The 71901-nt window shown below is 46.1% G+C and overlaps 1 protein-coding gene across 1 annotated transcript; it reads right to left on the reverse strand.

The window, feature by feature from the left end:
* Positions 1 to 28801: 28801 nt before the first annotated feature.
* On the reverse strand, positions 28802 to 54935 carry LY6K (lymphocyte antigen 6 family member K). The gene is made up of 6 exons (XM_037802628.1): positions 54903 to 54935; positions 32353 to 32587; positions 32100 to 32236; positions 31145 to 31241; positions 29798 to 29899; positions 28802 to 29140 (listed from the first exon to the last, which is right to left on the reverse strand). The coding sequence occupies exons 1-6, from the start codon at positions 54933 to 54935 to the stop codon at positions 28863 to 28865; spliced, it is 882 nt and encodes a 293-aa protein (XP_037658556.1). The 3' UTR covers positions 28802 to 28862.
* Positions 54936 to 71901: the final 16966 nt, after the last annotated feature.

The following is a 71901-nucleotide window of genomic DNA, read 5'->3' on the forward strand; positions in this document are numbered from 1 at the left end:
CGCGCCACGTGACCCACGCCCCAGGGCTCTGTGGGGGCGAGTGTGCGAGAGGCTCGTGAGCCGTGAGGGGAGTGAGCACCGCGGTGGGTCCTCAGCTGCCTTACCCGCACCCGCTCCAGGCTCGGTGCCCTTGACCCTGAGAAGCAGGGTCTGCCGGGAGAGGCTGTGTGTGTGTGTGTAGGGGTTGTGTCCATGTCCTGGAGCTGCCACAACACATTACCATGAACTGGGGGGCTTCAAACAACAGACCCCCCAGGCCATCCTTGGCCGGCCTTGGCTTTCAGCTGCATCCCGGGTCTCTCCTCTCCTTATAGAGAACCCAGGCGCTGCATGCAGGGACCCCCCAACCCAGAAGGGCCTCATCTCAACCCGACTCCACCCTCAGAGACCCTCTTTCCGAAAGAGGTCCATTCCAGTTGTGATGGACATGGATTTTTGGCGGGGGGCAACATTCAACCCAGTACAGGGGGCGTGATGGGAGCTGCTTTCGCAGGAACGGTCACCGCAGGATAACATTATGGGGGGCGGGTGTCCCCGGGCTTCCCGGAGAAGGGGCCAGGGTGGTGGGTGGGGGGTTGTGCGTCTGGGAAGCAGAGAGGGCGGAGGCCGAGGGCCAGAGCAGACCTGGGTCACGAAGGCGGAGCAGGGGCGCTCGGCCAGGCTGTGCCCGGGGGTCCAGCACTCCGCAGATGGGGGTTCATGTTCTTGGGGAGCTGGGACAAGCTGAAGTAGGTGATCTCAAGTGACCTTTAAGGGGAAAGATTCTGCAGCCGCGTGGGGTGGAGGCTGAGCTGGGCGGGGCCGTCCCCTCACCCCGGGGTGGGCAGAGGGACCCAGGTTTCCCGGGCTGGCGGAAGGCTTGTTGCCCCTCATTAAGCTGCTCAGGCATCGGAAACACGCTTTTTACAAGCTGGGTGTTCTCCCAATTACAGCCCAAACTGCTGCCTGGGGTCATAATTAATGCTAATTAACGTCTGGCCCTCACAGAGCCGGCATTAGACTCCATCCCGGTTGCGGGGGAGGGTAGCCTGGGGGGGCAGGGCGCCCTGTGGCAGAGGTGAGCATTTTTGGGAGGGGCTTCCCCAGAACAGTCCCTGCCTGCCTGGGTGCTGGATCCCACCGCCAGGAATGACCGGGGACCCCAGTTGGGAGCCCCAGAGATCTCCAAGTGCGGCTGGGCTGCCCTGTTCCCCTCTGCCCCTCCCTCCTCCTCCTGTCCGCCCTTCCTCTCTCCCTCCCTCCGCTCCCCCCCCTTCAGGCCCTCCTGGCCAGGGCTGGGGTCTGCGGTTGCAGGGGCATCAGGCTCTGGTCTGGGAGCCCCCAGCAAGGACACCCAGTCACCCTGAGCCAGGAAATGCTGGGTTGGCAGGAGCTGGGCGCTCAGCCAGGGGGCTGCCTGGCCACCGAGCAGCTGCAGGGCGTGCTTCTGCAGGGCGTGCTTCCGCAGGGCCCCCGGGGCCGTGTGGGGCCAGCGGCTCCTCAGTGGCTCCTCAGTGGCTGCCACCACCAGCCTTGGCACCCACAGAGAACGGGATGCTGTGGGTTCCGGGGAGCGGGCACTGGGCCCCTCCCCAGCCTCAGTCCGGAGCAGGTGAGCACTCGCAGGTGCTGGTCCAATCGGTGAAGGCCCCTGGGAGCTCACCCAAGGCACCCTCCTCCTCGCTTTCTGCTGGGGAAACAGTCTGGACGAGTGGCGGAGAAGCCAGGATTTGAACGCAGGCCCCCCCGTTGGCGGTCAAGGATGGGGAAGGGATTGGACTTGGGGATCTGGACAGGTCCCTGAGGTGTGTGTCCGAGTAATCACAGGTGGACTTGGGGTGCTTCTTGTCCCCACGGCACTGCCCCCCCGGGTGAACACCTGTGCCAGGTGAGAAGCAGAGGAGTCTTGAGCCTGGACTCTGGAGTCAGAGAGCTAGAGAGCCAGTGGAATCCCAGCTCCTCCCTCACGGGAGCGATGCGGACCTCTCGCCAGGTATCTGAATTCGACATCAGAAACCTGGGCTCAGGTGGCAGTGCACGCAGGCACGCACTGCTCCAAGCCTCTTCTGGTCCAACAGGAGAGCCAGAGGGAAACCGATCCCGGCCATGCAGAGGAGGAGGGAGAAATGGCTGGGAACACGAGATGAGACGGGCACTTTCTAAACATCTTTATTGACGTACAGTTCTCATGTCACAAAGCTCACCTGTTTGGTTTTTAGTAAATTCAGAGTTGTGCAGCCATCACCACAATCTAATTTTAGAATATTTTCATTACCCCAAAAAGAAACCCTGTACGCATTAGCAGTCACTCCCCCCAGCCTCTGACAAACACTGATCTTTCCATCTCTGCGGTCGCAGTTGACTCGTCTGGGGGGGGGGAGGTGGCGGCCGGTTACCAAATCCTAGGCTCTCAGGATTGCTTGGAGGGTACCGGCGGCGGGGGCTCTTTCCCGGAGGCGAGGGCGAGGCGGGGGACTTGGCCAGGTCCCCGGCGGAGTGGCGTGCAAAGTATGGAGGGCGGCGAGAAAGGAACAAGCGGGACACGGTTCTTTTAAGGTGAAGAAGCCAAGAGAGAGAGAGCTTTATTAGGGGAGAGTACAAGCTTATATCGGGCGTTTAGAGGGCGGGGTAGCTGTAGAGGTTAAAGGCTTGGATTGGTTCTGAGAGGGCGCGGAGGTTGATTGAAAAGGGGCGAGAGTTGCTCCGGTAACGGTGTCTGGCAACAATGTATGCGCACTGGTGGTGATGGGAGTTGCACTGGCAACGGGGAGTGTCCGGGCAAGATAAGGGGGTGGGGAAAAGGCGGTTCCCTCCGGCAAGCCTCCCCTAACAGTGGTATTTTGGGTGAGGAAATGGGATCTGCCTCCGGCCTCACTTTCCCAGGCCCGGGGGGCTGCGGAGGGCGCTGTCGCCCGTGCCCACCACCCTCCCCAGGGGCTGATCAGGTCCCCCAGCCCAGGCCCACCAAGTTGAAGCACGTAATCAGTGTCCCGCACATCTCTATGGATTTGCCGAGCCTGGGCGTTCCACACAGGTGGAGTCTTACAGCACGTGGTCCTTTGTGGCTGGCTTCTTGCAGCGAGCACGATGCTTTCCGCGTTCTTCCATGCGGTAGCGAGCATCGGTGCTCCACTCCTTCTCCCGGCTGGATAAGGTTCCCTCGCATGGATGTGCCACATTTTGTTTATCCACTTATCAGTTGGTGGGCAGTAGGGTTTGGGGCATTTTATAGTGCCAGAAAATAAGAAAATTGTCAAAAACAAAAACAAAAACCCATAAAACAAAGCCAAAACAATGGGGGGGGGGGACTATGTCACAGGCACTTGGGTGGCATCGGACAGAAATTTCCAGTGGCCATAGCTGGAACAATTTGAGCCATGAAATAAGTAACACTGTTGGATAATAGTCCCAGCCATAAAATAAACATCCATGAGTTCATAATGATATAAATAAATGATGGAAGAAACCCCTGGGGGTAGAAGAGACAAATCTCCCCTATATGTGAACAAATAACAGCGGGAGACCCTCTGACTCTCCAGCCGAAATCTCCACCAAGTGTGAGCTGCACAGTGACTTCCTGCCACAGAAGACACCTGGCCAGCATGACCTTGGCCAGGTGGTGAAGGTCAACAGCAACATGGAAGAATCCTGGCAGGACGGGGAACCCCGAAACATCACTCCAGTCTAGGCAGGAGAAAAACGTCAGACAAAGTGAGGCTCAGCCTACAAAATACCTGTTCAGTCCACCTGAAAACTGTCAAGGTCATCAAGACAAGGAAAGTCTGAGAAAACGTCGTCCAGAGGAGACTAAAGAGGCATGACGACTAAATACAATGTGCAGAAAAAGGACCTTGGGTAAAAACTAAGGAAATCCGAGTCAAGTGTGGACTTAGTGAATAAACCATGTATTAATTAATTGTAACACATTTACCATTAGTTAATTGTAACTGCACCATACTAAAGTGGGTGTGGGCTGTATGGAGCTCTTCAGGCTCTCTTTGCCACATTTTGTACATCTAAAACGATTTGAAAATATAAAACATATTTCAAAAAAAGCAGCAATGCCTACAGCAGGCAGGCAATGCAATGGCAGGTCCAGGTTGGCAGAGCCTGGGGCAACCACCACCCACCTCACAGCCCAGGCTGCAGGCCCTGGAGCTGCCCTTGCAGCCACCCTGGAGCCAGCCCACCCCAGGGCTGGTTTTCCTGTACCAGGTGACATTCTCTTTCCAGTAGCTCCAAGGACACCCAGAATTGGGTTTGTCTCGGGAGATAAAAAGCCAAGATAATAAAGTTGAGCTCACAGTTCATGCCCACCCTGAATCAGTCATCATTCCATAAAGGATAGTCCAATCTCCAGGCATGGCTTGAACCTAGAACCTCGTGACGCAGTGCACCCTGGTCCTGTCACACACTGAGCCCTGATCCTGTTCACATGTTGAGCCCTGACCCTGACACACCTAAGCTCTGCCCTGGTCACATGGAATCAGAAGGGATTCTAATCTTAGGTCCCAGGACCAGGGTTTGGAGGAACCAAAGGGATGCCAGCTTGTTTGGGGTACAAAGTGCTTCATGACGGGCTTAAACAGCAGGTCAGGGGTCCAGGCTGGTGGGGCTTTTTGCAGAGTTATGAGCAGGAGAGTAATGCGGGGTAAGTCAGTCTGTCTGAAGTGTCCTAGCACCCAGCCCGGGCCAGCCTGGCCTCTTCCCTCCCTTCTTTCCCACACAGAGCCCCTGAGCCCAGCACTGCTGCCTCTGCCTCTTGCTGCAGGGAGGAGGCCGGCTTCTCTAACCCATCGATGGACCTGCTTGGGGATCCGGGCTCGAGCACTGTACCAAGAGCACAGTGAGAGGCGCCTCTGGGCTGAACCCTCCCCCCAGCAGTGTTGGCTCCTTCAAGGGGGACTTAGGGGCACAGGTGGAGTTCACAGATAATTCATTCTGGGTCCCCAGGTGGGCCTGCTGCACCACTTCTGGCCTGTTTGGGCAGCCAGGAGCTGGGATCCAGGGACACCCAGGTTCTGATCATGGGGAGCAGCTGGGTATTTTCAGGGAGAGCGTAGGTGGCAAACTGAATAAACGAGGTGCTTCCCAGCTTCCCTCCAACTCCCATCTTTCAGTGGGGTGTGCCTGGAAAGCTGAGACTGTCCTCCCTGGGGCTGGGGGTAATCCTCTGCCTCCAGAGCTGAAGGTGCAGCCAGCTCCTCAGAGGGGCATTGGCTGTGGGCCATGACAGGTGGATAGGAGCTCACCAGCCAGAGCAGGGAGCATAATGAACCGGGCAAAGTTGTCTTAGGGGGTCGGCATGGAAACTGCTCTCCGCTCTGAGAATGGAATGCTTCAGTTCTTCTCCATCAACGTGAAATGGAGATTGCACATCCCCTGAGCAGAGTTCAGCCAGGGAGTTTCATGCTCCCTTATCCTCTTTAATGGGGTGCGGGTCCCCCAAATGTTGCCTGCACAGCTCCCGGCCTCCGGCTCCCTCTAGCACCCCCTGCTGGCAACGCAGAAAGGTGACTTGCAGGGTCCCGGCCCCCGCAGTGCAAAGCCGAGTGGGGAAGGGCGGATGCGGAGCCAGAGTCCTTCACTTAGTAACCAGCGCCCCAGGCCCCTTCAAGCTCGGGGCAAGGGTGGCCTGACGTCCCCAGCGGGGTGCGCGCCGTCTCCCTCCTCCGATGGGCGCCGTTGCGGTGGGAGCTCCTCGTCGGCCCGGGACCGCCTCAGAACCCCCTTCCCCTCAGCGCCCCGCCCCCGTCCTTTTGGGTGGCAGTCCCGCCTGGCCGGAGAGGGCTCGGGCCCCCCACTCCTGCTCGCTCCTTTCATCCTTCACGGGGGTCCCCCATTTCCTCTCTCTGCTTCTTTAAGGACCCAACTAACACCAGGTCCACTCAAACTCCTCCAGCCACGAGAGCTGCCTGTGCTTCTCCCTGGCCTCAGCCCTATTCTTGCTGGCTAATCTGTGCCAGACCTCTCCTCCTGCCACACGCAAGACGCTTCACGCGTGCACACACACGCACACTCATACCCAAATACATACATACACTCAACCTTTCACACACATTCACACACAGACTCACACATCCCTCCACGCACACACCCCACCCACAAGACACACACAACTACATTCACACACCCATACACAATTCACACACACACACCTACTCACACAAGCACACACACACTAACACACACAGAAGCACATGCACACACAATCCATACTCACATTCACGCGCACACACACTCACCCACACATGCCAGCCTCCCAGCCTTTGCTCCGGGGACCCCCAGGACCGCAGTCCCCGCCTCTCACCCTGGAGCTCCTTCCGCTTCTGCTGGGGAGAGGGTCTGGGCCGCCCTCAGGCTTTCCTGGATGTTGGCTGAACAGAGCCGGGTGGGCCGCGGGACTGGAGGGACAGACAGGCCCCACCGCACAGCGCGGCTGGCCCCGGGGCCCTCACCGTCCAGAGGGGTGAGGGAGGCCCGGGAGCGCTGCGTGGCGAGGCGGAGCGGTCAGCGGGCCCCACGCGGGCAGCGCCGTGCGCGGGGAGAGGGCGCCTGGGCCGTGCGTCCTGCAGACCCGGCTTATTCGGTCCGGCTGCGCGAGCGGCTCCTCTCTCAACCAGTAAGATGCGCACAGTGACGGGACACGCCCCCGCCCCCGCCCCCGCCCTGGGTCGTGGTGAGCTTTAAATGGGAGAAGGCATAGGAGATGCCAGCGGGGTCCCGAGCCAAGGGGAGGCCCTACGCATGGGGGGATCGGGGTGATGAAGAGGACGGGGGACTTGGGGGCACCCAGGGCGCGGGCCTGTCCTCCAAGTCAACTGGGCAGGAGTCGCGGCAGGGCCTGGAGTGAACGGGGGCGCGAGCCCAGGGGGCAGGAAGGGCCTGCTGAGCCCGACAAGGCGCCGCGTCCCAGGACCGTGAGGACGCGGCCGACGGTGCGGGCTCCGGCCAGGGCAGGCCGTGGCGGACTCCCTCTGACCCCCGCTCGCCCTCCGGAAGCTGCGGCAGGTGCTCCCGGCTCCGAGCGGGCTTCTGCAGCTGCAGGGACGCAGGGATGGAAAGAGCAGCCGGCACGCTCGGGGAGCCGCGACTGTCAGCAAAGGGGACTGATCCAATCCAGCTGCCGGACTCCCGGAGACCGCCGTCCTGGCGGCCCAGCGCAGCCCGGGTTCTCCGCGGCGCGGCGAGTCCGCGGGCCGGGTCCGCCGGGTTCCCGGGTCTGGCACCACGAGCTCACCTCCGCCGCTGCCCGCCCCACTCGCCGCCAGGGAGGTTCTGAACCCGAAACCAGAGCCTGCGGGCGGCAGGTGCGGGAGCAGCCGCGGAGACGGCGAGCCCAGGGGCGCGGCCTGCCCCAGACCCTAGGTTTGCAGCCAGGGGGAGGGGCGGCCGGCGGGGGTGGGGCTTCTCACCGGGGCGGGGCCGCCGCCCGCAGACGTCCAGTTTCCACCGGGTTGCGCCGCGCCACCCTTCCCCCGGCCCACCGCCTATCCCTAGGAGGGCGCTGCGCTCACGGACGGACCGACGTGCACTTGTCGGGGTGGGGGCTCTCCCTCCACCTGGGCAGCGCCCAGTGCTGGCACCCCAGCCCGCTCGGGAGGATTGGGGCAGGGCAGAGGGGAAGGAGCGGGTGGCGAGTGTTCCCGTGGATGTGCTCGCTCCATAAATTCTCCCCGCCTCCTCCGGGAAGCCGGCCCTGACTCCCACACAGAGCCCGGGTTTCCCGAATCCTCGGGGAGATGCGGAGAATCTTTTTGCGGAGGCGGGGAGCCAAGAGCGACTGGGCCTCCGCGTGCCCTGGGAGGAGCTTCTGGACGGGCTTCGCCGGTGAGGGGCGGCCACACCTCCTCCGTCTCGAGATTGGAAACTGGGGCGCCCCTCGGGCTCGGCACCTCCTGGCCGGGGGACCTTCGAGAAGTCACCTAACGCCCAGAGCCTCAGGTCGCGCAAACCGGACCGTGAAGCCTCCATTCGGCTCAGCCGTGTACACCATCCATTCGTTCCCTCCTTCATTCACGCACACAGACCCGCATCGCACACGGAGGCCGGCTCAGCCCTCTGCCGCCGGGGTTGGGCCCTGGGGGTGCAGGGCGGACCGGAGACACCCTGCCCGAGAGAGGACGCGGGAGGCGCGAGGGACGGGAAGCGCGGGCGCGGGACCCAGAGACTCCCCGGGCTCCCCGAAGCCTTCCTTCCCCAGCCCGGGGCGCGCGGGCTCACACCTCAGGGCCAGGCCCCCTTGCCAGGGAGGGGAGGGCCTGCGCTTTGGGTCCCCGAGAAGCCGGAGAAATCCAGGCGGGCTTCCTGGAGGCGGGAGCGCCCACCCCGAGGGGCACCCCCTGGCTGGGCTCCGCTGCAAGGGCCTGGCTGGTGGGCAGGGTGGGCTTTGGGCTTGGAGAGGTTCAGTGCCCTTTAACTTCAAGGATTGTGATCCAAGGGTTAAGGTCCAGGCCAGTTAAGGCAAATGGAAAAAAAAGAGGGGAGAGAGAGAGAGTGCTCGAGAAAGTGTGGAAAGGAGGGAGGGAGGTTAAGTATGGAGGGGAAAGGAGAGACCAGGAGAACATTTGGGTGCAGGGAAGGGGAGCCACTGATACCCATTGGTGTGCTGGTTTAACAACCAGCTCTTCGGAGAAGTGTGCATCTGTGGACATTGTAATAGGTTTACTACAAAATGTGTAGCACACAATTTACAAACAATAATGCAATACCCACTGCTCTTTGCTGCAAATGCTGCCTGGCCACCTGGTCTCACAGAAGCCCTTCCCTGGGTCTGTAACCGACCTGTGCTTGCAGCTGATACCAAGAAAGAGTAGCTTGGACGTGAAGGCTGGCAGGTATTTCATTCACATTAGAGTCTGGGGAAAGGGAGACAATAAAGAGGACATGTTGGAATTCACTCATTCATCAGTGATGAGAGGGGAGTTTCTGCTAAGTCTGACAATAGCTTTTGAACTCCGGAAGAATATTCTCCCAATTTTTGTGCTATTCACAGTGTAACAGCTACAGGTACGACCCACGTTCACGTTTAACATGCATTATTAAAGCTTGCTCGGTCACTCTAGTAAGTTTAGATGATCAACAGAACAGTGAGTCAAGCCCTGATTTGGGGTGTCTGCCGATTTCCATGGTGTCATGGCATTTGTCACACCTCCCAGGTGGCGTGGCTGGGTGCCGCGCTGGGGGGGGGGGCGGCTCCCACGTAGCACTGGCCCCCTGCACGTGCAGCAGGTGCAAGCAGCCTCCGGAGTGTGGACGGCAGCAAAACACGGAAAATGATTAGGAAGTGATGGTTTTGAGTATTGCCTTTGTTTTAAATACCATTTATTTAACGGTAAGTTTATATTGTTGCATTTTTAATAATGAGTGTGTTTAACAAAGATGCCCACCATCGCCTGACTGGTAGGAACCAGCCCTGCCCTCCATTGCCCAGACCCCTTGACTGGGTGGGGTGGGGGAAGGGGAGGGAGAGGGAGGGAGGAGGGTGGAGGGAGGGGGCGGGGGGAGGGGGCCAAGGGAAGAACAGGGGGGAGAGGGTGGGGCAGAGTCTGGGGCTGGGGAAACCTGGAGGAAGCCCCGGGTTCTCTGCCTCCTCTGTGCATTCAAGCACTGGCCAGTGCTTGGCTCCTCCATGGCCCCACTCAGCAGGAAGGGCAGGGCCTGAGCACTGGCTTTGGGCAGGGGTGGGAGCAGCCCCCTCCGGCCTCCCCGACTGGGGGCTCGGCCCCAGCAGGCCCCAGCACCAACCCACCCCACAAGGGGTTCCCTCAAGCCTGCTTCCCTGCAGAGGCACCCGATGGCCAAACAGACGGCCCCGTGGGAGGCCTGAGCCCCAGGGCCCACCCCCAGCGTGGATGTACCCACCTCCCACTCCCAGCCCTGGCCCTGGGCCCGCCTGAACCTGCGCCTCAGGCCTCAGCTGACGCGGCTCCCGGTGGTCAGTGGTCAGCAGGGTGGAGGCTGCCTCGGTCCACACCCCTCCTGGGCTGTTTGACCCTAGGCACATGCCTTAGTTTCCTCCTTTGTAAAATGGGACTAGTAATCACTCCCAGCTCAAAGGGTTGTTACGGGATGAAACCACCAATGCTCAGCTCTGAGGCCGGCACCTGGTACTCAGGAAATGCTGTTAGTTTTAACCCGAGAGGGGGCCACGGTGAACCCCCCGACTTGCACTTGGGTAATGGATGTCCTCTGCCTGCCACTCAGGGTCCTCACCTGGGAGGAGAGCACCGCGGGTGGGGAGGCTGGCATTTCCCGCCGACCCAGCACGTAGTGGTTCTGATCTGGGCCTGGAAAAGAGCCTTCTCCCCCTGGGGGCCTCGCTAGACACAGCTTGGGAACCCCACTCAACGGACGAAGAGACCAAGGCTCAGGGAGGTGCTGAGCCACAGAGCAGGTCTGGGGGGGGAAGCTCTGTCACAGCTGCAGGGAGGGTGAGAACGGGGGGCACCCGGCAGGGAGCACCGGGGGTCGTTCCCCCCGCCCCAGCCAGGTCCCTGAAGAGAAGCAGGCCCACATGTCCAGAGAGGAGAGCATGCAGGCCGGGCCAGGTCTGTGCTGCAGGTGCAGGGCTGTGGGGGCCAGCAGGTGGGAGTTGAGCAGGGCTGTGCCCTGGGGCTGCTGAGCACCTGCCCCCCGCCCCCAGACACCTGGAGATGGCGCTGTAGAGTTCCAGCCTGTGCACATCTCCCACCTACAGTAATCGTGACTCACGTTTCACCCACTGGGGACCTGCACCTGGTGACAAGGTGCGCCCAGGCCGGCTGGCCCATCCAGCTCCTCGCTCAGCAGCCCCGAGAGGCCCCTACTGCGGAGGCTGCTGGCACTCTGCTCCCCCCACAGAGGAAAACCACGCTCTCTTACCCATTTTAGAACCGTGAGGAATGGTGGAACTATTTTCCTGATTTCACTTCAACAAAGAGGGGACCAGCAGGACATGGAGATTTAAGACTATTAGAGTTGCTTTCTGAAGTTGCCTGGAGCTGCGTGTCCCAGCCACGTGTGGCTCCTTAAACGTCTTCAAACCGAATTGAATACTCCGCCCCCCACTCCACTAGGTACACCTCATGTGGTCGGTAGCCCCGTGCGGGACGGCACAGCTGCAGAATCTGTCTGCCCAAAGGGTGGGCGGCGGCCAGCTGCACCGGGTCTCCTGGGAGCGCTAGAAACGCAGGCCCATCCTGCACCTGCTGGCCCACCTGCATCTTCACTACCCCAGGGAACCCTGCGAGGCCCAGGAGGGCAGCCAGCCGGGGTCACCGGAGCTTTCCTCTGGCCCTCCATGTCCCCGATGCACCACACAATCCAGCCTTCTTGTTTTGATTCTCTGGACATTTCAGAGGAAACAGTTCTTTTGCTTGAAAACCCAAATATGTCTCTTAATTTCCACTCAGCAGGTGGCCCCGCGGGCTTTACCAGAGCCTGATTTTAGGCTGTTTTTTACAAGGAGAGTGGAGAGCACAGCTAGCTGGAGCAGAATGCAAGGGCCGCAGGTTTCCCACCCCAGCTTACTGCGTGCCTGTAGCCCATTGAACAGAGTTTATCTAACCTTTATTTTTCCCATAAACCATCCCAAACAGCAGGGGGTCTCTGACTCAGACGGGGAAGGCGTGAGCACCTCAGTGTTTCTGGGTCACCTGGCCCGGCCAGCAAAGAGAGGTCAGTGCACTCTCTTTATTCACCTGTTTATTCATCATGAGTGGCTTAAAAACAGCTGCCTCCTCATTTTTGTGGGGATTCTGCTGTGAGGATTCCCCACGACAAGTTCTGGACTCTGGATGATGTGAGAAGCCTGTATCATTTCGAGAAGTTTATATACACGGAATCCTTTTGGGACTGACTTCTTTTTCTCCCCACTCAGGGCAGATCCCTCGAGTTTCATCCCAGTTGTTGCTACCATCGCTAGTTCCCTTTAATCCGAGTAGTGCTCGTGGTACGGACGGCTTGCCGTTGTCTAACCATTTGCCTCTCTAAGCACACCTGGGTTGTTTCCGGTTTTTCACACAGGTGAAGCTGCTGTAGATACTCATGTGCAGGTTTTGTGTGAACTTAAGTCGCCATCCGTCTGGATAAATGCCCAGGCGTGCAGTTGTTGGGTCACACGTAACTGCACATTCAGTCTATAAGGAGTTGCCAAGCTGTCTTCCTGGGCTCCGGAGGAGCCACCGTACCCCTTCACAGGGCCCCCCACAACGCAGGCGTGACCCAGTTTCTCCACGTCCCCCCCACCAGCACTCGGTGGCGTCACTGTTTTTAACTTGAACCATTCTGATCAGTGACTGTGCGGTGATAGCTCACTGGGGTTTTGCATTTCCCTAATGGATAAAGACGTTGAACATGTTTTCAGTGCCTATTTGCTACCCACATCTGTTCTCTTGTGAAATGTCTATTCATGCCTCTGGCCCATTTTCTCACTGGATTGCTTTTGTTTTTTGGGGAGTTTTGAGAGTACTTTATAAATATCTTAGGTACTGTATCTTTGTTGGATCCATGGCTTATAACCTGTTTCTTTTTCTTTTTCTTTTTTTTGCATTGAAAACACTGGCTTTATTCACAGACTACCAATCTGTTGTACATCAAAAAACAAGCAGATGAGAAGTGAATGTTTTACACTTCCAACTGAATTCCAATACAGGAAGGGCAGTAAAACAATGACAACCTGGGGGGAAAATGCAACAATAAACATTTGTTTAAAAGACCAATAGGATAAATAAAAACTACTGGTGGGGGGGGGGTAGAAAGGGAAAGAGAGAAAGAAAGAAAGAAATCATATTAACCCACCCTGAAACCCCAAGAAGTCCTGGGAGACAGAAGTGCCCTCCTCCCTCACCACTTTGCCGGGAGCCCTATAAGCTCTTGGTTGGCATTTTCCTGGGGTTACATTCTGAATTACTAATAACTGGTTACCCTTGGTTGGAATGCGCAATTAAAATCACACTAACATCAGCCTGAAGTCTCATTCTACAGTTTTATTTACACGACCAGTGAGGGGCCTGTTCTAGAATATCAGCCTTAATCCTTTCTGAACATATCATTAGTATAAGTCAAATTGTAATGCTCCAGCAAATGAGGCCAATGCTGTTAACACAGGCAGCAAACTCCCAGTCCAGGTGGTTTTGACATTAGGGAAGTCCTCTTACCAGGGTCTTTGAGAGAGCAAAAGTTTTTTTTTTTGTTTCTTTGTTTTGCTTTTCTGATAAAGTCCAGTTTATCAATTTTTGCTTATGGATCACACCTTCGGAGCCAAGTCTAAGTCTCAATCCTGGAGACTTTCTCATGCTTTTTTCCAAAAAGTTTTCCATTTAAGTCCCTTGTCCATTTTGATCTTCATATAAAGCTTGAGGTTTAATTCGAGGCTCATCTTTTTGCCAGTGGACGGACAATTGTAAGGTGGTCTTGCTCCACTGAATTGCTTTAGTATCTTTGTCAAAGATCAACTGAGTGGAAACAGATGGTGGAAGTGGTTGTTCAACGTTGTGAGTGTGACTAATGCCTCTGAGTTGTACACTTTAACCTGGTTCATTGTGTGCTGTGTGAATTGCATCTCAATAAATAAAAGAAAAGGATCGTAAGTTTTGCTAGACCACCTAGTAACGTTGGACCATCCTGGTCACTACTTGATAATTCCCAGAAAGGTGACAGGAACCAGCGCATGCTGCCCTTGGCTACGGTTCTCTCCGACTCCCAAGGCAGTGGGGTCACCCACCGGAGCGCACGGGCTCACCGTCCGCTGCTCTGCCTGGCTGCAAGGGTCCGAAATTCACACCACCATGTAGTCTCTTTTAAAGCTAGCAACGGCCACCTTTTCTCTAAGTGCAGATCTGAGTTCTTCACACTGATCATACGTGGAACACAGAGCTCCCTCCTTGATTTCAGCAGCCCCTCCTTTTGCTAACCAAACGGGGCTAATCATCCCCACCCAAGGCTGAAGGGCATGAAAAGTCTTACAGAATCTGTCGTCTATTCAAACTGAAAAGGGGAGGGGCAAGCACTGTGGATGATCTGGTTGGGAGAGAGATCCCTAGCATTGTATTTGAAAAATAAATATATTAAAATGAAGCCTTAACTGGGTATTGTGCAGCAGCCACAATATGTGGCCATTCTTCATTTAACTTGCTCTTTAAAAATATTTATTACATGGGTTTTATTCATGCATAGCCATCTAGTGCTCAAAGCTAACAGCTTCTTTATCTCTTCTAATCTCTTCAGAATTCCTGCAAGTTCAGAATACAATGATTTTTACATATATAAGTGTATTGTTTTCCTATCCATCCCTAGTACAAATATTATGTTTTTCTTCTGTAGGGGCCTTTAGAGTGGACACCTGTGACACAAACTAGAACATTAAAAAAAAAAAAAAAAAATCCACCGTGCATATTCGTGGGTGTCTGTCTGCTCCATCGATTTGGTGCCTCTCAGGCCAGCACCCACTCTCCCGACTGCTGTCCGAGAGAATCAGCCTCAGAGCCAGGTATGCTGGCCCTCCCACTTTATTCTTCCTTTCCAAAATTGTTTCAGCTCTTGCAGGGCCCGTGCCTGCCATACAGACTTTAGAATAAGCTTGTCTGTGTCTGCAAAGAAACTTGCTGGGATTCAGGTAGGAAATTTGTTAAACCAGTAGATCAAAAACATGCTTCCTTGCTGAGTCTTCTGGCCGCGGCTTGCCTGTCCCTCCAGGCACTGGGTCCTGCAGCGGGGCCTCGGGGCTTCATTTCTAGAACTCTGTGAAGGTGAGGAGACCCGGGACGTGGGACCCTCCCACCAGCCACACTCCCAGGGGTCGTGGGCATTTTCATCTCTTTGCTCTCCCATATCTTTAAAATCAGTTTATCATTTAAATCAGTTTATCATTTCCGCAGAGAATGCTTGTGGGACTTTTAAAATTAGGAGGCACTGATTTTTTATGTTTGTTTGCAGAGAAAATTATCGTTTTGGCCTTCCTACCCATGAATGGGGATAGTTTTAAACTCTTTAATGACTTTCAGTAAAGTTTAAAATATATTCTTCATTAAGGTTGTGGACATCTTTTGTTAAGACTATTTCTAGATACTGTATGTGCTATATATTTTTACATAACACTAACTCGGTTTCTTGTTTATAGGAATGTAATCAATTTTCGTATACTGTTCTCATATCCTGCAAACTTACTAACATCTTATGAATCCTAATTGTTAGTAAGCTTTTCAAGAAAATAGTAACAGTTTTGTTCTTCAAGCCCTTACACCTTTTGAAAATTTCTTTTCTGACCTCCCTGGCTAGGCCTGTTAGGGCAGAGTCGTTCAGGAATCCACACAACGCAGCAAGTCATGGTTTAAGTAGAGTTTAAGGTTTATTAGAGGAAGAAAGCAGGTGGGGGCCATCAGAAAAGAAAGAAAGATAATGGCTCCCACTCTCTATCTGAGAGCAGCATTTTTTAAAGGAAAAAAACCACGTGGGGAGGGAGGAGTTGGGGGGAAGGGTCCCGCTGAGTGTGTCCTGTGCCTTGACTGGGTGAGTGCTTATCAACTTCTGGGCTGGTTGGTTGCTAGGGTTCTGAGCATTATTCTTCTTTGAAATGTAGCTGTGCTATTTATGTGGAGGAAGCAGGCCTTTTGGTTGTTTGTGGTCGTTCATCTTATGGACCTATCTGATCTTGTCTTGTCCGCCCTTTTGGGGTCTAGGCGCCGCTATGACTGGGATTTCTAAAACACCCTTTAACCCTTAGTTTATAGCACACCTGGTATCTATGAGATAAGCAGCAGGGCCCCTGGATCAGACATTCCTCCTATATGTTCGACTCTTTTCTCTAGGGTCTGACAGGGCCTATTGGATAAGAATGAATAGAAGTTCATGTTTTTTCTCAATTTAAAAGGGAATGTATTTAAAGTTTACCTTAAATATGATGCTTGCTTTAGGGCTTTTGGTAGATACCCTTAATTTGTTTAAGAAGATTCCCTTCTATTGCTATTTTGGTAGGAGATTTTTATCTGGAATGGGTGTTGAATTTCATGTTTTTCCAGCATCTTGCTGTGATTATCACATGACTTTGAAGATTTACAAAATCTAATGTTTGCTTTAGGAGTTTTTCATCTACGTCTTTGAGGAGATTGTTCTAGTTTGCTAATGCTGCAGAATGCAAAACACCAGAGATGGATAGGCTTTTATAAAACGGGGGTTTATTTCACTACACAGTTACAGTCTTAAGGCCACAAAGCATCCAAAGTAACACCTCAGCAATCGGGTACTTTCACCGGAGGATGGCCAATGGCGTCCGGAAAACCTCTGCTAGCTTGGAAGGCAGCTGGCATCTGCTCCAAAGCTCTGAAATCTGTCCTAGTTTGCTAATGCTGGAGAATGCAAAACACCAGAGATGGATAGGCTTTTATAAAACGGGGGTTTATTTCACTACACAGTTACAGTCTTAAGGCCACAAGGCATCCAAAGTAACACCTCAGCAATCGGGTACTTTCACCGGAGGATGGCCAATGGCGTCCGGAAAACCTCTGTTAGCTAGGAAGGCAGCTGGCATCTGCTCCAAAGCTCCGGCCTCAAACGGCTTTCTCCCAGGACGTTCCTCTCTAGCAAGCTTGCTTCTCTTCAAAACATCACTCCCAGCTGCACTTTTTCCTCTCTTTGAGTCAGCTCATTTATATCGATCCACCGATCAGGGCCCACCCTGAATGGGCGGGGCCACACCTCCATGGGAACATCTCATCAGAGTCATCTCTCACAGCTGGGTGGGGCACATTCCAAGCAAATCCAACCAGCACCAAAAACTTCTGCCCCACACAAGACTACAAAGGTAATGGCATTTGGGGGACACAATACACTCAAACTGGCACAGAGATCGAGCTGTAATTTTTCCTTTCTTGTATGTCTTCATTTGGTTTGGAGGTCAAAGGTGCTGGTTCAGCTGTTCTGAGGTGGGACCCTGGTGAAAGAGCCCTTGGAGAGACATTTTTCCAAGGAAAACGCCGATTTCATCCTGATCTTGGTTCACCCCACTTCCCCTTGCTGGAAGTTCTTTGTCTACTGTCTACCCCCATTCTGCATTCTATTATTGATGATTAACCTTCTCAATGAAGAGTAATTTTTTAAAAAAAGAAAAGAAAAATGTACAAATCATGGGTTTGTAACTGGATGAATTTAAAAAAATAAATACTGCTGTATAGCAAGCCCCCAGATCAAGAAATCAAACATTCCCAGCCCTCCAGAAACTTCTGGGTGACCCCACGTGGTCAGCGCACCCACTGTGCCGACTTCAGTATCCATAGACGAGTTTTGTCATCTTTTGAACAGGAATCACAGAGAGCATGCTTTTCAGTGTCTGGTTTATTTTGTTTTACATTGTGTTTCTCAGATTCAACCCTGCTGCTGCTCAGGACAGTATTTTGCTCATTTTCATTGCTGTTCGGTTTTCCATTGTATGGCATTTATCCCTTCCACTGTTGATGGATCTCTGGAGCTATTATGTAGTGGTGCTATGAACATCTGGTACCTTTTTTTGTGGCTTGTATCCTTTACGTTGCATACACACCTGCGATGGGAACTGCTGGATCACTGGGTAGGGATATGATCGGCTTTGGTAGATTCTTCCAAATAATTATAAGTAGTTAAATTTAACTCCTTCAGGTAGTGGAAGGATGGTCCACACCCTTGATCAACTTGGTATTTCCCATCTTCCCCATTTTGGCCATTTTGTTAGGTGTGAATAGACTTTCTCTGTGGTTTTAATTTGCCTCAATGAGCACCTTTTCATACATTTATTGGCCTCTGGGTTGTTTTCTTTTGCAATGGCCTATACAAGTCTGCTGCCCATTCATTTATCAGTTGTTTCCTTGTTTTTATTGATTCATAGCTGTCATTTCTGGTTACATGGATGGTAAATATCATTTCCCGCTCTGCGGCTTGCCTTTTTGTTCTCTGAATGGTGTCCTTCTGTCACGAATTGTGTCCATGTGACTGCGGGTCTGTTGTTTTACTGTGTTCCCTTGGCTGATGTCTCCAGCCTTGAGCTAACACCACACTGCCTTGGTTACTGCTTTCATAACAGGTCTTGGTACCCAACAGAGGTGGTCTCCAACTGTGGTCATTTTCTTCAAGATTACCTTGGCTACTGTTGAGGTTTGCTAATGCTGCCAGAATGCAAAACACCAGAAATGGATTGGCTTTCATAAAGGGGGTTTATTTGGTTACAAAGTTATAGTCTTAAGGCCATAAAGTGTCCAAGGTGACACATCAGCAATCGGGTACCTTCACTGGAGTATGGCCAGTGGCATCCGAAAAACCTCTGGGAAGGCACGTGGCTGGCATTTGCTCCAAGTTCTGGTTTCAAAATGGCTTTCTCCCAGGACATTCCTCTCTAGGCCGCAGTTCCTCAAAAACGTTACTCTCAGTTGCTCTGAGGTCCCTCCATTTGTGAGCTCTTTTTACAGGACTATAGTGAACTAATCAAGACCCACCCTGAATGGGCGGGGCCACATTTCCATGGAAACAGTCAATCAAGAGGTCACTCGCAGTTGGGTGGGTCACATCTCCATGGAAACACTCAATTAGAAGGTTCCAACCTAATCAACACTAATAAATCTGTCCCCACAAGATTGCATTAAAGAACATGGCTTTTTCTGGGGGACATATACACAAACTGACACAGTTACCCTTGGGTCTTTTCATTTCCTTATACATCTAGGAATCAGTTTGTCAATTTTGATGAAACACATTTCTGGATTGCATTTAATGTCAATTTAAGGGGAATTGACATCTTTTCATATTCAGTCCTTCAGTCCATAAACATGGTACATTCCTTCCTTCATTTAAGTCTTTAAAATGTTCCCTTAATAATCTTTGTAGTTTTCTGTGTAAAGGTCTTGAACCTCTACTTCGTTATATTTGTTTCTGTGTGAGTGGCAATTTTGGGTACCATTGTAAACAGTACACATTTTAAAACTGCATTTTCTAATTGATTTTTATACACTGATCATGAAGACAGCAACCCTGCTACATTTTTAAACAAATTCCCATAGTTGATCCATGGAATATGGGGGTGTCTGTGAACAATGACAGCTTTGTTTCTTCCTTTTTAAACCTTAAACTTTTAATTTCTTTTTCTTGCCTTCTTGCACTAGCTAAGGCCTCCACACGATATAAGGGGGGAGCATGGGAATCCTTGCCCCACTCCTCACCTTAGGGAAACTTGCAGTATTCTACCGTTAGTCAAATGATTGCATAGGCATTCAGTAGAATTTCTTTATCAGATTAAGGGAGTTCCCTTCTATTTCTATTTTGCTAAGAGGTTTTATTTTTTAAAATCATGACTGTGTGTTGAATTTTATGAAACTGGTTTTTACTTCTGTTGTAATGATTATATGATTTTTCCCCTTTATTCTATTAATGTGGTAAAATACACTGATTGATTTTCTCTTGTTAAACTAAACAAGTATTGCAAGAGTAATGATGTCACTATGTTTCATCCATTTTATAAATTTCTGCATTTGGTTTGCAAAATTTTTTTTGGATATTTGCATTGATGTTTATAAGCCAGGTTGGCCCATAATTTTCCTGTCTTATAGTTAATCTGACATATTTCCTATCAAGATTATACTTGGCTTGTGAAATTACTTGGGAAATTTTCCTCTTTTTCTGCTCTCTGTAAGAGTTCATGCAGGTTTACTGCTATTTCTTCCACACTTTATTTATTTTCAGAATTCACCAACAATGCCATTTAGGTCTGGAATTCTTTTTTTGGTATTGTTTAGATTAAAAATTCAATTTTTAAATTAGAGGAATATTGAGATTTTCTATTTATTCTTGTATCTCTTTTTCTAAGTTGTAATGATGTAGGAATTGGTTCATTTCTTCTAAAATTTCAAATTTATTGTCATTAAGCTTTTCATTGAATCTTTTTATATCTTTTTGATATCTATATGATCTGTAGAGATATCACCTTTTTCATTCCTGATATTGATAATTTGTCTTCCCTCTTAGTCATGATCAGTCTCTCAACAGGCTTATAGTTTCATCAGTTTATTCAAATAAATAACTGTTAATTTTGTTGATTCTCTCCTCTGTGCATTTTCTATGTTATAAGTTTCCATTTCCTCTACTTTCTTTGGATTTAATTGCAATGATTTTTCTAATTCCATGAAATGGATACTCTGTGATCTCTGATTTTTAGCCTTTCCTCCATTAATACATGATTTTAGATTACACTTTTCGTCTAAGCATGACTTGAACTCTATACCACAACTAATAATATATCATATATTCATTATCATTCAATACAAATATTTTCTAATTTCCGTTGTGATTTTTTCATATTCTTAGGATATTTAGAAATTTATTGTTTAATTTCCAAATATTTGCAGATTTTTAATTTTTGTTATTGGTATCTTATTTAATTCCACGAAGGTAAAAACAATACAAGACAAACAAAGAAAAACACTCCAGATAATTTCAATCCTTCGTTGCTGTTGGGACTTTATGCGCAGCCTACGACAAAAGTTTGGCGATGTTCCGTGTCCACTTGAAAAGACTGTCGTGCAGGCTGTATGTTTTTAGGCCACGATTGCTAGTCACGACGTTAAAATATTCTATATTTTTGTTATTTTCCCAGCTTGGTAGGCTGGAATCTCCCATTTCCTCTTTTATTTCCGTCCACTTTTGCTTCACATATTTGGGGTTATGTCAACAGATCTTACAAATTTGGGATTATTGTGCCTGCCTGCCGGATTTAACCTTCTGCAACTATGACAAGTACCCCTTTATCTGCAGTGACGCTTCTTGCGTTGGCATCGTCCTCGTCTGAACCCGGAAGCTCCACCGAGTCAGATCCCGGTTCCTCCGCGCTTGCGCGCCGTGACAGGTGTGACGCGGCTCCGCCGCTAGGGGCGCCAGGGAGAACCAGCGCGGCTAGCGAGGCGGGCGGTGCGGCGCCTGCTTGCGCACTTCCGCTCTGCCCCCGCGGCTCCCGGCGCGCTCCCGGCGCACTTCCGGCTGGCTGCCGCGGTGCCGGGCCCTGCGAAGGCCGCGGGGCGTCTCCCGGCGCCGCTTCTCCAGTGCGCAGAACCAGCCTCGTCGCGCCTGCCTCGGGGCCGTGTCCTCGGGGCCTGGGCCGGCGCCGTGCGGCCTCTCCTCGGGGCGTCTGAACTCTCCCAGTTCCCCGCCGGCGCCGTCTCCCCGCCCGGGCGCGGTGTCTTCCCCCTGCAGTCCCTGCTTCCCGGGCGCGGCACTGGGGCCTGGCCTGCGGCCGCAGCCGGCTTAGCTGGTCGTGTCCCACCTGGTGAACAGGGAATTTAAAAAATCTCTATAAGTAAATATAAAAGTTTTAAAAATCTTAAGAAAGTTAAATAAAATTCAAAAGGCCGTGTGCAGAAATACAGTCTTACTGCGCCACAGCCCGCCCGTGCTCTGAAGCCCCCGGTGGGGTGGCCTTCGCGCCGCGACGGGACCGGCCCCCGGCCGCAGGGCTGCAGGTGCTTACCCTCCCGCCCTGTACGGGAGCGTTTGCCGACCCTGCCTTCTCACGCCTTCCGTCTAGTGAATTCTGTATGTTTAAATTGTCGCTGTTCGAATACCCTGCGTGGTTTCTGTCTTGCCCATGTACGATACCCATGATGTTGCTTCTCATGTTTTCTTACTCTCGAAGAGTGTGTGTGAGAGAAGGGGTCATTCTCTGTCTCAAGCCCTTAGAAAACTCCCACTAAATCCTTTTACAGGGCAAGCACAAAACTGATTCTACAACAAAACAAAAAACACAAGAAGGGAAATTGTGAGGCCAACATAAATGGTGAACAAAAATACTAAAGAAAATGTTAGAAAGTCAAATGCAAGTGTGCTAAAATAATAGTACATTATGACTGAGTATTATTTACTCCAGAAGGGCAGGAAAGGCTCAATCTTAGAAAAAGATATCACTCACTAGTAGCAAGATAATAAAGGAGAATAACCATATTATCAACAATATTAACGTATTTACGATTAAAACATAATCCTGGATAACTAGTAGAAAGACATTTCAGTAATTTGGTAAGTTACCTAACAGAAACCTAAGCCAACACCATATGTAACAGGGAAGCATTAGAAGTGCCCACATGTAAAGCCAAAGCCAGGAACAGCATGTAAGTGGAAAGTAAGAAATAGGAAAGAAGAGAAGTTTCTTCTGAGAATTTAGAGACTCATTTGACTTTGGTGTGTGCGTCTCTGCTATTGGTGCAGTCCAGTAAACTCTCAGCCAAGAAACAACTGCAAAGGGGTACTGGATTGGTTTCACCCTGCCTATGTGTGGGAAAGCAAAGAACCTCTCCGTGGGAATAAAACCATTCTTTTTTTCTTTATGCTCCTCAGTCTGATGTTTCCCTTTTCTTGTTTACTATTCTCTTTAGTTGCTCTAATCTGCTTTTAAATCCAGTTCTTGATCCTTTGGATCGTATCTTTGACTTCTATTTCATCAGTTTCTGTCATTTTATTATTTCTTATTAGTACTGTTATTTGATTTATTTAATAGTTCTCTAACTTTTGAAATTCAGTGTCTATCTCATTTTTCTACTTTATTCTCTTATTATAAGCATTTAAGACTAAAATTTCCCCTAAGTACTGCTTTAGCTTTATCCCTTTTTTTGCCTAGACTTTTTAAACTCTTATAAATGTAATGTATTTATAAGTTTCCATTATGATTCCCTGTTTTGAGAAGAATGTATTTTCTGTAATTGTTGGGTGCAGAGTCGTATATATGCATATTAAATCAATCTTGTTAGTTGTGTTCTTTTTTTTACTGAAATTTTGTATTCTAGGTCAAATCAGTTATTGAGTGAGGCATGTTAAAATATTTCACTATGTTGCTGGGTTCTGTCAGTTTCTCTTTGTAGTTCTAAAACTTTCGTTTATGTAATTTGCGTATTTTATTAGATGCATATGCATTTTAAATTGTTTAAGATCTTTTCTGATGAATTGAACGTATTATCATTTATTTCTATTAATGCTTTTTGCTTTAAAGTCTCTTTCGTGTGATATTTATGAGTCCACTATGCCTTTTTACATACTTTTATGATGTCCTTTTGTGTGGTCTTATGTCTCAGGTGTGTCTTTCTAGATTAAAAAAAATTCTAACAGATGATATGTCTTTGAACTCGTGGTTTTATTTATTTTGATTGCTAAGGTATATGGATATATTTCTATCATATTTAGAACTTTTTGTTTCCTTTATGCTTTTCTACCACTCCATTATTGACTTTTTTTCCTTATTTATTTTTCTGTACATATATAGAAGTTAAAAACTCCATTTCTGTCATTTTGGTATTGACCCTTTAAATTTTATCAGTATCTCTAACCTCTTAAGCTAGACAAAAACCACAGAACGCATCACTTCTAATCATCTCCCTCCTGCCTTTCTTCTTTATTCTTTATCTTTTCTGTAACCCCCCATTCTCCCATTCAAGATGACTGTTATTGTATTATCTAGTCAATATTGGTTTTGATTTATTTACATGTTAATACATCTCTTTGTTTATAATTCCTTCTTGCTTTCTATCCTTCTGTCTGGAATGATTTTTACGCCTCTTCAAGAATGTATTTTAGAAGTTTCTTTGGTGATGGCCACTCAGTGGTAAATCATTTGTTTTTCGTTTATCAGAAAATGCCTTTATTTAAGTATTCAGCCCAGATTAATTTCTAGCTATTGTCTACCAGTACTTAGGAGATATTCATACATTGCCTTACATGTGGAGGCTGAGAAGTCTGCACAAAGTGTAATTGTGGTTTTGTCTTGCTTTGTCTCTGTTTTTAGACTGGCTGCTTTTGTGCTTTTTCTTGAGGCATTGGAACCCTACGGGTTCACTCTGAATGTGGCCCAGTTTGGCCCAGTTCAGCTCAGTTGTGACCCCTTCATCTGAGCAGTCATGTCTTCCTTCAATTTTGGAAAACAATCCATTGTGTTTCTTAGAATACTGCTCTGCTGCATTCCCTCTATTCTGTTCTTCTGAGATTCTGCTAATTTCTATATTTGGCTATCTCATTCTAGTCTCTGTGTCTTCTACAAACTTTGCATTTTCCATCTCTTTATCTTTCTGGGCTACGTTTAAGTAATTGCTTCACCTCAACTTCCAGTTCACTTATTCTTTCTTCCTCTGTGTTTAATCCATTATTTAGTTTATCTCTCAAGTTTTTATAGACCCTGGCTATGTTTTTCATCTCTGGGAGTTCGGTTTAGTTGTTGTGGTGGTGGTGAAGCCTGCCTTATCTTTTATGATGGTTTCTTTTTCAAATGAGAGTCTGTAAATTCTCAGAAGAAACTTCTCTGCATTCCTATTTCTTACTTTATTTTTCTTACCACATTGGCTGGACTTTCCACTTACATGCTGTTCCTGGCTTTGACTTGATATGTAGGCACTTCTAATGCTTCACTGTTACACATGGTGTTGGCTTAAATTACTGAAATTTCTTTCTACTTCTGGTTATCCAGGATTATTTGTTTTAATCATAAATATGTTAATGTTGATGATAATATGGTTATTCTCCTTTATTGTCCTGCTACTAGTGAGTGATATCTTTTTCTGAGATTGAGCCTTTTCTGCACTTCTGAAGTAAGTAAAACTCAGTCATAATGTACTATTATTTTAGCACACTTGCATTTCACTTTCTAATATTTTCTTTAGTATTTTTGTTCACCATTTATGTTGGCCTTGAAGTTTCCTTTCTTGTGTTTTCTTGTCTTGTCGTATCAATTTTGTGCTTGTCCTGTAAAAGGAGTTGGGTAGTGGGAGTTTTCTAAGGGCTTGAGACAGAGAATGGCATTTCAGGCAAATGGACACGTTTGTTCAAAGATGCAGAGGCTTTGCAGAGCCTGTATGTGCCGGTTTGAGTGTATTGTGTCCCCCAAATGCCATTATCTTTGTGGTCTTCTGTGGGGCAGAAGTTTTGGTGCTGGTTGGATTTGCTTGGAGTGTGCCCCACCCAGCTGTCGGTGATAATTTTGATGGGATGTTCCCATGGAGGTGTGGCCCCGCCCATTCAGGGTGGCTCTTGATCGGTGGAGCTATGTAAATGAGCTGACTCAGAGAGAGGAAACGGAGTACAGCTGGGAGTGATGTTTTGAAGAGGAGCAAGCTTGCTAGAGAGGAACGTCCTGGGAGAAAGCCGTTTTGAGGCTGGAGCTTTGGAGCAGACGCTGGCTGCCTTCCCAACTAACAGAGGTTTTCCGGATGCCATTGGCCATCCTCCGGTGAAGGTGCCCGGTTGCTGATGTGTTGTCTTGGACGCTTTGTGGCCTTAAGACTGTAACTGTGTAGTGAAATAAACCCCCGTTTTATAAAAGCTTATCCATCTCTGGTGTTTTGCATTCTGCAGCATTAGCAAACTAGGACACTGTATGTTCAGGAAACTGCATGTTTTACGAGTGTTAGAGAAGGGGTCACCTTCTGTGTTGGAAGATGGGGGTGTGACATTGACATCCATCATTCCTCCTGCCACCTGCCGGCAAGCCGCCAAGTCCAGCCACCGGAGCAGTGGCCTCACAGAGCTTCTCAGATACTTGGTTTGCTTAGAAGACTTTGCTTTCAGTGTGCTAAGTGGACTCCAACATTTTTATTTTTTTTCATTCTTGAAACGTGGAACAGGGAACAATTCTCATCTACACATCTATTTGGAAGAACTTGTCATTTTTTAAGGCATGCTGCTTTTGGGGAACCCATTCGTTGCCCATCACCCAAGGTGCATGTTTTGATGAAGAAATACTCAGCCATGTGCACCCGTGCCAGCAGGAGGCCTTTCCCAGAGCTCATTTCCCTGTGGTGACACCCAATGGGGGGGGGGGGTTGCCATCAAAGGGAAAATGACAATGCTAATAACTCACTTTCACAAGGCCTCCAGAAGTTGGTTCACCTGACACCAGTGCCTTTCTTCTCCCAGCCAAGTGGCTGGTGCAGGATTTTAAAAGGATTGACTTATGTTGGACATTTACTATTGAATGTGAGAATTTAATTGCATGTAATTCATTATTTCTGTGTGAAACAAAACTGGGATCAGGCATCTGTTCCCGACCGTATGTTAATACTTAGACCAAACAAAATAACTTGGCTGCCTACCCCAGCAAATACCTGCTCCTGGAAGACAGGACTGTGAACCAATTAAACAGTTTACTTATGGAACTAACAGCCTGCTCACCAAGACCAGCTCCAGGGTCACCTTGCTGTGGCCAGTCCACAGCTACAATGTTATAAGCACCCAGTCCTCACCAGTTCTCCATCTTGCAAGATGGAGGACTTAAAAATCACCCGCCCATCTCCTAAAAACCCTAGAAACCCTTCCCTCACTTCCTCATTTTGAGATATTATTAAGAATCTATCATGCTGGTTTCCCCCTTACTTCATGTGGTAAAGTCTAAGCAGCACAGCTTTGCTTGATCATGAGGTTCTTCTGGTGGTTGGGGAGTTGCAGGTTGATGAGTAGAATTATTTGCTCATTCATTTTATTTTCATTTGGTAAAAATCTGATTTGCTGTGATTCTGGGTCAGTGTCTCTAACAAAAAATATTTGTGGTGTAAATGCTCCTTTGGGGATAAGAGGACTGGGACAGAAGAACCTGTAGCTTTTACTCTCTTATTTCATTTAGGATTTTTACTTCTGGATTCTCTGGTTTTCTGGTGAGCGTTACAAACCACACAGATCACGCTCCGGGATGGCAAGTCTCTCGGAAACCTGGCGGTAGCAGTTCGCACGAGAGTCCGACGCGGCTTCCACCGTGCGCTGTGCCCCTTTCCCCCGTGATTGCCTGTGCGCTGCTCTGTATGCCGACGTGACCTCCAGCGCCTGCCCTGGCAGTTCCTCACCTTGCATTTGCTCCCTTCTCTCCCCAGCCACATTTCCGCAGTTCATCACTTCCTGCTCTCTGGAAGGTGACTGCAGTACTCTCTCGCCCTTGTGACCTCGTGGATTAGCTTGCACCCACGTTAACAGAACCACACGCCTGTTTTGCTCCTACACGCCGACTGCTGCTGGGGAACTCAGCCGCAAAGCTCATCTGGGTCTCTGCCAAGGCTTAATACCCTCTCTCATCTGTGGCCACCACCCTGCGGGGCTGTCCAACCTGCCGTCCCCCATGACCTCCTTTCTTGTCTCTGGCTTTGAGGGACTGTCCCAAGCTGCCCTCCTGCCCCTCAAAGCCTGACCACATTGGTGCTCTCAACCTCAGAGCAGAGACCTGTGTCCCACCTCACCGAGGAAGGGTGGCTCTTGGGGACGAATTCTTCCACCGTCCCGGCCCCTTCCTTCGCAGAGGCCTCCTTGTGGGAGCTGCTGGGCTGAGCTCACATGAGCAAGCATCCGCTCTCCTGCTCAGGGCTCTGGGCTTGGAGCTGGGCATGGGCACGCAGGCAGCGGGACCACCTCCTTCCACTGCTTCGACCTGCTCTCCCGGATGACTCTCTTTACCTTCGACATTCGCGCCTACGTGACCCTTGCTCTTGTTTCCTGTCTCACCAGTCTCCGTGTCCCCCAGCATCCACGCTAACTCTTCTGGAAAGGATCTGCCTTGCGCTGGTGACCACGCCCTGCCCAATTTGCTGTCCCTGCTCCCCGGCCGTGGTGGACAGCTGCCCCACCCAGGCACTGAAAGTGCTCCTCACAATAGCCCAGAGGCCCACCTGGTGCAAATTTAGGGCTTTTCCACCTCCCTATTTCTTGACTTTCTATTTTACCCTGCAGGTAACATCCTCTTTTTGAAGAGTCTCCAATGTCAGGTTTCCAAGGAGACACCTGTGGTTGACCTCTGGCCTCTCTGGGAGAAGTGCCCATTTCTTTTCCCCACCCTGTTAAAAGCGGTGTTTTCCCCAGCTTGGGTCCCAGGACGGGGCCCGCGAGTGACCGTGGGCTGTGGTTTCCAGGCAGCTGCGTGACCAGCTGTGCCAGGGAGTGGGGTGTGCACACAGCCAGAGTCTAACATATGCTGAAGAGCACCCCCAGAATGAAGTTAGGCCTGAGGTTTGACGAGTTCAGATGTGACAGAGATGGCTGCCTTCCATGCCTCAGGGATAGCACTGAGACCCCATCTGCCTGCCCCTCCCACTGCCCTTTTCTGGGGCCACTAGGGCTCTTTCTGGAATGTTCCCCAGCTGCCCCACCCAGCAGTTTCCAGATGGGGGCTGGCAAGGGTGGTGGGGGCAGAAGGGACAGGAAGGTGAGCAGCTAGGGGAGAGGGTTGCCTCCTGCCCCGATGCCGAGAGGGTATTGGCTTTGTGCAGAGCTCTGTGTCTGGCCTCCTGGCTCTAGTTGGATGACTGCACCTCAGTGGAAAAGTGAAGACCTCCTGCCCTGCTGCCATCTACCCAGCCCCAGTTTCAGGTGTTGCGCAAATACACATAGCAGAATCTGTGAGTCGGTGTACCTGCCCTGGGCGGTGGGTGAAACCCATATTTCGTCAATAGAACCCCTTCTCTTCTGTCTCCTGGTACCTGCTAGGAAGAGAAGCTCAGGCCACCCCACCCCCTGAAGAGGGATGTCCCTAGGACAGCACCCCACTAACCTGCGCTGAGGATCAGTGTGACCCCCAAGCCAGTCTCCCTCTTGGACCCTGGATCATCCGCAAGGTCAGAAGCATCCAGACACCTGCTCCTACTGGGGGGTCCTTAGAACCCCTTCATCAAGGAGGAGTAGAGGGGAATGACGCCAATCACAGAGAGCAGAGCTGCAAGGCTGCATTTCAGAGGCACTTTGTGTAAAGAAAGTCCCCGCTGGGAGGACGGGAGCTGCACGCGATGCCGAAATGCCCTCCCAGCAGCTCCTGGGGCTGAGACCCAGCTGGAGCTAGCTCCCACCCTCCCATCCCCAGGCCCCCGGAAGTGAAACCAGGGGCTCATCAAGGTGCAACAAGTTTAATGGGACAGTTCCAGAGCCGGCAGCTTGCCAGGGCTCTGGGCTCACAGCAGGCCCAGGCCCCCCGCCGCGGCCAGCGCCAGAAGAAGTGCCCCAGTGCGGCTGTCTCTGTGCTCTGCGGCTCGCCCAGCGAATTCTCTGAACGTTGACTTATTCATCTCCGGTCCATTTTGGTTGCATAGGGGAGAACTACAACACATGCCATACAGGAAGGGCAGAGGCTTTTCCAGTAAAAATGACTTGGCAGCCTCGGTAGGCCGTGCAATTACTGAGCAGTACTGCGCACACTGTTTCGAAACGAGGAAGAAACGCGGGTAAAATTCTAATAGAAGCGAAGAGAGAGAAAGGAATCACGTGAGCAGACCTCATCTTGTACCTGTGTGTGTAAATCATTTCTGCACCTTAAGTTATAAAATCCATATTGGCTACTGCGAGCCTTCCTCCTCGCCTCAGCACCCCACGAGCCCCCCGGAACCCAGAAGGCCCCCAGAAGTGACTGATGGATTGAATTTGAATTCTCAAGCCCTGAAAACCCCAGGGTGGGCCTAACACTGTTAGTCTTCGTGCTCACCTTCGGGGAGAGCACCGTGTACCTCCAGGTTCTCAGGTGAGTTCTGTGCGGTGGAGTGGAGGGCCCCAGTGTCTGTGAGTGTGCGGGCTGCCCCGCAGGCTTAAGCACATGCCCCTGGCCACGCACATCTCTTGTCAAAGTTATCCGGACACCGTTCTCCGTGGGGGATCTAACATCTTTAGAGCTTAAATTCTCACGGGAAAACAAGTGAAAATGAATCCCCACTCCTGTGCCTGCACCCCAGCGTTTCATCTTGGTGCTCCCCCATGTTCATGGCCTGACCTGGTCTCATGGCCCCTGCTCACACACCTTAGATTTCAGAATTCCTGGGTGAGGACGGCAAGGTGGACACACGGAGGTGTGCCCCTGACCAGCCCGCAGGGCCTGGGTGTGGTGAGAGGCACTTACTTATGGCAGCAATCGTGCAATACCGTTGCTGGGTTTCACAGTCAACCGGATTGACGCAAGCAAATCCGTTCTCTTCCTCACAGGCATGACACCGCAGAGGATCTGGACAGAGAAGGGGAGCAGAAAGGAGCGTGACAACTGTCCGCTGCTGACAGAGAGCGTGACCCCTCCCCTTTCCCACCCCTCCTCCCTCTCCTCTCCCCTCCGCACCCCTCCTTTCCCCTGAGAGAGCATGAAACCGACTGGCTCCGATCTGTCACTCCCCATAGCCCACTCCCATTTCATCCACTTGGGGCGGAGTTTTGTCTCCTCTCCTGGGGTTTCCCTCAAGACACCTCTACCCAGATACACCCCCACTTACACACCAGACACCCCCCCCCACCACAGACACATGCACAACTACCCACGGGCCTTCACACAGACACACCCACATCCACACACACAGACAGACGCCCACCGAATCCCCTCAAACCCACATCCGCACTGGACACACACACATAGATACCCACAGCACACAGTGACACAGCCACGCTCACACAGACCCTCATCCACAGACACACACACACACTTACACACTCATACCCACAACTGTATACACAAACATCCGCACTCAGACCACAGACATGCCCCAGGAGCACAGAGGCTCCTGCCTACACACACAGGATACACGCAAGCAGATAGACAAACCTGCAGACGCACACACACCCTGTCACACACACAGGGACCTACCCCGTCCACATGCAGCCCTGGCACTGCACGTTCAGCCTCCCCAGGGAACGAGAAGGCAGGCGTTTGGCATCTGCTGCCACAGGCACTTCCCTGCCAGTTTCCTGGCCCCCGAGCCCCTCCAGCAGCTGGCTCTGCCTGCCTCATCCTCTCAGGACCCTGCATCCCGGCCCCTCAGGCATTCCGGAATCCTGCGCAGGGAAGCCCTCCGTTGGGTCTGGGTTACAGTGGGGCTGGCTCCAGGACCAGCAACTTTTCCTTGTCTTGAGCACAGCCCAGGAGGGCCGGCTGGCCGGGCTTACAGCCTGTACCCATCAGGGACCTCACCAGGGGACAGCAGGGGGCAGGGAAGGAACCAAGGCTCAGGCCACCCCTGCCTGCCCTTGGTGGGAAGCCCCAAATCAAGAGGCTCCCCCATTAGGCACCCCAGTGGCTCCCCAGCCTCCCCACACTCTGCTCACTGCTTCCCGAGCTTAGTAATGCTGCAGATCTGCTGGGCCCGGGCGTGTGCACACACGGGGTGCTGGCCACGCAGCCTGCACTGCTCTGCCCGCCTGTCACCCAACTCACCCCGGGCCTGTGAATGCTATTGACCCCCAGGAGGCGGGCGCTGCCACTCACCTTGTCTTTCAGATATGGAAACGTTGGTTTCCCCACCTGGCAGGGCCATGGCCAGGAGCAAGGTGAGGAAAAGCATGCTGGCCAGTGGACGCTGGACCTGGGCACAAGGGGTGGGGACACACAGTCAGCTTGGCAGCTCTCCAGGGTTCCAGGACCAGACCCCCACTCCCACCCCAAGGCCCCTTTCGGCGCAGGAGCCCTCACAGTTGCTGTGCTCCCCAACAACTGGCGATGTTGAGTTGGCGCTATGGGCATTCACCATCACTAAGCAATCCTCCCCGTCCTCCGCCAACACCGTCTCCTCTCCACGTCTCGGCTCTCCGGCTGTGCCCTCTCTCCCGAGACCGTACCCCCACCCTTCCACTCCGGTCAGTCCTTCATCCCCTCCCTGAACAAATGAGCTGGGCACTCTGTCCTCCGGCCGCGCACAAACCCGCCAGCCCCGGGGTTTCCTCCGGAGGCCCAGCAGGCGCCGGCTCAGCGCTCCGGGTCTGCCCCCTTCCGCCCGGGGCCCCTGCCGTGCTCCCTCCGCCCCCCTGCCCCAGGCCGTCCTTTCCGCGCCCCACCCCCCGCGACCTCAGGGCCCACGGGAGCAGGGGGGTCCCTGCAGCCCGGGTGGGGGCCGCGGTCTGCGCACCCGAGTCCCGGGGGCGGTGGGGGCCCGGGGCCCAGCGGTGCGCGCGGAGGCGGGCCCGGGAACGGCCGGGGGCGCCTGGCACCCGCGCACCCCGCCGGGCCTCGCGTCCTCGCGGTGGCCGCACTCCGTGCCCGGCGGCCCTGGCGGCCGAGGCCGAGGCGACCCGAGCCAGGGGGCCCATCCCCGCGGCAGCCCGGGCGGAGGCCGCTCGCGGGGGCCCTGGGGCCAGGGTCTGCGTCCGGGAAGCGGGCGGGGGCCGCGGAGAAACGCGCGCCTGGCGTCGGGCGGGACCCTCGGTGGCCGCGCACCCGCACCGACCCTGGGCAGGCGGCGGCGCCGGCTTTTCTCTCCGCGCGCCGGGCGGGCCTCGCGCCTCAGCCGCTGTCCCTGCCCCGCCTCGCCCCGGCTCCTTCCAGAATGTTCTGAAGCCGCGCCGCCGACTGGCGCGCTCCCCGCTGTGTGGCCGGGGGGGCGAACGGGGAGAGGCGATGGGCGTGGGTCCGGGGGCGCAGGCCCCCCCCCGCGACGTACCCCCTGTCGCCCCCGCCCCCGAGGCCGGTGGGTGCGCGACCCCCGCCGCGGCCGCCCTGGGCCGCCTCCGCCTCCTCCGGGCTGGGCCGCGCCGGTTTCCGAGCGCCGGTGGCGGTGGTCGGCGGACGCGGGCGCCGCTGAGCACGTCTGGTTCCCTCCTTCATCTCCCGGGACTCCGCGCTCCGTCTGGGCGCGGTCCCTAAGCCTCGGCCTCGCACGCGGACAGCCTCTCCTTCCTCCAGCTCCTTCTCCTTTACAGCGTGTGTCGTGGGAACCTATCCACAACACAAGAGCTCCCATTTTAGCCACTTACGCGTGGTTAAATTGATAATTAATTTCACGATATTGTGCCACATCACCACCGGCCGTTACCAAAACTTTTTGTCGCCACAAACAGAAACTGCTCCTCCGCCTCCCCCCAACCCCTGGTAACCTGGAATCTGCTTTCTCTATGAATTTGCTTAGTCTGTTTCATATCCGTGAGCTCATGCAGCATTTGTCTTTTGGTGCCTGGCTTATTTGACTCCATGTGATCTTTTCAAGGTTGTAGCATGCATCACAACTCCATCCCTTTTTATGGCTAAATAATATTCCACTGCATGCAAGTACTACATGTTATTTATCCATTCACCTGTTGATGTACACCTGTGTTGCTTCCACATTTTGACCATTGTGAATAATGCTGTGATGAACATTGGTGTGAAAATATCTGTTCAAGTCTCTGTTTTCTTTTGGGTTGAAAACTAAGAGTGGAATTTCTGGGTCATATGGTAGTTCTATACTTAACTTTCTGAGGAGCCACCAAACTGTCTTCCACAGTGGCTGCACGATTTTACAGTCCCACCAACCATAAGTGACTGTTCCTGTTTCTCCACATCCTCTCCAACATTTGTTATTTTCCATTTAAAAAATAATAGCCATCCTAGTGGGTATGAACTGGTACCTTACTCTGCTTTTGATTTGCATTTCCCTAGTGGCTAACAAGGTTGAATATATTTTCATGTGTTTATTGGTCAATTGCATATCTTCTTTGGAGAAATGTCTCTTCAAGTCCTTACTCATTTTTAAATTGGGTTGTTTATCTTTTTGTTTTTGAGTTATAGGAATTCTTTATGTATTCTGGATATTAAGTCCTTGTCAGACATATGATTTACAATTTTTTCCTCCCATTTTCAGGTTGTCTTTTCACTCTCTTGATTGGGTCTTTTGATGCACAAAGGTTTTATTTTTGACAAAGCCCACTTTATCAATTTTTTCTTTTGTTACTTGTGCTTTTGGTGTTTATCTAAGAATCCTAGTGATATGCCTAATCTGGGCTCTGAAGATTTCCCCTATGTTTTCTTCTAAGAGTTTTATGGTTTTATTTCTTATATTTAGGTCATTGATCCATTTTGAATTAATTTTTGTATGTGATGTGAGGTAGGGGTCCATTTTCATTAGTTTCATGTGGATATGCAGTTTTCCAGCACCAACTGTTGAAAAGATGATTTTTTTCCTCAAGAGTGGACTTGACTCCCTTGTCAAAAAATCAGTTGTTCATAAATGTATGGGTTTATTTCTGAACTCTCAATTCTATTCTATTAATCTATTTGTCTGTCCTTAAGACACACTGCACTGTTTGATTACTATAACTCTGTAGTCAGTTTTAAAATCAGGAAGTATGAATCCTCCAACTTTGTTCTTTTTCAAGATGGTTTTGACTCTCTGAGGCCCTTTGCCATTCCATATGAATTTGATGGATGGCTTTTCCACTCCTGCAAAAAAAAAAAAAAGAGGCTGCTACAATTTTGAGTGGGATTGAGTTAAATCTTTAAATTGGTTTGGGTAGTATTGACATTTTAACAATATCAAGTCTTCCATTCATGAACACGGGGTGTCTTTCCATTTATTAAGATCTTTAATTTCTTTCAGCAATTTTTAAAGCAACTTTACTGAGATAAGTTCACATACCATACAATCCATCTAAAGTGAACAATCAGTGTCTTCTAGTATATTCACAGAGTTGTGGATTCATCACCACATTCAATTCTAAAACATTTTCATCCTGAAGGAGGTTCACTGTGTTATACAGTCCCATGTTTCATCCTCTGGCTTTCCTTCTAGTGACATACATGACCCTAAACTTTCCCTTTCAACCACAATCACACCCATATATCATTGCTGTTAGTTACACTCGCTATAATGTTCTCCCATCACCTGATCCATTTCCAAACATTTACAATCAACCTAGATACATATTCTGCACAAATTAAGCATCAGCCCCCCTTCTTCATTCTCTCTTCTGGTGACCTGTGTTCTAGATATTAACATATGAGTTTGCTAGTTATATTTAGTTCATGTTAGTGAGGTCATACAATATTTGTCCTTTTGTGTCTGACTTATTTCACTCAACAGAATATCCTCAGGGTCCATCCATGTAGTCACACGTGTCATGACTTCATTTCTTCTTATGGCCGAATAATATTCCATCATGTGTATATACCACATTTTTCATCCATTCATCGGCTGATGGACACTTGGGTTGTTTCCGTCTTTTGGCAATTGTGAATAATGCCACTATGAACATTGGTTTGCAAATGTTGTTTGCATCCTGGCTTTCAGTTTTTCTGGGTATACTGAGTAGCGGGCTTGCTGGATCATATGGCAACTCTATACTTAGCTTCCTGAGGACAAGCCAAAGTATCTTCCTACCAGCAGTGAATATGTGTTCCTATTTCTCCATATCCTTTCCAACACTTGCAGTTTCCTGCTTTTTTTTTTAATAGTGGTCATTCTAGTAGGTATGAAATGATATTTTACTGTAGTTTTATTTTCATTTCCCTAATAGCTGGTGATGCTGAACTTCTTTTCATGTGCTTTTTAGCCATTTGTATATCCTCTTTGGAAAAATGTCTGTTCATGTCTTTTGCCTGCTTTAAAATTGGATTGTTTGCCTTTTTATCATTGAGTTGTAGGATCTCTTTATGTATCCTGGATATTAAACCTTTATCGGATATGTAGTTTCCAAATATTTCCTTCCATTGAGTAGGCTACCTTTTCACACTTTTGACAAAATCCTTTGAAATGCGAAAGTATTCAATTTTGAGGAGGCCCATTTATCTATTTTTTCTTTTGTTGCTTGTGCTTTGGGTGTAAGCTCTAAGAAACCACCTCCCTTCCTCAAGATTTTGAAGATCCTTCCCTACATTTTCTTCTAGGGGTTTTATGGCTCTGCCTTTTATATTTAGGTCTTTGATCCATTTTGAGTTAATTTTTGTAAAAGGTATAAGATAGGGGTCCTTTTTCATTCTTTTGGTTATGGATATCCATTTATCCAAACACTATTTATTGAAGAGGCTGCTCTGTCCCAGTTGTGTTGGCTTGACTGTCTTATCAAAGATCAATTGTCCGAACACTCAGTTAGATTCCGTTGGTTGGTATATCTGTCTTTATGCCAGTACCATGCTGTTTTGACTACTGTAGCTTTGTAGTATGCTTGAAAGTCAGGTAGTGTGAGACCTCCCACTTCGTTCCTCTTTCTCAAGATATTTTTGGCTATTCAGGGCACCCTGCCCTTTCAAATAAATTTGGTTATTCATTTTTCTATTGCTGCAAAGTAAGTTGTTGGGATTTTAATTGATATTGCATTGAATATATAAATCAATTTAAGTAGAATTGACATCTTAATTATGTTTACTCCTCCAATCCATGAACACAGTATGCTCTTCTATTTTTTAGGTCCCATTTGATTTCTTTTAGCAGATTCTTATAGTTTTCTGTATATAGGTCTTCTGTGGCCTTGGTTAAGTTTATTCCTAAATACTTGATTCTTTTGGTTGCTATTGTAAATGGGATTTTTTTTCTTGACTTTCCTCCTCCTCTTGCTCATTGCTTGTGTATAGGAACACTACTGATTTTTGTGTGTTGATCTTGTAGCCTACCACTTTGCTGTATTCGTTGATTAGCTCTAATAGTTTTGCTGCAGATTTTTTTGGATTTTCTACATATAGGATCATGTCATATGCAAACAGTGAAAGTTTTATTTCTTCCTCTCCAATTTGGATGCTTTCTATTTCTTTTTCTTGCCTAACTGCACTAGCTAGAACTTTCAGCACAATGTTGAATAGCAGTGGTGACAGTGGGCATTCCTGTCTTGTTCCTGATCTTAGAGGAAAAGCTTTCAGTCTCTCCCCATTGAGTGTGATGTTAGCTGTGGGTTTTTCATATATTGCCTTTACATATTGAGAAAGTTCCCTTCTATTCCTATCCTTTGAAATGTTTTCATCAAGACAGGATGTTGTTCTCATGCTTTGAGGTCTGAATGACCCTTGTGGATTGAACAAAGGGGCAGCACTGCCATTTTCTCTGCTTCTTCCCTTCCCTTTTGTGGGTTTCCTTCGCAAGAGGATTGGTAGAAGAAAAAGGTAAAGAATATTTTACTAGGGAGAGACATAAGAAGTAAATGCAGGTTAGTCTAGATCTTTTTTATAGGTAGGTATGAAATATTATATCTGTGTTTTAAAATAAAAGAAAAAAACATTTTCTTATCATAGCCAGATAAGGGAACAAGAAATGGGGTGATAATGAAAAATGTAGAGGAAATAAGAATAGGGGCCCCTGAACAGATTGCATAGCCTACAGCAGCCAGTCGGTTGCCTGATTTATTGAGTATTTTTAAGAGGGCATGCACACAAATTAATCAGCAAACTACTTACCCAGGAGCAGTGCCATGCCAAGTTTCCATCCTCTCTAATTGTGTGTGTGTGTGTGTGATTGTGATGCAATTTCCCCTTTTACCACGATAAATGAGTTTTTCCCCCAAGCGTTAAAAATAAACAGATCTTGAAAGTGAGTATAGACAGAGATTGGTCATTGTCATCTACAAATAATTAAGTACTAAATTCCTGATGTGGTGGGGGGGGGAAGAAAAAGAGAAAGGGAACAAGTTAGGGAAAGGGTTGGGGAGATTTAGGAAGTTCTGAGAGAAAGGTGCTAGATGATTTTGTCTTAGATATAGTTCATTTGAGTGGTAATTTCAGAATAGGCTGTTGCTATGCTTTGAAGTTATATTAGTTCTGCAGCTTTTAAAAATTGGTCTTATATTAGTCCTGCACTTGAAAATAGCTAGTCAGCCTTTACTTCTAGATTAAAAATATACTTTTGAAGTAGAGAGTTGTTTTCCCATAGAGTACTGGTGGTTTCCACATCTGTGAAGAAATGTCTAAGGTTTTGCATTCTATTTACTTTATTTTTTAACCACCTGTATTTGAATATCTGCCCCAAGCACACACTTACAGCTCTTGGGCCAGACATGTGAAGAGATACAGAACCCTACTATGTGAAAACCTTGTTTTGTTTTTTTGTTGTTTACAGTTATATGTAAAAAATTTTTGGCTACTACAGTCCTTTTTGGCCTGGGTAATCAGTATTTTTAAATTTAAAGTACATGTGATTGTTTAAAATTCTTTATTAGTTTGAGGGAAGTTTATACAATTTGGGGAGAATTATTGTAATGACTGTGGCTCATAAAAGGAGAAAAGCATTAAAATGGACCTGTCTTACATTATGCCACTTCTAGAAAATGAACAGCACATAATGGAAAATGTTACTTTCATACTTTCCAGAAAGTATCACAAACAGTGAAAACTGTGGTATATTAAATCTTTAAAAATATACTGTCATAGGTAATCCATTAATTTGCAAATCTAACCCCTTCAGTAAACATTTGAAGTGGTTTTCAGCCCAGTTATTCTTAAATTGTCATTTCTGGTAAAGAGTTTAGGATAAACAGTACATTGCTGAGGTGCATGTGGATGTCTGGAGGTTGCAGTATAATAAATACTACTGTGATTGCTTAAAAAAAAAAGGATGTTAAATTTTGTCAAATGCCTTTTCTGCATCGATTGAGATGACCATGTGGTTCTTCCATTTTGATTTATTGATGTGGTGTGTCCTAGTTTGCTAATGCTGCGGAATGCAAAACACCAGAGATGGACTGGCTTTTATAAAAAGGGGGTTTATTTGGCTACACAGTTACAGTCTTAAGGCCATAAAGTGTCCAAGGTAACACATCAGCAATCGGGTACCTTCACTGGAGGATGGCCAATGGTGTCTGGAAAACCTCTGTTAGCTGGGAAGGCACGTGGCTGGGGTCTGCTCCAAAGTTCTGGTTTCAAAATGGCTTTCTCCCAGGACGTTCCTCTCTAGCAAGCTTGCACCTCTTCAAAACGTCACTCACAGCTGCACTGCCTTTAGTCTCTTTGAGTCAGCATGTTTTATATGGCTCCACTGATCAAGGCCCACCCTGAATGGGCGGGGTCACACCTCCATGGGAACATCTCATCAAAATTATCATTACCCACAGCTGGGTGGGGCACATTCCAAGCAAATCTCTGCCCCACAAGACCACAAAGATAATGGCATTTGGGGGACACAATACATTCAAACCGGCACATGGTGTATTGCATTAATTGATTTTCTTATGTTGAACCAGCCTTGCATGTCTGGAATAAATCCCACTTGGTCATGGTGTATAGTGCTGCTGGATTCAATCTGTATTTTGTTGAGGAATTTTGCATTTCTATTTATTAAAGATGTCTATAATTTTCTTTTTTTTTTTTGTAGTATGTTTTTTTTTTTTTACTTTGGTATTAGGGTGATGTTGGCTTCATAGAATGAATTAGGTAGATTGGTACTGACTCTTTCTTGAATGCTTTGGTAGAATTCACATGTGAAACCATCTGGTCCTGGGCTTTTTTGCCGGGGGGGGGGGGGGAGCTTTTTGATGACTGACTCAGTCTCTTTACTTGTGATTCATTTGTTGAGGTCTATTTCTTCTTGAGTCAATGTTGGCTGTTCATGCTTTTCTAGGAAGTTGTCCTGTTCATCTAAGTTGTCTAATTTATTAGCATATAGTTGCTTGTAGTATCCTCTCATTAACTCCTTTATTTCTGCAGGGTCAGTAGTTTTGTCCCTTTTCCCATTTCTAATTGTATTTATTTGCATCCTCTATTATCTATCTATCTATCTATCTATCTATCTATCTATCTATCTGTCTGTCTGTCTGTCTGTCTGTCTTTTTGTTAGCTTAGGTAAGGGTCCACCAATTTTATTTATTTTCTCAAAGAACCAACTACTGGTTTTGTTGAGTCTCTCTACTCTTTTTCCTGTTCTCAATTTCATTTATTTCTGCTCTAATCTTTATTATTTCTTTCCTTCTGTTTGTTTTGGGGTTAGTTTGCTGTTCTTTCTCTAGTTCCTCCAGGAGAACAGTAAATTCCTCATTTTTTCTCTTTCTTCTCTTTTACTATAGCCATTTAAGGCAATAAATTTCCCTCTCAGCTCCACCTTTGCTGCATCCAATAAGTTTTGATATGTTGTGTTTCCATGTTCATTTGCCTTGTGGTATTCACTAATTTATCTTGTAATCTCTTCCTTTACCCACTGATTGTCTAAGAGTGTGTTATTTAGCCTCCATATATTTGTGAGTTTTATGACCTTCAGCCATTATGATTCAAAAAGGTATTTTGTATTATACCAATGTTCTAGTTTGCTAATGCTGCAGAATGCAAAACACCAGAGATGGATTGGCTTTTATAAAAAGGGGGTTTATTTGGCTACACAGTTACAGTCTTAAGGCCATAAAGTGTCCAAGGTAACACATCAGTGATCGGGTACCTTCACTGGAGGATGGCCAATGGCATCCGAAAGCCTCTGTTAGCTGGGAAGGCACGTGGCTGGCATCTGCTCCAAAGTTCTGGTTTCAAAATGGCTTTCTCCCAGGACGTTCCTCTCTAGCAAGCTTGTTCCTCTTCAAAATGTCACTCACAGCTGCACTCCCTTAGTCTCTTTGAGTCAGCATGTTTATATGGCTCCCCTGATCAAGGCCCACTCTGAATGGGCAGGGCCACACCTCCATGGGAGTATCCCACCAGAGTCACCACCCACAGCTGGGTGGGGCACATTCCAAGCAAATCTAATCAGCACCAAAAGTCTGTCCCACAAGACTACATCAAAGATAATGACATTTGGGGGACAAAATGCATTCAAACCGGCACATTCCACCCCCTGGACCCCAAAATGACATTATCTTTCCAAGTACAAAATACATTCATTCCATCACAGTATCACAAAAACTTAAATCATTTCAGTAACAAAAGTTAAGTACAAAATCCCATCAAAATCAATTACAGGTGTGGTCAGTCCTAAGGCATACTTTTCCTTTAGCTTTGGATCTGTGGACTTAGAACAAGTTATATGCTTCCAATATACAAAGGAGGGACATTCATAGGATAAACATTCCCATTGCCATAAGGAGAAAGAGTAAGGAAAACAGGGTTAGCAGGACCAAAACAGTTCTTAAAACCTGCAGGACAAACTCCATTAGATTTCAAAGTCTGAGAGTCATTTACAGAACAATGTTGCATCCTTGGGGCTTGAGAGAGCGGGAGTCTAACCCTTCCTAAGGGCCTTTGTGGCAGCCCTTTCCTCTCCAAACACTTAGGTGAGTGCTCCAACATACCCACACATTGGGGAGACCACCTTCTTGGCCCCACCCTCCTCAAACATCGGGGCAGCTCCCGGATTCCCTTCCATCTCTGGGGCACATGCTCAACCCCTTCAGAACAGTGTGGTGGCAGCCAGGCTCTCCCCAATTCCCTGGAAATGTGCTCCAACCTCTTTGGGACCTGAAGTGGCAAAACTCTTCCAGAGCATCGAGGCGGAAAGCCCGCCCTCAACCTCCAGGGCAAACTCACCCTTTCCATGCTTGTGGGCTGCTCCGCTCTCCCAGCCCCAAACCTCTTGACTCCAGACCTCAACCTCCATGGCTCTGTCTTTGAAGAAATTTTTCCTTCAATATTTTCCTTGTCTGTCTCCTCCAGTCCAGACTGGCAACGGCTGTCTGTAAAGATCTTGCAAAAATTCTGTTGGCTTTGTATGAAGCATGCAGGGGTCAAAGCCATCAGACAATAAGACTTTCCACAAATCCTTTCTGGATAATTGCATCTCCAATCTTGGCTTGTACTGAAATGGTGGCTGGGTTCCATGTTTGGTTACATCCCCACGTTGGGCTGTAGCTTCTGGAATTCCACCCCCTGGAAGCTCATAATTTTCCAAGCCATCAGCTTCTGATTTCTTTGAACCCAAGAGCTCAGTTCTAAGTTTATCTCTCTCCACTCACATTTTACTATAAGCTGCAAGGAGAAGCCAGGCTACATCCTCCACACATACTCTGGAGATCTCCTCAGCTAAGTATTCCAGATTGTCACTTTCAAATTCCTCCTTCCATCTGACACCAGGACTCAATTTTGCCAAATTCTCTGCCACTTTAAAACAAGGACCGACTTTCTTCCAGTTAGCAACAACACATTCATCATTTCTGCTTAAGTCCTCATCAGAAGTATCTTTAGAGTCCATATTTCCACAAACAGTCTCTTTAAAGCAGTTTTGGCCTTTTCTATCAAGCTCCTCCCAATTCTTCCAGAAACTCCCCATTATCCATTTAAAAAGCCGTTCCAACACGTTTGGTATTTGCAAACTCAGCAGCAAGAGCACCCCACTTCTCTGGTACCAAAATCTGTTCTAGTTTGCTAATGCTGCAGAATGCAAAACACCAGAGATGGATTGGCTTTTATAAAAAGGGGGTTTATTTGGCTACACAGTTACAGTCTTAAGGCCATAAAGTGTCCAAGGTAACACATCAATAATCAGGTACCTTCACTGGAGGATGGCCAATGGCGTCTGAAAACCTCTGTTAGCTGGGAAGGCACGTGGCTGGCATCTGCTCCAAAGTTCTGGTTTCAAAATGGCTTTCTCCCAGGATGTTCCTCTCTAGCAAGCTTGTTCCTCTTCAAAATGTCACTCACAGCTGCACTCCCTTAGTCTCTTTGAGTCAGCATGTTTATATGGCTCCCCTGATCAAGGCCCACTCTGAATGGGCAGGGCCACACCTCCATGGGAGTATCCCACCAGAGTCACCACCCACAGCTGGGTGGGGCACATTCCAAGCAAATCTAATCAGCACCAAAAGTCTGTCCCACAAGACTACATCAAAGATAATGGCGTTTGGGGGAGAAAATGCATTCAAACTGGCACAACCAATTTCTTTAAATTTATTGAGGTTTTCTTTGTGACCCAACCATGTGGTCTATCCTACAGAATGATCCATGAGCACTTGAGTAAAATGTTTATCTTGCTGTTGTGGGGTGTAGTGTTCTATAAATATCTGTTAAGTCTAGTTTATCGTACAAGTCAACATCTCTGTTTCCTTATTGATCCTTTGTCTAGATGTTCTATCCATTGATGAGAGCAGTGTATTGAAGTCTCCAACTATTATTGTAGAGCTATCCACTTCTTTCAGTGTTGTCAGTGTATGCCTCATGTATTTTGGGGCATTCTGGCCCGGTGCATAAATATTTATGATTTTATGTTTTCTTGATGAATTGTCCCTTTTATTAATATGTAGTGTCCTTCTTTGTCTCTGTTAATTGTTTTACATTTGAAGTCTAATTTGTCTGATATTAATGTAGCTACTCCCTTTTTTTCTGGTTGTTGTTTGCATGAAATATCTTTTTCCAATCTTTCACTTTCAGACTGTTTTTGTCCTTGTGTCTAAAGTGAGTTTCTTGTAGGCAGCATATAGATGGGTCTTGTTTTTTAATCCATTCTGCCAATCTATGTCTTTTTATTGAGGAATATACTCCATTAACATTTAGTGTTATTACTGTAAGGCAGTACTTTCTTCTACCATTTTGTCTTTTGGATTTCATATGTAATATCTTATTTTTTTCTCTCTCTCCTTTTACCCTTCCTGATAGTCTTCATTTCTATACTCTTCTCCAAACCTCTCTCTCTTGTCTTTTCCTATCAGCCTGTAACACTCCCTTTAGTATTTCTTGTAGTGCAGGTCTCTTATTCACAAACTCTCTCGGTGCCTGTTTGAAAATATTTTAATCTCTCCCTCATTTTTGAAAGACAGTCTTGCAAGATATAGAATTCTTGGCTGGCAGTTTTTCTCTTTCAGTATCTTAAATATATCATACCACTGCCTTCTTGCCTCCATGACTTCTGTGGAGAAATCTGTTCATAGTCTTATTGAACTTCCTTAGTATGTGATAGAGCACTTCTCTCTTGATGCTTTCAGAGTTCTCTCTTTGTCTTTCACATTGGACAATCTGATCAGTAAGTGTCTTGAAGTAGTTCTCTTGGATTCTATTCTGCTTAGGGCTATTTTTTGTCTTTCATAAGAGTTGGGAAATTTTCAGTGATTATTTCTTCTATTATTCTTTCTGTCCTTTTCCCCTCTCTTCTCCTTCTGGGACACCTATAACATGTGCATTCATGTGCTTCATGTTGTTGTTCAGTTCCCTAAGGCCCTGCTCATGTTTTTCCATTCTTTTCCCTATCTTTTCCTTTTTGTGTAGGATTTCAGATGGTCTGTCCTCCAGTTCACTAATCCTTTCTTCTGCCTCTTCAAATCTGGTGATGTAAGTCTCCATTGTGCTTTTCATCTCTTCTATTTTGCCTTTCATTCCCATAAGTTCTGCCATTGTTTTTTCAAACTTTCGAGTTCTTCCTTATGTTTGCCCAATGTCTTCTTTACATCTTTCATGTCTTTTAATATATCTTCCTTCAGCTCATTGATTTGATTTAGGAGATTTGTTTGATTATTAAGTAGCTGTTTGATTATGATTAGTTGAAGTGTTAATTTGCTCCTTCATCTGGCCCATATTTTCGTGTTTCCTAGTATGGCTCATTATTTTTAGCTGTCTAGGCATCTGATTTTCTTGTTCAGTTTATTCTGGAGCTTGTTTTCACAATTTTACCTAGGGTTTTCTTGTTGATTGGCTTTGTTCTCTATCCTTTGGCATTCAATTCAACTTATTCTAGATTTCTAACATAGCTTCTGTTTAGTTGATCAGAATTTTTTGGCTCTTGTTTTTCTGGTCTTGCCCTGCCTCCATGTAACCTTTCTGTGAGAGGGTCTCCCCAGATATGATCAACCCTAAATCAGATTTTCCCAGTCCAGAGAGGCCCAGGTCTCAGGAGAAGGGTGTGGAGTTTCCCTGACAGTGAGACCCCATGGGTTGTCAGACCCTCCTGTGAGGCCTCTAGACTCCGTGCTTTTCCTGTCCTGTCCAGCAGGTGGCACTTGTCAGCCCACAGCTCCCCACCAGCGATACCCTTAACTCTCTGCAGATCCTGTCCCTGCTAGGGGCATTGCTGACTCAAGCTGGTTTCTCTTTGCCAGCCCCTGGGGTCTGAGTTCTCTGAAGGAGAGCTGCCACTTGAGCTGGGCCCTGCCCCCTTTCCTTGGGGGGGGGTTATGCCCTTTAGGGAATTGTCTCCCCCACTAAACTCTCTGCTTTGTCTCTCAGACCTATCTCAGCTCCGCCCTTGCCTGGGTCCAGCTACCAATTGTAAATATCTGAGGCTTTCTGTAAAGAGCTACTTAGAATAGTTATTAAAAAAAAAAAATAAAGATGGAAAGAAAACAAAAAGAAATCCCTTTTCAAGGCCTTTCTTCAGTCCCCAAGTTTTGTCAGTCCCTGTATGGGCTATTTAAAGATAAGTCCTTTGGGCTATTATCTCTTTCAGTTGAATAGTTACTCTCAGAGAACTTTAATTCTTAATTCCGCCCTTGCCTGGGGCAGTGCTGAAGCAGAAGCTCTGATGGGCTATTGAAAAGTAAAAAGATAAAGAGTTGGAGAGCAAGAAAGGAAAAGAGAAAACAAAAATCAAAAAACAACATTTTCAGAGCCGGATATCAGCTCCCTGGGTTTGGAAGCCAGAGCCCAAGTTGGTACCCGTTTCTCTGTGCCCCTTTTCCTTAGATCCCAGCCATTTCCAAGTATTCTGAACACCTCCAACTCCAAAAATCTCTTTTTTTTTTTTGAAGTTGATGTCAGCCATGCCTTCTCCCTCCTGGACCAATTCCTGTGGGTTCCTTTTATGCCTGCTCCTGGTTTATCTGTGCTTGGAGCTTTTATTCAGCAGCCTGAATTTGTTAATTAATTCTGCATCTGGGGCTAGGTTGAGGCCCCCCTTCTTGCTCCTAGCTCAGATTTTTTTCTTTTTTTCCCTTGGGGAACCAGCTTCAAACCTGTCCTCTGTGCCTTGGGGGGAGGGCACCAGCCCCCTGGGCAGGGAAATTTACAGGTTTTTTTGCTGCATTCTCAGCTATTCCACCCGTCGCGCACTGGTGAGTGATGGGTGACCAGTCACAGCAGTCCCTGAAATGGCCGTTCCTCACTGTTCCTGGCAGTTTACCAGCTTCACTAGAGGCAAAACTAAACTCTATACCTCACCACTCTGCCATCTTGCCCTGCTCTCCAATGGTATCCGTTAGATCCCAGAAAGAAAGAAACTAACATGCAGAAGGAGTTTCTAACCCAGGGGCCCCGCAGCTTATCTCACAGAAAACAAGCACCCCATAAACTAAAGAATGAGGCTGTTCAAAGCTGTTCCAACCACAGTGGCGCCCCAACCCCAAAAGGCAGGTAAACGCAAGGTCAGATATGTTCATAAGATGAACAACCGAAAAGGCCTGCTCTCCCTAGGCAGATAACACAGCTGCTTTTCTAAGAAGAATAATGGGCCAGAATCCTAACAACCTATCAGCCTAGAAATTGAGAGGCACCCACCCAACTGAGGCATAGGATGCACTCAGCGGACACCCTTCTCCCCTGACACCCTCCCATCCCAACGTGGGTTTTTTTCCTTTAAAAAATGCTGCTCTCAGATAGAGAGCTGGAGCCATTTTCTTTCTTTCTCTCCCACTAGGCTCCCACCTGCTTTCTTCCTCTAAATAAACTCCATACTTTGACTCGCTGCATTGTGTGGATCCCTGTATGGCTCCGGACCTAACAGTATCCTTTTAATCCCATTGATTTCATGCTTTGTTACCAGAGAGATTATCTTTTCCTTTTCTTATCCTCCCAGTTTTAGTTCCATTGTTTATGTCTCACCAGAACAGATAATGGAAGACTTCCTATTTCAGCCATGATACATAAAGTTCTTGGAAGTCATTATTCCCATCTTCACACATACACAAAAAAGCTTGGGCCCATCAGAAAACTGAGGTGATAGGTAAACTGCCACTTGCAAATCTAGCAGACAAGTGCACCCAGAGAGACAGCAGAGATCTGCTTTCTTGGAGCAGAAACTGCTACAGTGACAGGCTGGAAGGAGCAATTATGTGGTAACTGAGATACCTGGGTTGAGGCCAGACATGGACTAGCAAGACAGTGAGAAACTCCTGGGGGGTTCAGAGTCCTAGAGGGCTCCCTGCTCTTTCATGGAATTTCCCTCCAAGAGCACCCACGGGTTTTCACAGGATGAGGAGCCAAGTAAAACTCCTTCCCTTGTGGTCCTGGGATGGGGGTTGGGAAGACCAGCCATTGTGAAATACACCCAGATCCTCTTCCACAACAGAAACATTTTCTCTAGGGGAAAGGACTACACTAAAGCCTTACCCCAACTGGAGAAAGGGAAATCCTTCCATTACAAACTGTGCACCTTCCTGTCTTCAGCTAAGTGGACCAAAAAAAAAAAAAAAGTCAATAGAGGTTAGGGCTTTAAGGGAATAGACTGGAAATACTGCATCCAAAAGAGGAAGTAGAACTGTATTTCCACAGAAACATTTGTGGGCCCACAGACCATGACACAAGCACAGTACAGGTCTGAGATTTATTTGGGAGAGTATGGAATTCTCCCCCTACCCTGTACTCCCCCACATAGACCAAGTTTGAAAACAGTGGATTCCAGCTGAAACAGCTGCAAGATACAGACTTTCCCTAGGAGCAATATTTAGGGAAATCACAAAGCATAAGGGGGAAACAAAAGTGAGGACACTTGAGCAAGAAGAAGCCTCTAGCACTTATAGCTACAGAAAACACTAAACCCAGTCCAACTGCTAGCCAGATAAACATAAACTCACACAATAAAGAAAATTAACTGAAACAACATGATCAGCATTCAACAGCAAAAAATTACAAGGTATACCAAAAGCTAAGACAGAGATAGTTTGAAGAGACAAAGCAATCATCAGAAACAGAGGTAGGTGTGACAGAGATATTGAATTATCAGACAGGAAATGTGAAATAAGTATGATTAATACGTTAGGAGATCCAGTGGAAAACACAGACAACATGAAAGAACAAATGTGGAAGGTGAGAAGACAGATGAAAACTCTAACAAAAAAGCAAAAAGAAGTGTTAGAAGATGGTGGCGTAGAGAAGAGTGGAATTTAGTTAGTCGTCTAGAACAACTAATAAACAACCAGGAACAACTAGTAAATAATTTGGAATAACTGCTGGGCAACAGCGGTGACCGTCCACACATCGTACACCGATCTGGATTGGGAGGAACGCCTGAGACAACAGTGTAGAATCTGTAAGTAAAAGCTGCAGAATCATGCTGAGATCCCGTCCCCCCAAGGCAGGCTTCACTGCAAAACCTCACTGTGCTAGAAACTAGCAGCACTCTCTGAGCCAGCCAAGAGAGCGAATATAGCTCAGCTGAGCTCCAGCTGGGGTTTTGGTTAACAAATGTGGACTGCTCAATACAAACTATGAATCCCCAACAAACAGAGGCTTTTAGTGATGACTGACCATAGAAAACCAGAGGACCTGTCTGACCTGGGAGGGGGAGTTCAGAAGACCAGGTGTTACCTCTGGCCGACAAGTGAATCTGGGGGGGGGGGGTGTTTACTGGCTCCAAAGGGGGGTTTTCTGTCCCTTTTTCTCTCTCATCCTGAGGGGCTCAGAAGAGAGAGCCACAGCCATTTTCAGTTCCCAGCACTCTGACCCAGACAGGGGAGGAGATAACAGAGTAAGAGAGACAACAATTCACAGGCAGATGATAACTCCCTAGGGGGTGTATCTTCCCTAAGAGTAAGGAGGTGGGGCCCAGCTTTCCCTTCAGAACCAGACCCCAGAGCCTGGGGGAAAACAGCCAAAATGGAAACTAAAGTGGCCACATCTCCTTACACCAGTCAACAGTGACAGGCTGACAGGCACCTCCTGCTGGGCAGGTTAGGAAAAGCACAGTGGCTTGAGGCTTCACAAGAAAATCAGTCATTCGTCTAAGATACACCCTGAATATAACCCCATTCTGAGACCTGCAACCATGCTGGTCTGGGAAAATCTGACTGGGGTAACCAAGGAAACCAGATGCCTAGACAGGAGAAAACTACAATCTATACTAGGAAAAATGAAAATATGGCCCAGTCAAAGGAACAAACACACATCAATCAAGATACAATTGAGATATTGTTCCACTTTAATGAAACAATCTATTAAAAATTTTCAAAGAAATATGCTAAATGAAATAAAAAACAAATCAATGAGTTCTGGGAAGGTATAACAAAAGAGACGAGGGCTACAAAGAAAACACTGGGTGAACATAAGGTAGAAATCAAAAGTTTGAAAAAAAACAACTGGCAGAATCTATGGAAATGAAAGGCACAAGAGATGAAAAACACAGTGGAGACCTACAATAGCAGATCTTAACAGGCAGAAGAAAACACTCAGGAACTGGAGAACAAGACACCTGAAAGCCTACACTCAAAAGAACAGATAGGGGAAAGAATGGAAAAATATAAGCAACATCTCAGGAAACTGAATGACAACATGAAATGCACTAATGTACGTGTCATGGGTGTCCCAGAAGGAGAAGAGAAGGGAAAAGGAGACAAAGGAACAATAGAGGAAATAATCAATGAAAATTTCCCATCTCTTATGAAAGACATAAAATTACAGATCCAAGAAGCGCAGCATACTCCAAACAGAATAGATATGAATAGGCCTATGCCAAGACACTTAATAATCAGATTATCAAACGTGAAAGACAAAGAGAGAATCCTGAAAGCAGCACGAAAAAAGTGATCCATCACATACAAAGGAAGCTTGATAAGACTATGTGCGGATTTCTCAATAGAAACCACGGAGGCAAGAAGGAAGTGGTGTGATATATTTAAGATACTGAAAGAGAAAAACTGCCAACCAAGAATCTTATATCCAGCAAAACTGTCCTTCAAATATGAGGGAGAGTTTAAAATATTCTCTGACAGACAATGAGAGAGTTTGTGAACAAGATACCTGCACTACAGGAAATACTAAAGGGAGCACTACAGACCAATAGGAAAAGATAGGAGTGAGAGGTTTGGAACACAGTTTTGGGAGATAGTTGCACAGCTATGTAAGTACACTGAACAAAGATGACAGTGAATATGGTTGAAAGAGGAAGGTTAGGAGCATGTGGGACACCAGAAGAAAAGAGGAAAGATAAAGACTGGGACTGTATAACTCAGTGAAACCTAGAGTTCTCAAGAATTGTGATAAAATGCACAAATATGTTTTTGCATGAGGGAGAACAAATGAATGTCAATCTTGCAAGGTGTTAAAAATATGGTGGTATTGAGGAAAAATACAATCAATGCAAACTAGAGGTTACAGTTAACAGAAACTTTGTATTATGCTTCCTTTAATGTAACAAAAGCAATATACAGAAGCTAAATGCCTATAAGAAGGGGACATAAAGGAGGGGTATGGGACTCTTGGCACTGGTGATGTTGTCTGACTCTTATTCTACTTTAGTTTAATTCTATCTTTCCTTTCATTGCTTTTTAGCTGTCATGTTTTTTTTCTTTCTTTATCTTTTGTCTCTTCACCTTTGCTCTTCCTCCTTCTTTGTGGAAGAAATGGAGATGTCCTTACATAGATAGTGTTGATGGTGGTTGCGCTGGTTTGGATGTATTGTGTCCCCCCAAAATGCCATTATCTTTGATGCAGTCTTGTGTGGGCAGGAAACATATTGGTGTTGATTGAGTTGGAGACTTTTGATTGGATGTTTCCATGGAGATGTGATCACTAAATTGTGAGCAAGATCTTTCATTGGATACTTTCTATGGAGGTGTGGCCCTGCCCATTCAGCGTGGGCCTTGATTAGTTTACAGGAGCACTATATAAGCTCAGACAGAAGGAGCGAGCTTGCTACAGCCAAGAGGGGCACTTCGAAGAATGCAGAAGAGCTGCAGATGAAAGACAGTTTGAAAATGGCTGTTGAAAGCAGACTTTTGCTCTGAAGAAACTAAGAGAGGAAAAATGCCCCAAGAGCAATGAAGAGTGACATTTTTGAGGGACTGCAGCCTAGAGAGGAACATCCTGGGAGAAAGCCATTTTGAAACCAGAACTCTGGAGCACATGCTGGCCATGGGCCTTCCCAGCTAACAGAGGTTTTCCAGACACCATCAGCCATCCTCCAGTGAAGGTACCTGATTGTTGATGATTTACCTTGGACACTTTATGGCCTTATGACTGTAACTGTGTAACCAAATAAACCCCCTTTATAAAAGCCAATCCATTTCTGGTTTTTGCATCCTGGCAGCATTAGCAAACTAGAACAGAGTTTGGTACCAGAGAAGTGGGGTCCTGCTGAGTTTGCAAATACCAAAAATGTTGCAATGGCTTTTTAAAGGATATGGAGAAATTCTGAAAGAATTGTAAGGAGCTTGATAGAAAAGGCCTAAACTGCTTTGAAGAGACTGTGGAAATATGGACTCTAAAGATACTTTTGATGAGGCCTTGAGCAGAAATGATGAATGTGTTGTTGCAAACTGGAAGAAAGAGAATCCTTGTTTAAAAGTGGCAGAGAATTTGGCAAAATTGAGTCCTGGTGTTGGCTGAAAGGAAGAATTTGAGAGTGACGATCTGGTATACTTGGTTGATGAAATTTCAAAACTAAAAGTTGAAGATATAGCATGGCTTCTCCTTGCAGCTTATAATAAAATGTGAACAGAGAGAGAGAAACTTAGAACTGAACTCTTGGGTTCAAAGAAACCAGAAACTGATGGTTTGGAAAATTCCAGGCTTCCAGGGGGCGTAACCCCAGAAGATACAGCCCAACATGAGGATTTAGCCAAACATGGCACCTGACTGCCATTCCCGTACAAGCCAGGATTGGAGACGGAGTTATCCAGAGAGGATTTGTGGGAAGTCCTATAGTCTGACAACTTTGACCCCTGTGTGCTTCATGTGAAGCCAACAGAATATTTGTGAGATCTCTATAGATGGAGCCGCTGCCAGTCTGGACTGGAGGAGACAGACAAGAAATATATTGAAGGAAAATTTTCTTCAAAGACAGAGCCATGGAGGTTGAGGTCTGGAGTCAAGAGGTCTCGGGCTGGGAGAGCGGAGCAGCCCACAGGCATGGAAAGGGTGAGTTTGCCCTGGAGGTCGAGGGCGGGCCTTCCACCCTGATGCTCAGGAAAGGTGTTGCCACCTCAGGCCTCAAAGAGGGTGGAGCACATTCCCAGGGGGCTGGGGAGAGCCTGGCTGCCACCCCATGTTCCGAAGGGGTTGAGCATGTGCCCTGTGTTAGGGTGGAGTCATTCAGGAATCCACACAACACAGTGAGTCATGGTTTAAGTAGAGAGTTTAAGGTTTATTAGAGGAAGAAAGCAGGTGGGGGCCATCAGAAAAGAAAAAGGAAGAAAATGGCTCTGGCTCTCTGAGAGCAGCATTTTTTAAAGGAAAAACCCATGTGGGGAGGGAAGGGTGTCCTGTGCTTCAAGTGGGTGAGGGCTTATCAACTTCTGAGCTGACTGGTTGCTAGAGTTCTAACACGCTACTACTCTTTGATGTGCACTGTATTATCTATGTGGAGGAAGCAGGCCTTTTGGTTTGTTTGTGGTTGTTCATCTTATGGGCATATCTGATCTTGCCTTATCCACTCCCTGGAGTCTAGGCTCCACTGTGACTGGGATTTCTAAAACAGCCTTCAACACTTAGTTTATGGCACACCTGGTATCTATGAGATAAGCAGCAGGGCCCCTGGATCAGACATTCCTTCTATATGTTAGACTCTTTTTTCTGGGGTCTGACACCCCAGAGATGGAAGGGAATCCAGGTGCTACCCTGATGTTTGAGGAGGGTGGGGCCAAGAAGGTGGTCTCCCCAATGTGTGAATATGTTGGAGCACTCGCCCCAGTGTATGGAGAGTAAATGGCCACCAGAAAGGCCCTTAGGAAGGGTTAGACTCCCACTCTCTCAAGCCCCAAGGATACGTCATTCTGTAAATGACTCTCAGACTTTGAAATCTAATGGAGTCTGCCCTGTGGGTTTTAGGAACTGCTTTGGTTCTGTGAACCCTGTTTTCCTTTCAGTTTCTCCTTATGGCAATGGGAATGTTTACCCTATGACTGTCCCTCCTTCATATATTGGAAGCACATAACGTATTCTAAGATTCAGAGGTACAGAGCTAGAAGGGAATTATGCCTTAGGACTAACCATGCTTGTAACTGATTTAATGGGATCTTGTACTTAACTAGTGTTACTGAAATGATTTAAAATTTTGTGATATGTGATGGGATGAATGCATTTTGTATATGGGAGGATCTTGTCATTTTGGGGTCCAGGGGTGGAATGTGCTGGTTTGGATGTATTACGTTTCCCAAAACGCCGTATCTTTGATGCAGTCTTGTGTGGGCAGGAAACGTATTGGTGTTGGTTGGGTTGAAGACTTGATTGGATGTTTCCATGGAGATGTGATCACTCAACTGTGAGCAACATCTTTCATTGGATAATTTCCATGGCGCTGTGGCCCTGCCCATTCAGCATGGGCCTTGATTGGTTTACTGGAGCACTATATAAGCTCAGACAGAAGCAGCAAGCTTGCTACAACCAAGAGGGACACTTTGAAGAGTGTACAGAAGCTGAGAGAGGAGCTGGAGATGAGAGACAGTTTGAAAATGGCCGTTGAAAGCAGACTTTTGCTACAGAGAAGCTAAGAGAGGATAAACGTCCCAAGAGCAACTGCGAGTGACATTTTGGAAAGAAGCTGAAGCCTAGAGAGGAATATCCTGGGAGAAAGCCATTTTGAAATCAGAACTGTAGAGCAGATGCCAGCCATGTGCCTTCCCAGCTAACAGAGGTTTTCCAGACACCACTGGCCATCCTCCAGTGAAGGTACCTGATTGTTGATGCATTACCTTGCACACTTCATGGCCTTAAGACTGTAACCATGTAACCAAATAAACCCCCTTTATAAAAGCCAATCCATTTCTGGTTTTTGCATCCTGGCAGCATTAGCAAACTAGAACGTGGTGAATACATAAATATGTAACTATACAAGAAACCATCAATTGTTTACTTAGGATGGAAAGTATGGTGGGTGTACAAAACCCTCTTAAAAAATAAAATGAGTAGATGAAGAAACCTTGAGGGTACTACATTGAGTGAAATAAGTCGGACACATAAGGACAAATATTGCAAGGTCTCACTGATATGAACTAATGATAATATGTAAACACATAGACATGAAATAAAAGTTACCAGGCTACAGAATGAGGCTAAAGAATGGGGAGTGGTTGCTTATTATGAGCAGAATGTTCAACTAGGTTGAACCTAAGTGTTTGGAAATGGACAGAGGTGATGGTAGCATGTTATTGTGAGAATAACTAACAGTGCTGAATGGTGCGTGGAGGTGGTGGAAAGGGTAAGCTAAGAGTCATTTAGGTCACCAGAAGGAAAGTCGGAGGTTAAAATATGGGAATGTATAAAACAGTGAATCTTGCGGTGGACAATGTCCATGACTAACTGTACAAATATTAGAAATCTCTCTCATGAACTAGAACAAATGTATGACACTATAACTAGAAGCTAACAATAGAGGGGTATATAGGGAAAAATATACCTATTGCAAACTATATACTACAGTTAGTGGTATTTTAATGTTCTTTCATCAACAGTAACAAATGTACTATGCCAATAATATGAACCAATAATGGAAGGTTGGTGGTTAGGGGTAGGGGAGGAATTGAGTTTTCTTTTTTGTCTTTCTTTTTTGGAGTAATGAAAATGTTCTAAAAATTGGAAAAAAATTCATTGTGGTGACGGATGCACAGCTGTATGATGGTACTGTGGGCAACTGATTGTGCACTTTGGCTCTTTGAATAACTGTATGGTATGTGAACAATCTCAATAAAATTAAATTTAAAAAATGTAAAAAAAAAACCAAGGAAGTGTTAGAAATCAAATGCTAACAGGAATAAGGAATGCCATTGAGGGGCTGATCAACAGATCAGACAAAGGTGAGAAATGATTCAGAGACTATGAAGATAGGTCAATATAAATGAATCATTTTGACATGGAAAGAACAGACACTCAAGGCATATGAGACAATTTCAAAATACACACACATCTTCACACATGGAAATTACACGCATCTAACTTAGATGTAACAGGAAGCCCTGAAGGAGAAGAGGCAACAGCCACAAGAAATATGTGAAGCAATTATGGCTGAGAACTTTCCAAAATTAATAAGCACTGAACCTTATGTCTAGAAGATCAGAGAACACCAAGAGGATAAACACTCAAAACAAACCAAAACAAAAACCCCAAACCCACATGTAGGCATGTCCACATCATGGGAAACCAATGACAGAGAGAAGTAACACACGCAACAGAAGGGTGTCAAGAGGGTCGACTGATACGTGCAATCTTAATTTCCTCTCCCTTCCATGCCTCTTTGGTGACAGTGGCCAGGATGCAGTGAGTGTCACAGGAGCATCCCCAAACTCTCCCTGACATTTCAAGTCAGTCCACAGCAGACTTCAGGGCCCTCCTCCTTCTCAGACATCGGCATCGGAGGAAGCCCTCTAATGCCTGCAGGGAACCAGGTGCCCTTTTGAGAGGCGACTCCAGTTCCCGCAGAACCTGCCTCCCTGCCCCGCTCGAAGGCACTGAACACCATCACCAAGGACAGTGTGATCTGTGTGTCACCTCACTCGCCGAGCACCGTGGCTTCTTCCAGCGCTCCCTGACCTGCGGGCCTGGAAAGGATGGATGGAGCCTCAGGTGGCTTCAGGCATTAGGCTGAGACCCAGCTGGGGCCTCTCCTCCAGCTGAGGTGTAGACCACACCTTGACTGTTCTACCTTTTCATTAAAATATGCAATCTCTGTACAGTGAAGTGGCATGCCTGCAAGATGAATATTTAACCCAGAACCTCTAAAGAAGAAACAGTTCAAATACTAAAACCACAGCGTTACCCCTGACTCAGCAGGAGGGGTTAGAAGAGCAGACCTCAGAACGGACTCCTCTGTAGGGGCCAGGGGCTGTGCAGACAAATAAAATGTCCATGGCAATTTCCAAAACAATGATTTTCTTTATTTGTCTCTTCAAATAAACCTTAGATGGGCAGCTCTCCAAGTGGGGGCCCAGGGGACCATTGTCTCTGGCTCACAAGATAGCAACAGAGAATGAGCTTGCTCTGGGGAATGGGGGAAGATTATCAGACCCTGCAAGGAGAAGGTCTCATGTCAGTGTATTGCTGACTATGATGGAGGCAAAGGACAGGAAAAATGTTGCCTCTCCAAATCGCACGGTTCCTTCTGGTATCTCCTCTTCAATGGCATAATCAGGCATGATGTCTCTCTCAACATTAGCAGGCCCTCCTTCGTTGCAACGCATGCCTGAACAACAACGAACAAAATAGAAAGCGTTCGGATCTGGGGAATGATGTTTGGGTGTTGGAGGTGGCACTTCAGCTTGATATAAAAACGTGCAGTTCCAAGTACAGTTCTTGTAAACGAGTAGCTCACGAGAGTTCAAACCTAAAAAAAGAAGTAGAGATGAAAATCATTGATTTCTGGTTTTCTACTTGTAATTATCAAAGCACTTAAACCTCATATTCAAGCATAACTGGTTCCACCCTTACATTCTATATTCCCAAATGTTATAAAATCACCTAGTACTCTTTACTGAGGGTTAATGTCCAAGCCCACTAGAGGGTCTGATTTCTCCAAGAACAACTTCTTCGAGACTTAGTTTTCTATCCATGCTGTGATCCTTATCTCCATCTCTGATCCTCTCTGAAGAGTATTAGGGCCCCCTGCCATGTCATTAACAAAAGGAAATGTCCAGCTAATTATCAGTCATAAGAGTTCTGGAGCTCCAGAAATAAAGTGGAGACCAGGAACATGTCATGCTTCTGTCCTGAAGATCACACAGACTTTCCAAGGGGAGTGCCCTTATTAACGTGGCCTTCCACCGATTTTTATTGAAAAAGTTTTACTGAAGTTTTACATTCCTCAGAAAAGTGAATAGTCAGGAGTCTAAAGCTCGATACGCTTTCATAAAGTACACACATCCATGCAACAAGCAACCAGCTCAAGAAACAGACCTGGATGAAAGTCCCCAAAATATTCATTCTATTCTTCTTCAGATACAACGCAGGGCCAAAGGTAAAAACTGTGTGGATTTTTAAGGCCATAAATTAATTTTGCCAGTTGTTGAGTTTTATGAAGTAGAATCATCCATTAAGTATGATAATGCTTCTTTGGCTTTACTGAGTCACTGACATGCATCAGTTCAGCTTTAGCACATGCAGCAGGTCAATTTTCTAAAGTGGTTGTACCTCTTTATACTCCCAATCTTTATGTATAAGGTTCCAGATGCTTTGCAACTTGCCCAAGTGATAGTATATTCTTCTCTCAGTGTTTAGCCATTCTTTGTAGCGGTATCATATTGTGGTTTTAAATTGCACTTCCTCAAGAAAAATGACATTGAATAACAGTTCATATTTTTATTAGAATTTTGGAAATCCTTTTCTGACACATGCCATCAAGATTTGTGCACATGGTTGTGTACAGTGATCTGCTTGATTTCATTGATTTGTAGGAAGAATTTCATTTTATGTTCAGAATACATGTCCTTAGCAGATATAGGTTTGAAATATTTCTGCCCTTCTATGGCTTGAATTTTTAATCTTATCAGTGACTTAGAATCAGAAATGTTCGATTTTAATGTAATCCAATGTAACCTTTTATTTCTTTTCTGAATAGCATGATTTTGTTCATTTAAAAAAATCTTTCCTTATCCAAAGGACACAGACATTTCTGTCTACATTTTCCTTTGAACATGTTATTGAAAAACATGTTATATAAATTTAAATCCACAAACCAGCTGATACTGCTTCTTGTGTAGTAGAGTATAAACATTTGGCATGACATTCTTATATATATATATATCAATAGTTAATGCAAACAAGATTTTTCCCACTGCACTGCAGAGTCTTTATTAGAAATCAATATCAGGACAAAAGTGGTTCTTCCTGAAGTCTTTTCTGTCCACCTCTTATTCCCTCCTGACACCAACACCGCACTGTCTCACTCGATGAGACTCTGCCAATGCTCTAAATACTTCAGAGCACAGGTCTCCCACCTCTTTCTTCTTTCCTAAGATTGCCTTGGCTAGTATTAGGCCTGTACATTCCATGAACATTTGGAACCACATTGTAAACATACATCTACATATAGACACACACATGCACAACCTGCTGAGATTCTGATGGAGCCTGATTTGTATTGGTTCATCAATGTTGGGTAACACGCCTCTATTACATCTTGCAATCCATAAGAATGGTAGAATCCTCCCACTTTATTAATTTCAATGATGATTTCCCATTTTCAGTGTTGTAAACTTGCACAGATTTAGTTAGATTTATTCTCATCTATCGATCTTTGCGGTGCTTTTAAAATATTGTTTTGTAAATTTCATTTTCAATTTTTTTTTTGTTGCTGGTGTAGAGACATACAATTGACTCTCTTTTACCAGTGATTTTGCACATTGGTCTTTTGTCCAGGACTCTTGCTAAATTCAGTTATTAATTCTGAATGCTTGTTATCTTCAGTGAATAGTGGCTGTTGATGTCTTCCATTCCAAATCCACGTATTTGACTTCTTCCTCATTCTTGCCTTACTGGCCTAAGATTCCCTGAAGAAGAGAAGTGGTGATGGAGGGTGTCTTCTGTCATTTCTCACCACAGAGGAAAGCTCTTAATCATTCTCCATTAATTATCATAGTTTTATGAAATGGAATTTATTTCCTGCTTTTCCATAAGAGTTGAAGTTTACGAATAGTTTTCAGCGTCTCTGGACTTGCTATATGGTCCTCCTCCTCTCTGTTGATGTGGTGAATTAGATATGTATTTTCTGCATTTGTAACAGGTCTCACGACAAGTGCCACACAGTGGGCTGGCATAAACAAGCATTTGCTGTCTCGTGGTTTTCGTGCTCCAAGTCCAACATCAAGGCGTCGACAGGCCGTGCCTTCTGCCCGGGTCTGTTCTGGTCTGGGGCGGCCCTGCTGCGGTCCTCGCGGTTCCTGGTCCTGCACCTCTGCCTCCCTCACGTGCCACCTGCTTCGTTCCCTCCTCCTGTGTCTTTCTCTGACTTCTACATCTCCTTGCTTCCCCTGCGCTCTGGTTTGTGCTGCCTGACTGTGTGCAAAGCTCCTCTCTTCATAAGTTCCAGTGATACGGATTCAGACCACCCTGATTCGATTTGAGCTCACCTCAGCTAACAGTATCTTCAAAAGGCCCTAACTACAAGGGGGTTCTCACCCCAGGGAGAGCGGAATAAGGCACAGAACGCGTCTTCTGTTGGATTACCTGAGTTAATCTACAACACTTACGTTAAACCAGCCTTGCATGTCTGTGATTATCTGAACCAAGTCCTGGGTGTGACATGTGTGTCTCCATGTACACTTAAATGGACTCTTTTTAAGAATGATTTTCGATTTTCAGAAGTGTTTCAAAGATAGCACAGAGACTTCCTACATGCACAAATGCAGTGTCTTAGCTTGTTAACTACTTACAGGACCATGGCACTTTGGTCACAATTAATGAACCATTGTTGATAAATTATTATGAACTCAACTCCAAACTTTTTTCTGATTGTATTCCTATTTCTCTAATGTGTTTTATCTATTCCTGAACGGAATTTAGGACATCATATTGCAATTGATGTGTTTTATTTTACATATACTGAGATTTTATTGTGAATACTGTGTTAGTATTTTCCAACTCTATTCATATGGGAGGTTGGTCTGTTAACATCGCTGTCTTGCAATGGTTTTTGCTAGGTTTTAGTGTTAGGTTTAAGCTGCCATCGCAAAATGTAATAGGAAGGTATTTCTCTATCTATTATCTGGAAGAGTTTGTGTAAGATGGATATCATTTTTCCTGTAAATAATTTGAAGAATTTCCCAGAGAAGCACTAGGTCTGGAATTTTCTAAGTAGGAAGATTTTCATATAAGTTTCAATTACCAATTACATTAATAGGACACTTCAGCTTTACTATTTCTTCATTGGGCATTTATGACGTTTCATTTTTCAAGTTTTATTAACTTCATCAGAAATTCCAAACTCATCCCTATAATGTTATAAAAATTGTACTCTTGTTTTCTTAAAAGAATCATAGGGTCTGAATAGATGTCTCCATCTTCATTTCTGAGCTGGTAAATTTAAACTTAAAATAAAGAATGCAGGTTTATTGTCTTACAGTTCTGTAAGTCAGAAATCTAACACAAGTCTCCCCAAGCCAAAATTAAGATGTTGGCAAGGCTGCACTACTTTCTGCAGGCTCTGGACAGGATCTGTTTCCTCTCCTTTTCCAGCTTCTAGAAGCTGCCCCCACTCCTTGGCCTGTGGTCCTCTTTCTGCATCTTCAAAGCCACCAATGGCAGATCTAGTCCTTCTCACACTGCACCACTCTCACCTTCTCCTCTGCAGCCTCCTTCCATGTTAAAGGACCTTGTGAGTACACTGGACCATCCTGGATAATCCAGATGATCTCCATATCCTAAAAGTCAGCTGACAAGTGACCTTAATTCCATCTGCAGCCGTCCTCCCCTTTGCAACACAAGGCAACAAATCCACAAGTTTTGTGGATTAGAACGTGGACATCTTTGGGGGACCATTACTCTCCTACCAGAGTCCACCCTCTGTCCTCCAGAGATACATGTCCATTCCACCTGCAAAACACACTAACCCTGTTCCAATGTCCCCACAAGTCTCAACCCATCACATCATCATCTCAAAGTCCAAAATCTCATCTAAAGTTGATCAGTTCAGACATCCCAAACCTCATCATCTGAATCAGGTGTGGGCGAGACTCTGGGTATGATCCATCCTGTAGGAAAATTCCTCTCCATCTGTGGATCTGTGACACAGAAACAAGGCATCAGCCCCCGAACACAATGGTGGTATGGGCACAGCACATCAGTTATAGACGTTCTGGTTCAAAAGGGGAGAAAATGGAAAGAAAAAGGAACCAGCGTCACAAGTCATTTCAGAAGACAGGCAGGTAAACTCCATTAGGCTTCAAGGCCTGAGAATTATTCCCTGTGATTCGCAGGTTTGATCACCTTGTTTCCTGCCTGTAGAAATTGGGGGATCCAGCACTCTTTGTGCATTTCCCCCTCTCTCTGTCCCTTGCAGTCTGAGCTGGCAGTGTTTTTCCTGGTCTAACATCCTCAGGAACTTCGTGGGGCACCTGTGTACCTTGCTGAGATTCACTCCATTAGACAAAGGCTCCTGCAGTGCTCTGGATAATCTCATCTGTTTTGGGCTCTGCTGAGATGGCTGAGGGGAGCACACACTTCATCTCTTCAAAAACAGCCCGGATTCCTCAAATACTCTTTCCTGTGTCAGAATAGCCCCAGCATGGAACACCAGAGCTGGAATTCTCCTGCAGCCTTCAGTCACATGATCCATGGATGGGCCTCTGGGCTCACCACCTCCTCATCCTCTGAGGATGATGCTGTCTCCTCCAGGTCCCAGCCATCACGCCTGACATTTCCCTTAGGGTTTGTCGTGCAGTCAGTAGAAGGGGGCCTCAGAGACCTTTCCTTGGAGATCCACTGGATCAAACAACCTGAGTGACTTTAGAGAATAAGTTAAACAATAATCTTTGTATGGCTGTGAATAGTTGTGTCTGGTTGCTCTAGCATCGTACGGGAAGAGAGGTGTGCTCACAACTCCTATTATGAGCGTGGCTTTGACTACATTTCCTAAGTCCTGTCAATTTTTACCTGGATAGATTATTTGTCCTACGTTACTTGATGCCTAGGATTCAGATTTTTAATTTTTTTGATAGACTGGTTTTGCCCCTTTATTACCATAAAATGTTGACCGTCATGTCTGTAATGATTCTTGCTTTAATGTCTACTTTCCCTGAGTGCGGCTTTAAGAGCATTATTCAAATAGCATAGAATTTTCCATACATTATTTTCAAGCTTTCTGTGTTCTGCTTGAAGACATATCTCTAGGAAACAGCATATGTAATTTATTGTTTATTCCAGTCTAAAGTTCTAGGCTCCTCATTGTTGCTTTTTTATATTAGTGTAATTAAAGCTATGCTAATCGTTTTTACTTTTTAATTTTAACTAATTATCTTATTTTGAGAGAACTGTATATGCAAATGCAGTTGTGAAAAAATAATACAGGGAGATCCTGCATACACTTTACTTGGTTTCTCCTGATGGTAACATCTCCCAAAACTAGTACAGTAGCACAACTGGGATACTGACTTTGAGAATGGTGAAAGTTCACGGCTGGTCACACAAGTATCCCTCCGACTGCCACCGCATCTCGGTCACACCCTTTGCACACCCCTTGACCCACGACAACACTGCTTGGTTCTCCACTTCTACAGGATCTTCACTTGTGGAATGTTATGAATATGGAATCCCATAGTATGTGTGCTTTGGGGACTGCTTTTCTCACACAGCCTAATTTCCAGGAGCTTCATACAAGTTGTTCTGTGTACCAATCGTGTGTTCCTTCCTATTGACGAGTTGCATTTCATGATATGGATGAGCCGTGGTTTGTTTAACCTTTCACCCACTGCAGGCATCTGTGTTGTGACCTGTTTTGGGGTATTTACAAAGAGAGCTGCTACGAGCATCCACGTACAGGCTTTTGCATGAACACACGTTTTCTTCCCCTTGGGAAAAATGTTCAAGTGTGCAACTACCGGATTGGAGGGCAGACGGATGTTTAGTTTTATAAGAAACGGTCACACGGCTTTCCATAGTGGCTCAACCATCCCATTCCCAGCAGCATGGATAAGTGATCCAGGTTCTCTGCATCTTTCCAGTATTCGATATTGTCACTATGTTTTAATTTTAGGCACTTGAGTAAGTGTGTAGTGGTATCTCAGTGTGCTTTTAATTTGCATTTCCCTAGTGGCTACTGTTGGGGATTGAGTGAAATCTCCCTAAAAAGGGCATGTTTGCCCTGGTTGTGTGGGTGTGAATCCACTTGTAAACGGGATCTTTGAAGTTCTTGAAGGTGGGCCCTAATCCAATATGTCTGAATCCCTTATAAGCAAAGGAAATCTGATATGGCAGAGGAAGCCACCAGGAACAGCCAAAGGTGGACGTCAACAGAACTCAGAAGAGAAAGGAGAAGATGCCAGCTGCACCACCACATGATGGAAAAGTCCAGAACCCCACGCACTACATGCGCCCGGCCCCAGAGCACCACAGTCTCTGGGGAGGAAGCATCACCCTGCCGACACCTCTGTTTTGGGCTTCTCCTCGTCTCAAAACCCGGAGCCCATATGCTCCCGTTGCCTAGGCAACCCACTGTACGGTGGCTGTTTCAGCAGCCGGGAAACTAAGACAGATGTAAGTGGTGACAATCTTGCCATACGCTTCTGCGCCACCCGGATGTCCTCCTCAGTGAAAATTCTCTTTCTATCTTTTGCCCATTTTCTACAGAGACTGTGTGTTTTGGGGTTTATTGTGGAATAATGGGAGTTTTTATGCATTCAAGGTATTAGTCCTTTGTCAGTTTTGTGGTTTTCCTCTAACTTCTCCCAGTCTCCAGCCTGCTTTTTCATCCTTTTAACAGAGTCTTCCACAGGGCAAATGTTCCCATTTTGATGAGGTCCAATTTATGGATTCTTCTTTTGGTGGCTCACACATTGGTGTCAGGCCTACGAACTCTGCCTAGCCCTCGATAGTGGAAATTTTCTCCCATTTTTTTTTTTCAAAATGTTCCAGTTACACATAAACCTGTGACACATATCTAGTTAATTGTTGCATAAGGTTACAGGTTTAGGTCTACGTCATTTATTTGTTTGTGGGTGTCCAGTTGCCACACCATTTGTTTGAAAGGCTATCCTTTCTCCATTGCATTGTTTGTGTACACCTGGCAAAAAGCAAGTGGGCAAATCATGAGTTTGTATCTAAGCATTTCACTTTCTTTTCAGTGATCATACATAGTATTGTCTTTCTACACATTCATTATTAGCACGTGGAGAAATGTCATTCGTATGACTGTGTTAAGCACCTTGAGAAGAGTAGCTTATTCTGCATTATCCCCAAGTACAATCACATGTGCCTCTGGAAAGACACACTGAGAAGCGCTGACACACACAGATGACAAGAGGATGTGGGTATGGAGGAAAAGGTTGGAGTGATGTGGCTACAAGCCAATAAAACACCAAGAATTACAGGCTGTCTTACTTGGCGAGGTGCCTATGAAAAATACCGCACAACAGTTGGCTTAAACAATGCAAATGTATTGGCTCACCATTCTAGGGATAAAGGAATTTCCAAATCAAGATCTCGGCAAGGCTCACTTTCTCCCAGAGCCTGCAGATACTGATGCTGGCTTCCTGGGGCTCCTTGACTTGTGTCCCACCCCTGGACACACAGCGATACCATCTCCTTTTTGACTCCCGTGTCTTCTGGGTTCTCCTTGTAAGGGCTGCAGTCATACGGATTAAGTCCCACCCTCATTCAGCTGGGACACATCTTAACTAAAACAACACCTTTAAGAGGTCCTGTTTACAGTAGGTCACATCCATAGGGTGAGGAATAAGATTAAGAACATACGTAATCCAACCTTCCCCACCAGCAGCCAACAGAAGCCACAGGAGAAGGACGCAATGGATGCTCCCCCAGGGCCTCCACAGGGACCGCAGCCCAACGTACAGCTTGAGTTTCGATTTCTAAACTTGAAAACTGAGAGAAAATAAAATTCTGTTGTTTTAAAACTCACAGTGCTTGGCAATTCGTTACGGCAGCCCTAGGGAACTAATACACTGTATTAGATAATTTACATTTTGTTAATTATTGATATGTTAGAGCTTAAGGCTGGTATTTCTTTTCTCTTTGTTTCTGTGTTTCTTGGTTCTCTATTTCCCTTTTGTTACCTCCTGTGGGTTATGTGAACACTTTTAAGGATTCCGTCTTGATTTATTTGGAGTGTTTTTCAGTAAATTGCTGATGAGATGGACAAGGAACAGGATAAGGGTGAGATTAAGCTAAAGCCTACCAATGTCCCTCATTTTGTAAAACCACTAGATCGCCCAGAGTTATGGTCTCGGCTTCACCTCAGCCTTGCAGATGTCACTCAATTACCTCTCTTCACCGATGATAACCCAGAGCCTTACACAGAGGTAGATTCTTGGAAAAGCAGTTCCCTGCCTTGTTGAGGAGCGAAGTCTCAAACGGACAACACAGAACCCATCTGAGTTCCCCAGTGGTGGCCCACTGTGGGTGCAAAACCCAGATGCTCAGCCTCCTGCCTTGTCCCAAGTCAACAGTTGCCCAGGTCTTGTAAATACAACTGGTACAATGAAAGGGGCAATCAGAGGACCTTTCACTCAGGCCCTTGGGCTGAACAACTTTTATTCCAAGACTGAACACAGGATAACTTATGAACGTGCAACCAAATGTACAGGGCTCATGGGGGCTAGCATGAAGGCCATCTTCCTGCAGGCTAGGGCTCTCGGGAGAGGGACAGCCTTGTCAGAAGATGAGAGGCCACTAGGTATGATGCAAGACCATCCTAGAAGCTCAGCTCTGCCCTGACCCTGCACTGGCCTCGGTATCCTCGCGTGGCTTGAGCTTGCCCCTGAGGAGGTCATGGTGCCCTCCCAGCTCTAGGCCCTCTCCACAGGACCAGAAATCAATGCCCCAGTACCCCCAGCGGCAGGCAGGTATGCAGGCATTGAGGTCTAGCAATATTCCCACCCCCAAGAGATATCCCAGGAGACATGTAGACCCGACTTCCCCAGTGTGCAGAGTTGCTGGTTCCACCCGACTATGCACACTGCCCTATCACCAGGCTGAGCCTGATGCCTGTGGACATGTTTCCAGGATGGGCAAACCCCATGGGAGGGGGACTGGGGCTGTGTGCAGAGAGGAAACCAGGGTGACCCTGACACCCCAGGCTGCTCAGGTCGGATCACTAATCCTCACATGCAAAAAAGACATAGTGGTACTTACGAATGGCGATTGTCAGACAGCGCCTAGTTTCATACGGGCATACTCTAATGCTTGTACATTGGAAACTGTTGATGACACCACAGTTGTAGCATATCAGATTGTATGTCCCTGAGAAAGGAGAAGTGGGCGTCAGATGTCATTTCCAACATGCACTTTCCATCCACTCTGCCCTCCTCCCATGGCTGCTCCCCTGGCCTCCCAGGACTTCCCCAAATCCTGCCCAGGAGAGCCCTCTGGGAGTTTGTGTCAGGGCAGGACTAGCTCCAGGTTAGAAGCCAGTTACACCCAGTACCTTCCCCTGTTCTTAGTGACAGAGCTGGAGCCACAGCCCTGGCCAGCCTGGTCCAGGTCAACAGCGCTCACAGACTGGACTCATGTCTCCCGGGAGGGCTGTGGTTCTCCTAGGAGGCTGGTGTCCTCCTGCATGTCCCTGGACTCGGCCACCTCTGCCTGCCTCAGGTGGGGAAGGGCCTCAGGTAGAGACTTCCCTATGGTCCCCTCATCCAGAGCCCTTTTGGGGAAGCCCTCCTCCCTCCTGACTCCCCCGGCTCCTGAGGCCTTGCTGGCAGTGCTCCCGCAGTAGACCTGAAGCCTGAATGTCACTGTGGATGGAAACCAAAGTGCGCTAAGGTGACCCACATCTCAGTCTACCCCCAGGTAACTAGGTAAATTCCCATGCCCTCAGAGAAAGTGACAGTGGCTGATACTTACATTGGTTGTCCACCAGGGAAGGCCCCAAAGCCAGTAGCAAGACAAAGAGGATCATCATTTCCTGGAGCAGCTCAGACCTGCCGGTGAGAAGACCCAGAAAGCATGTGAGCGACGGCAGGTCTCCTTATACATCACGTCTGTGAGCTCCATGGGCTCAGGAAGTGGGGTCAGGTGAGTACTTAACCACACACAAAGTCTTTTCCATAATCATGCCATCATCTTGTACGAAGCCATCATCAGTCCTCTTAATAAGCTGAAGTAGTGACATCCTGAAGCCACCTTCAGCTGGCAGCTCACCTAATGGCCCCACATCCTCAAATATTTCTTTGTATCTACTGCTTGACTCCAGATCTAACAATTGACTTATGAAAAATCCATGAAAACCGTCCACAGAGGTATGTCTTCCATGTACAAGCAACATGCCTAACTTGGGGATGGGCGCATACAATAGGAGAGCAAGGGCAGAAATTCCTAGAAGCCAAATTTGAAAGTAGTCTTGCAATGTCCCTAGGGAAGAAAAAGCCTTCTACAGGGCTTGGACATCATATAGCCATGAGATACTGTATAAGAGATTTTAGGGGAAACTCAGACCAGAGGCAGATATTAACACTTTGCTCTTGGGAATGCTCTTTCAGCCCCTGCATCTAGTTTTTTCACCTGCTCACACATGCAAGCACAGTTTTACTGGATGCATGAAAACAGAGCATTAGTTTACAGTATGTAGCATCGAACCTCCTACAACCACTAACTAACAAATACCAATCTTTATATTTATCTTGTTCTTAGAGAATATTTTACTTACTTGTGCAGCTTCTCACATATGACACACTAGCTGTCCCTGCCAAAGAACTGAGGATGCAAAACTGACCTCTTTTTCTCCTTATGTGCAAATCCTGTCTCAGTATGCTCCTGAGAGCTGGATAGTTGGGAAAAAAATACTTAAAATAATCTTTTAGCTGGAAAATGCTTAGTACAGTCTTTAGTAGCTAAAAGTGTTTATTATAATCACCTCACTCAAGCAGCTTTGATTCATTTTAAGCCTAAAACCCTCGCTAGCATAGCTTGCTATGACCTAATCTCAAAAGTTTACCCTCTCTTCCTAGTAACAAATTAATGAGATTTTCCCAGCCTCTCCCGCAGAGATAAGATTACAGTCCAAAGCAGGATGGGACAAAGCCAGAAAACACCATATGGACTAATAAACCAGCACCTTCCTCTCTTTAAAAAACAAGATCAAAGCCTGAATAGTCAGCAAAAAAAAAAAAACAAAACAAAATATGCCAACCAAACAAGAATAAGGAAGTGATCATTACTCAATTTTAATGAATACTGTAAATTTTACTTAGTTTTTTTCTTTTCTTTATCTGCTTGCTTCTGGACCCTTGTCATCCCTTTGTATTTGGGCTACAAAAGCTCAAATCACTTTTCTCACTTCAAACGGGTCTTGAAAAGGTTTTCCTCCAGTTCCTGGTGAATGTATCCTCAATAAATTCACCTTCTCACCAAAGCAAGGAGACTTGTTTCTCTCTTTGAGAAACAAACAGAAAAAAAGACAAAACCACAACATATGATAAACTGTCAAATGACAAAGTGAAAAAGAGAATTCTTAAAGCTGTAAGAGAATTGCAGCAATGAGGTTAAGGGGTAGATTTCTCATAAGAAACCATGCAGGCAAGAACACAGTGGGGTGCTGAAAGGAAGAAACTGCCAACCAAGAATTCTATATATATAGAAAAAATGCCTTTCAAAAAGAGGGAGAGTTTAAGACATTACCAAATAAACAAGAGCTGAGGGAGTCCAGCATGACTAAGCTGGTCCTACAAAAAATGCTAAAGGAAGTTCTGAATGTTGAAAGGAAAGAACTCCAGACAATATATCACACAAAGAAATAATGATTCTCCAGTAAAATGTAGAACACAGGTAAATATAAATGTCACTGCCATTGTATTTCTATTGTGACTCCATTTTTTAACTTCTTACAGAATCCTAAATGCAAATGCATAAAAAATAATGACATCTATGGTTTGGGACACACGATTTATAAAGAATAATTTGTGACAAGAACAACATGAAGGTGGAGGGACAAAAGGGGGTAGGAACATAGTTTGCATATTCAATTGAAGTTAAGGTGTTGTGAAATCAAGTGAGACAGTAGTTGATTTATGTTGAAAAATTCAAGCCCAATGGTAATCACAAAGAAAATAATTGAAAAATATATACAGAAGGAAATGAGGAGGCATTCAAAATGGTTCACTATAAAATATCAAATGAATATTAAAGTAGGAAGTAATGGAAGATTTGAGGGGCACAAAAGGAATAACATTCACAAAAACCAAAGAGAAAAATGCAGAAAATGTCCTGCATTGTCAGTATTTACTTTGGATACAAATGGATTAAACTCTCCATTCAAAGACAGATTGGCAGAAATGAATTAAAAAACCATAACCTAACTTCTGTCTGCAATACAGTCACCTTAATTCAAAGATATAAGTTGGTTGAAAGTGAAAGACAAAACAAGTATTTAACGCAGACAGTAACAAAAAGAGAGTTGGGGTTGCAATACAAATATGATAAAAAAATTTCACTTTAATACAAAAACTGTTACAAAAGAAAAGGAAGGCAAAGGAAGAGATGTTTATTAGGTGCAAAATCTATATTTTTTGTAACACACTATATAATTAACTTGTATGGTCAGTTTATTCAAACAACATAATTACATGGAACATTGAATAGGGAGTGAAATCTGTTTGGTTTGTACAGGTTAGTGTGAAGCCTCAATACATCCCAGAGTAATCTGGACAGAGAATAAAAATGTATTTGCAACCCCCCTTTGAGGGACTGGGGGAAAATGTGGAAATACTAAATTTTCCCACCTGAGGAATTAATGATATTCTCACAAGCACTGGGGATACCAATTTAGAAGGCCGAGCCCTCGATCTTGGGGCTTGCCCTTATGAAGTTTATTAATGCAACGGACAGGCTAAGCCTACTTAAAACTGTGCCTAAGAGTCACCTCCAGAGAACCTCTTCTTGTTGCTCAGATGTGGCGTCTCTGTAAGCCCACTCTGCAGGTGAACTCACTGCCGTCTCCAGATGTGGGACATGATTCCCAGGGGTGTAAATCTCCCTTGCAACATCAGATGTGACTACTGGGGATGAGCTTGGCCCTGCTCATAGGATTGAGAAAGCCTTCTTGGACCAAAAGCAGGAAGAGAAATGAAACAAAATCAAGATTCAATGGCTGAGGGATCTCAAATAGAGTCAAGCGGTCTTTCTGGAGGTTATTCTTATGCATTACATAGACATCCCTTTTTAGTCTTTAGTGTATTGGAATAGCTAGAAGGAAACAACTGAAACTGTTGAACTGCAACCCAGTAGCCTTTATTTTTGAAGATGATTGTATAACTATACAGCTTACACTGAGTGACCATGTGATTGTGAAAACTCTGTGGCTACCACTCCCTTCATACAGTGGATGGACAGATGAATAGAAAAATGAGGACAAAAAGTAAATGAACAATAGGGAGAGATGGGGGGTATGGGATGTTTTGGTTGTTCTTTTTTACTTTAACTTTTCTTCTTATTCTTTTTTGTGTGTGGTAATGAAAATGCTCAAAACTTGATGGGGTGATGAATGTACAACTATATAAGGGTACTGTGAACAACTGATTGTACACCGTGGATGACTGTATGTTATATGAATATATCTCAATAAAATTGAATTAAACAAAAAGACAAGGAAGGACACTACATACTGAAAAGGGGGGGGGGGATTCAACAAGAAGATAGAGCAATTATAAAAATATATGCACCAAGAGCAGAGACCCAAAGTGGGAAGGAAGGAAATAAAAGTTAAAGCAGTGATAAATGAAATAGCAAATTTTTTAAAAAATAGAGAAAACCAACAAAGCCAAATTTTGGTTCTTTTAAAAGACCAAACAAATCAACAAACCTTTAGCTAGCCTGACAAAGAAAGAAGGGAAAGAATGCAAATAACAAATCAGAAATGAAAGGGGGGAGAATTACTACTGACGCCACAAAAATAAAAAGGATTATAAGATAATATGAACAATGATATGCCAGCAAATTAGATAAACTAGATGCAAAGGATAAATTCCCAAAAACCTGGTAAAAAGGGAATTCCAGGACCTGATGGAGTCACTGGTAAATATAGCCACATTAACAGAATGAAGGAAAAATACATTCCTTATGGTGTCTTCTAAGAGGTTTTTAATTTTAACACATATATAGGTCCTTGATCCATTTTGAGTTAATTTTTGCCTGTGGTGTGTGGTAGGGGTTAACTTAATTCTTTCATTGGTTTACCCAGCCCCATTTGTTGGAAATACTATTCTTTCCACATTGCATGTACTTAGCACCCTTGTTGAAAATCAATTGGCCACAGATGTGTGTGGTCTATTTCTGGATCTTCAATTTTGTTCCATTGGTCTATTTGTCTATCTTTATGCCAGTACCACAATGTTTTTCATTATTGTAGCTCTGAAATACAATTTGAATTTGAGAAGTATGAGTCCTCCAACTTTGTTCTTTTTCAAAATTGTTTTGGCTATTTGCACTTCCATATGAATTTGAGGGTTGGTTTTTCCTTTTCTTCAAAAAAAAAATGACTGTTGAAATTTTGATAGGGATTGCACTGAATCTGTCAATTACTTATGGTAATAATGGCACCTTAGCGGTATTAATTCTCCCACTCCAAGAACAAGGGATGTCTCGCCATTAAGTCTTCTTTAATTTCTTTGAACCACTGTGATTTCTTTCAACTACAGTGAATTTCTTTCACTGTACAAGTATTTTACATCCTGGGTTAAATACAGTGTACAAGTATTTTATATCATGAGTTAAAGTTATTCCTAGATATTTTATTCTTTTACTGCTATAATAAATGGAATTTTTCCTCTTAATTTCCTCTTCAGATTGTTCTATCCTAGTACATAGGAACACCACTGATTTTTGCATTTTGATCTTGTATGCTGCTACTTTGCTGAACTCATTAATTAGCTCTAATTGTTTTCTTGTGGATTCTTTTGGATTGTCTATATGCAGGATCATGTCATCTGCAAAGAGAGATAGTACTTCTTCCTTCCAAATTTGGACACCTTTTATTTGTTTCCGTTGCCTGCTTTGAATTTCTAGTACAGTGTTGAACAGCATCATGAAAACAGGATTCCATGCCTTGTTCCTCATTTTAAGAGGAAAGATTTAAGTTTCCCACCACTCAGTTTAAAGCACCTGCAGGCTTTAAATAAAATTTCTTTATTATTTTGTGAAAATTCCCTTCTATTCCTAGTTTCCTGAGTGCTTTAATAAAAAAAAAAAAATGTGCTGGATTTGTTAAGTGCCTCTTCTGAGTCCATTCAGATGATCATGTTTTTTTCTTTTATTTATGGGTATATTACACTGATTGATTTTCATTTGTTGAGCCACCCTTGCATTCCTGGAATAAAACCAACTTGGTCATGATATATAATCATTTTAATGTGATGTTGGAATCAGTTTCCTAATATTTCATTAAAGATTTATATCACTGTTCTTAAGGGAAATTGGCCTGTAATTTTTTTATTTTGATATCTTTACCAGACTTTGGTATAAGGGTAATGCTGTCTTCATAGAATGAATAAGGAAGTGTTCCCTTCTCTTAAACCTTTGGAAGATTTTTAGATGGACTGGTGCTAAGTCGTCTTTAAACATTTGGTAGAATTCACCATAAAGACATCTGGACTTTTCTTTGGTGGATGGTTTGTCATTATTGGTTCAATCTCTGTACTTGCTAGAAGTTTGTTAAGGTTTTTTAT

The sequence above is a fragment of the Choloepus didactylus genome, chromosome 14 (assembly GCF_015220235.1).
Source record: "Choloepus didactylus isolate mChoDid1 chromosome 14, mChoDid1.pri, whole genome shotgun sequence".
Lineage (NCBI taxonomy): Eukaryota > Metazoa > Chordata > Mammalia > Pilosa > Megalonychidae > Choloepus > Choloepus didactylus.

Coding starts and splice junctions, on each gene's coding strand:
- LY6K (XM_037802628.1), bottom strand. CDS start 54,935: ATGCCGATGTCTGAGAAGGAGGAGGGCCCTGAA. Junction 32,588..54,902: donor AGAAGGAGGAGGGCCCTGAA/GTCTGCTGTGGA, acceptor TGTTGTGGATAG/GTTCCCACGACACACGCTGT. Junction 29,141..29,797: donor TTGCACGATTGCTGCCATAA/GTAAGTGCCTCT, acceptor CGCTTCTATTAG/AATTTTACCCGCGTTTCTTC.